We start from the raw sequence: 72089 nt of genomic DNA on the forward strand, positions 1-72089 counted from the left end.
CCTTAGAGTCTCCCGACTCTAGCGGTCAGTTCAGAAGTTAGCAACATTTAGGTGGTAAACAAACACTTTTTCATTCCTGCTATACCACTTTACATTAATTCCTGAAAATCACCTGAAGGATTAATAAACTACCTGACAGCAGTTTTCAATATGTCGGAGGGTGCGGTTTTTAAAATGGTAGCACGTTTAGGGTTTTCCAATATAAAACACCCCGAAAGTCACTTCAAACCTGAATAGGTCCCTCAAAAAAATAAATTTTGTACATTTCCTTGAAAAAATGAAAAATTACTGCTGCATTTTTAAACCTCCTAAAAGGCTAACAAAATAATTTAGCATTTTAAAAATGGTGCTGATGTAAAGCAGGCATGTGGGAAATGTTACTTATTAATGTTTTTGTGTGGTATGACTATCTGGATTAAAGGGATAATCATTCAAAGTTTGAAATTAGCAATTTGTTTTACACTTTTGTCAAGTTTCTGATATTTTTTTTATAAATAAACACAAAACATATCAGCCTAAATTTACCATTATCATAAATTATAATGTGTCACAAAAAAACAGTCTCAAAATCAATGGGATTTGTTGAAACATTCCAGAGTAATCACCACATAAAGTGACATTGGTCAGAATTTAAAACATTGGCCCAGTCACTAAGGGGTTAGCCAACGTTCTGCAAAAGTACCTGTACTGTCCAACCTATAAAAGAAGTGCTGTGAGTGTTTATTACATCTGTGACATCCCCATGGTGAAAGTTTATTACATCTGATTCTGCACCACCCCCAATGTTAATATTTTTTTGTGACATCCTCTCCAAGTCGTAAGTTTGATTTTTGTATTTTGTAATTTTTTTCCAATGGAAATTAGAATATGGCAAACGTTATCCAAGTTTGGAAATATAAGGTTTACAAATCTTTCTATCATTTTTTGCTTAAAAATGAAAAATGAAGCTCAGGCACACATGCAACTACATTGACCTGAGTGTGACCCCTGTGACCCCTTTACCAATCACCAATGTAGTCATCTGGTCCACCCTGGCCTTGTTTTTACCCAGCGCTTCACCACTCATACAGTTTCTCAAAAAGTCTTCCTTTATGATTATTTTTAGGTAACACTAATTCCTTTTATATTTTTTCGTTCTCCCTACTAACAAATGTAAACATTTGATTTCTCAGTAATCAGGAATCTGGAAAACACCTCTGAATATGTTAGTTTAAAGGTAACCTTGATTTTGAGGGTCTACAAGACAAAGGAAGATCTTTATCCTACAAAGGAGGCATTGAAGATGATACAGAGACAGCAGATGTGTAATATGTTCCATAATGTGTCAGTAACTGTGCTTCTATATAAACCTTGAACTCCCGGGAAAAAATGGTTACCTATTTTAGTCTTTAAATTTTAATATCTATAATGGCAGCATTCATGTGTCACATGACTACTGAGGATAACATAATGCATGGAATACGCACATACAATATTTTGACACAAAAGGATTGATACACAAAGCTGTGAATAGACTTTTGCTGCGAAGCTCATACTTTGCCAGTCACAAATATCCCATTGCTACAGCACGGCACCAACCTCTTGTACAGTGTATTGAAGCACCAAAAACCATGGGTTTATAGGAGTATAGTATACTGTCTTAAACATACCATCTGATGGGACAGGGTGCAATTTTTTATTATAGATTCTATATAAAAATATACATACATACGCAGGATCGTCGGCATCACACAGGAGACTTTAGAGATCTGGAACAGTCGGCTCTCTTGACAAGTCTCTTAACAATTTTTTTCACGCATTGTTCCATTTCTCTGTAAGGCCTCATTCAGATGTCCATTTTTTGTGTATGAGTGCTATCCTAGTTTTTCCCGGATATCACTCATACCTATGATAATCTATGGTGCTTTCAAACGTCTTTGATTTTTCGTGGACTGAGCAATCCACAGAAAATCACAGAGACATATCTGATCTTGATCCCATCGTCGAATCAAAATCATCAGCACAAGTCTATGTGTCTGATTTTCACGGACTGTCACATAGGAGAAAGTGGAGAAACTGATGAATGAGAAAAAGTGATGATACTCTGATCTAAGGCTGGTTTCACATTTGCGTCTCTGTGGATGTGAGCATCAGCATGATATTTAAGTATGGACGCTTTGAAAATGTCTGTCTCTGCAGTCTTTACTCTGTACTAAATTTTTTTCTATTCCTTGTAGATTGTCTAGACACACCACTGTGTTGGACACTTGTTATTAGAAAAACTGGGATGGCTTAATATATAAAAAAGCCTTTATTTCAATCAATTGGCAATTATAAACAATGTGCAAGAAAAAAAGAAAAGTGCCTATATGGCACACCAATTCATTAAAATCAATTTGTAAATGTACATGGGACCTGTCAAATCATTTGCATAAATATTTAAATTTCTAATATAATGTAATATATATATATGCAATATATATCATAGCTACTATACCGCAAGGATAATAATAAAAAATATTAAAAAATTCTTATAGTGAAATTGTAAACAGTGTAAAAAGATATATTATGAAAAATACCCATATCTATAAAAAAAAATAATTAGGAAACAAATATAATGCACAATCTTAATATAAATAATAAATACAATTATTTAATACACAGTAGGTGAATAAATAATTACAAATATATTCAGTATGTTGTAAAAAGTGCCATGTTTTTTTAATTAAAAAACAAAATCATACAAATATAACTCCACTAAACATAAATGTGTGACTCCACTGTGGAATGTGATAGTGAACCAATTGCACAGAAACAATATAGAAATATATTACATACTAGCGGTATAGTGACAGCCCCGTGTGGTGGTGCCAGGCACTCCCCGACGCGCGTTTCGGAACCAGCGTCCTTCGTCAGGGGGGTAACATACTTCCAAAATGACCCGGGTTAAATAGGGATACATCAGGTGAAAGATAATGACCGGACAACAAACGGCGCATGCGCAGCGGCAACCCGGAAATCCATGAACAGCGTGGCGTCATGTGATCTGACGCGTCAGTGAGAGAACCCCGCGCGTCATACACATAAAGACACCCACTGCCATGGCTCCAGAAGCACATACCGTGCATGCGCGCATGTCCGATCATGATGTAAACCGCTGCAGTTACTAAATGAACATGCCCATAAATGGTGTTCACGCCCACAACCTGGCCGCATTAATATGGGACCAAAAAGACAAAACATATAAATAAAAACGTTCACGTGAACAAATAAACTGTAACAATACCATGTGTTAGGTGACACAAATAAGTGAAATCAGGAAATAGAAAGTGAAAATTTATTATAATAGAATAATTTACAGTGATTAATACAAAAAAAGTGAAAATCAATGTATATGTATAAAGAGAGTGCAGAAAAAAAAAATATATGTAATCACAATAGCAATGGTATATAATAGTAAAATATACATAATAAATCATATTTAAATAGCATAATACATGTATTAGAATTGATCACTCAATCTAGATCTATACATCAATACCATTATCATGCAGATACATATAAATCCAAAAACTAATACTGAACAAATAAAAAATACAAATAATGAAAAAATAAAGAAAGAAAAGAGAGAATATATAAAATCAGAAATAAAAAATGAAAGTATAAACAAAAGTAAAAATAAAAAATGTTATTACCAATAATAGAAATAAAAATAAAAAATAATAAAAAAAAATATATATATAGAAAAAATAAAAAATAATAACAAAATATATATAATAAATAATAATAAATATATCTCTCATTGGATTGACAGGGATGTAATTCACATGTTTAGATCTCCCAAAATTAATTCACAATTGATGTTTAAATGACATATATAATAGTCCATCATATCAATACTCAAAGCACTTTTATTGCACAAATTCTTCATAATCCTTTCTTATTAATCCTTTGTGTTTAAAAATCTTCAAAAAAAGACACCATCTTGCTTCCTGCTCACATTCTTCCACCATAAATATTATAATAAAAATAAAAAATCATTAAAAGAAGTACCTAAAATGCACATAAAAAAAATTTTTTGCATAAAATTTTTTTTTCATAAAAAACTTTTCTTCTATCAAAAGAATTTTTTCACATGAAAAAATCCTTTGATAAACACCGGTTATAAAAATGGGACAAAGGATATATTTTCATTGAGACCAAATGGGGACACAATATTTAGTGTCCAAATCCACTTGGTCTCAAGTCTAGCCAAGGATGTGCTGATATTACCTCCTCTTATTGTAGATTTGATCTTGTCAATCCTTCTGCCTTTTAAAAGTGATGCATCACAATTGTGGTGCAATTTAAATTGTTTTGGCAACGTCTTTAACATAGAAGTATCCTGAATTCTTTAGCTTCCATAATCCCAAGGACGTGTTCTCGTACTTTGAGTTTTATCTGATGAGTCATCATGCCTACATAAATAAGGGAGCAGGGACATGTAGCATAATATATTACAGCTTTGGATAAACAATTAATAGAATGTTTGATCTTGAAAGATTGAGAATTATTTGAGTTGCTAAAACTCTGTGCACTAATAATATTAGGACAAGCTACACATTGTCCACAAGATCTACACCCCAAAGGAGGTTTTAATCCAGAAAGAAATGTAGTACTATGTTCCCCAACGTAATGACTCTTAACTTTACTATCTTTTAGATTTCGTGACCTTCTGAAGGTAATGCATGGGGCAGGTCCAATATTCTGAAAGGATGGGGTCAGCTTGCAAAATTGGCCAAGATTTCTTAAGACAATTTTGCAATGCATCTGCTTGTCCAGTATATTGGGTAATAAAACGAACAACTTTGTTCGATTTGGGACTTTGAGTGCTATATAGAGCATTATGTCTCGTCGTATATTTTGCTCTATTGTATGCTCTTTTAATGGAGCGTCTGCTGTATCCCTTTTCTATGAACTTAGTTCTTAATTCCTCAGCCTGCCTTTCAAAATCCAAATCATCTGAGCAGATACGTCGTAGACGTAAAAACTGACCTATTGGAATTGAATGGATCAAAGCTGGTGGATGTGACGAAGAGGCTTGTAATACGGAATTTACTGCAGTAGATTTCCTAAATAGATCAGACTGAAGGCAATTATATATGTCTCTTTTTACTTCAAAATCCCAAAAATCGACGTTATCATAGTTGTGGTGGCATGTCAGTTTTATATTTAAATTATTAGAATTTAACTCATTAATGAAATTATGTAGTGATTCTAATGTATCTTGCCAGACAAAAAAGATGTCGTCAATGTAGCGCGCCCAGAAGGGGATGCGCTCCATTGACGGCAGCCGGTCTGACAGAAAGAAGTCCCTCTCCCACAGCCCCAGGAACAGGTTAGCATATGAGGGCACAAAAGAAGCCCCCATAGCTGTCCCCTGGAGCTGTAGGTAGAAGGACCCCTTAAAAATAAAAAAATTGTGTGTCAAAGTAAAATTTAAAAGATCAATAATAAATTTGATGAAATTATGTGGCAATGAAGAATGTCGTAAAAAATAATTGACTGCTGACATGCCATCCACATGACGAATGCTAGTGTATAATGATTCAATGTCACAAGTGACAAGAAAAGAGTTGGAATCAATACACATACCATCATTTTTTTTCAAAAAATCACTTGTATCCTTGGTATAGGATGGTAGTGACACAACTAGGGGCTGCAGGATCAAGTCCACATATTTATTTATATTTTCTAGATAATTATTTCGACCTGATATTATTGGTCTTCCAGGTGGAACTGCCATATTTTTGTGAACTTTTGGTAATAGATAAAGGGTGGGAATAGTAGGTTCTTTGACTTGGAGTGCCAGAAACAATTCGTTAGAAATTACTTCATTATCCCTTGCATTCTGAAGAATTGCATTCAATTCTATTTGATATTTAGCCAAAGGGTTAATTGTCAATTTTTTATAACATTTTGAATCATCTAATTGACGAAATGCTTCTGTCTCATACATTGTTTTTGGCCAAACTACTATATTCCCACCCTTATCAGCAGGCTTGAAGATCACATCCTCTAGACCCTGAAGCCTTTTCAGACCATTCTGATAAAGATCTAGAAGATGTATATGCCAAGGCTAAAGCTGATTTATCTTTGGAATAATTTAATGTTATCAACACTAATTTGGATAAAGAGGTTGAAATCCTAGTGAAGGATATCCAACAGAAACAATCTAACAAGTTAAATCGTGATCAGATTGACTTTGCTTTGGGCAGGGTTTATAATTGGAGAAAGTATCCTGCTAAAGATCTGGGAAGGGATTGTAATCCATCAAATGCTTAGGATATGCTAGCAAGTGACACTTCTGTGGCCTCCTCTTCCACTTCTGTATCATCAATGATTACACCAAAACGTAAAAGGGATCTACGTTTTTTGCCGAATAAATGTAATTTCAGACATTCTCCGGAATCAACCAAGAATCAATTTAAAGTAATTAACCTAAGTACTCACACCTTTTCATCAGTTGAAATCAGCGTGTTAAACAGAGGACTGATGTTTTGTCCTACTTCAAATTTTGATAGCTTCATCGCAACAAAAGATTTACATTTGTCTGCGAGGAAGCTAATATTCAAAAGATTCATGATGGAGATCTCTTGTAATATTTTCCAACAGAAGCGGAACAGGAGGCGATAGCGGATTTAGAGCAGCTGGCAATCGAACACAACACACCCTTTGGAGGTAAGATTCCATCTAACATTAAGAAACGGTCTACCAAATTCCCTCCTTTATCCACCTGTCCAACAATTGACATTTTTGTCAAAACTGTAAGTAAAGAAATTGAAAAGATCCCTCGTTTTCCTGGTGAGTGTAATTTGAACCAGAAAGAATGGTCTGAAAAGGCTTCAGGGTCTAGAGGATGTGATCTTCAAGCCTGCTGATAAGGGGGGGAATGTAGTATTTGGCCAAAAACAATCTATGAGACAGAAGCATTTCGTCAATTAGATGATTCAAAATGTTATAAAAAATTGACATTTAACCCTTTGGCTAAATATCAAATAGAATTGAATGCAATTCTTCAGAATGCAAGGGATAATGAAGTAATTTCTAACGAATTGTTTCTGGCACTCCAAGTCAAAGAACCTACTATTCCCACCCTTTATCTATTACCAAAAGTTCACAAAAATATGGCAGTTCCACCTGGAAGACCAATAATATCAGGTCGAAATAATTATCTAGAAAATATAAATAAATATGTGGACTCGATCCTGCAGCCCCTAGTTGTGTCACTACCATCCTATACCAAGGATACAAGTGATTTTTTGAAAAAAATTGATGGTATGTGTATTGATTCCAACTCTTTTCTTGTCACTTGTGACATTGAATCATTATACACTAGCATTCGTCATGTGGATGGCATGTCAGCAGTCAATTATTTTTTACGACATTCTTCATTGCCACATAATTTCATCAAATTTATTATTGATCTTTTAAATTTTACTTTGACACACAATTTTTTTATTTTTAAGGGGTCCTTCTACCTACAGCTCCAGGGGACAGCTATGGGGGCTTCTTTTGCGCCCTCATATGCTAACCTGTTCCTGGGGCTGTGGGAGAGGGACCTCTTTCTATCAGACCGGCTGCCGTCAATGGAGCGCATCCCCTTCTGGGCGCGCTACATTGACGACATCTTTTTTGTCTGACAAGATACATTAGAATCACTACATAATTTCATTAATGAGTTAAATTCTAATAATTTAAATATAAAACTGACATGCCACCACAACTATGATACCGTCGATTTTTTGGATGTTGAAGTAAAAAGAGACGTACATAATTGCCTTCAGTCTGATCTATTTAGGAAATCTACTGCGGTTAATTCCGTATTACAAGCCTCTTCGTCACAATCACCAGCTTTGATCCATTCAATTCCGATAGGTCAGTTTTTACGTCTACGACGTATCTGTTCAGATGATTTGGATTTTGAAAGGCTGGCTGAGGAATTAAGAACTAGGTTCATAGAAAGTGGATAGAGCAGATGCTCCATTAAAAGAGCATACAATAGAGCAAAATATACGGCGAGACATAATGCTCTATATAGCACTCAAAGTCCCAAATCGAACAAAGTTGTTCGTTTTTTTACCCAATATACTGGACAAGCAGATGCATTGCAAAATTGTCTTAAGAAATCCTGGCCAATTTTGCAAGCTGACTCCATCCATTCAGAATATATTGGACCTGCCCCATGCATTACCTTCAGAAGGTCACGAAATCTAAAAGATAGTAAAGTTAAGAGTCATTACGTTGGGGAACATAGTACTACATTTCTTTCTGGATTAAAACCTCTTTTGGGGTGTAGATCTTGTGGACAATGTGTAGCTTGTCCTAATATTATTAGTGCACAGAGTTTTAGCAACTCAAATAATTCTCAATCTTTCAAGATCAAACATTCTATTAATTGTTTATCCAAAGCTGTAATATATTATGCTACATGTCCCTGCTCCCTTATTTATGTAGGCATGACGACTCATCAGCTAAAAGTCAGAGTACGAGAATACGTCTTTGGGATTATGGAAGCTAAAGAAATTCAGGATACTTCTATGTTAAAGACATTGCCAAAACATTTTAAATTGCACCACAATTGTGATGCATCACTTTTAAAAGTCAGTGGGACTGACAAGATCAAATCTACAATAAGAGGAGGTAATATCAGCACATCCTTCGCTAGACTTGAGACCAAGTGGATTTGGACACTAAATACTGTGTCCCCATTTGGTCTCAATGAAAATATATCCTTTGTCCCATTTTTATAACCGGTGTTTATCAAAGGATTTTTTCATGTGAAAAAATTCTTTTGATAGAAGAAAAGTTTTTTTATGAAAAAAAATTTTTACGTAAAAAAATTTTTTATGTGCATTTTAGGTACTTCTTTTAATGATTTTTTATTTTTATTATAGTATTTATGATGGAAGAATGTGACCAGGAAGCAAGATGGTGTCTTTTTTGAAGATTTTTTAACACGAAGGATTAATAAGGAGGAGCGCCGAGAGATGGCTGCTCTGGCATGAGGCTCCTGAGTTTTTTAGTTTTTTTCCCCGTTTAATTGTTAATTCTCCCTTTGGTTCACTCACCATTGCGTAGCTACAGGATTCGGCAGAGCTGGGAGTAGTGTGGAGACTGCGATCAGCTGGGACCGGTGTCTTTCTGTCCTCGTGGAGCTCCGTGTCTGGATCCAGCTGGGAGAGAGTGAAGCTGCTGGCTGCCTGCCAACTTTCCTACAACTTGTACCCATTTCCAGAAAGCAGATGATCCCAGGATAGGAAACCTGGTGGAATGTGCGGTGCTGGAGTTGTTCTGGAGATCTTGTGGTCCATGTGGAGCTGTAGGGCTAAAGGATTCGGCAGAGCTGGGAGTAGTGTGGAGACTGCGACCAGCTGGGACCGGTGTCTTTCTGTCCTCGTGGAGCTCCGTGCCTGGTTTCAGCTGGGAGAGAGTGAAGCTGCTGGCTGCCTGCCAACTTTCCTACAACTTGTACCCATTTCCAGCAAGCAGATGATCTCGGGATAGGAAAACTGGTGGAGTGTGCGGTGCTGAAGATGTTCTGGAGATCTTGTGGTCCAGGTGGAGCTGAAGGGGTGAGCTGGGCAGCTTTGGACTGACTGTTGGCGTGTCCCCTGATGTCCCTGTCTTGTTGCACCCATGCCCTCCCCCCAAGCAGTGCTGGGAGCACTGTTGTGAGTTCATTTTCCCCTTCATTACTGAGGCCCGAGGAACTCCCTCTTCTGGTAAAGAAAGGTAGTGAGCCTGATTATCAAACATCTGAGGCTGATGATGATGACTGGCTGAGTGGAGTTACTGACTGGATATAAGGCTGCCGACGCCCTTCTGCCCTGCGGGTGATTTCTCTGTGGGATCCTTGGAGACCAGTCTGAATTCCTGCTCCTCTAAAGCTAAGTTTGCTGCTCGGCCTTTTGCATTGGTGCTTGACTTTGTTTTGCTTTGTTTTTCTGGATTTCTGCCATTCCCGGCTGGGGTGTGCTGAATTCCTTTAGCTCTGTCTTCTGAAAATACCTGAGTGCTGATTTAGTTTTTGAAGCCTAGCTGCTTCAGGGCCTTTTTCATATCAGCTTGTTGGCTTATGTCTTTGATAGGGTTTTGGCAGATTGCAGACAGCAGCCTTCCTGTCCTTTCCTATCTAGGTAGTTTTGGGCCCCATCTTTGCTCAGTCTATCTTTCTGTCTGTGTTAGTGTTTTCATCTTGCTTCACCGTCATTATATGTTGGGGGCTGCCTATTGCTTTGGGGTCTGCTCTGGGGAAGTTTAGATTTCCCCTTTCTTTCTTTAGGCCTATTTAATTCTCCGGCCGTGATCGAGGGGTCTAGGGCATCGTAGGAACCCCCCACGGCTACTGCTAGTTGTGTTGATAGGTTCAGGGGTCTGCAATCTGATAGTTGCCAACTTCTCTGGTTTTCTGGACTTAGCTTGTATTTCTGTTTTTGCCTCCTACGGTGACTCATTCATAACAGAATCACCCGCCATACCGCAGATCCTAGGGTACTCAATAGCAGGAAAGAATTGTAAAAAAAAAAAAAGAAAAAAGTGTGTATATTCTTTCCTCTATATCTCTGAGGCCGTAGGGGGAATTTTTTTTTCTCTCAATGGAGATAAAGCAATTGTCTGATCGTGTGGAGCAGCTCGCTGCGGAAGTGCGGGGAATTTCCGCCTACCTTGCTCATTCACATGCTGCTGAACCAAAGATTCCTACACCTGATGTATTTTTTGGGGATCGGTCTAAATTTTTGAATTTCAAAAATAATTGTAAATTATTTTTTGCCTTGAAGCCTAACTCGTCAGGGAGCTCCGCGCAGCAGGTTAAAATTGTCATCTCCTTGCTGCGTGGCGATCCCCAGGATTGGGCGTTTTCTTTGAAACCAGATGACCCTATTCTGACTAATGTGAACGCATTTTTTCAGGCCTTGGGGTTGTTGTATGACGAACCTAATGCCATTGATCAGGCTGAAAAGACCCTGCTGGCATTGAACCAGGGTCGTGATTCTGCAGAATTGTACTGTCAAAAATTCCGAAAGTGGGCAGTACTTACTACCTGGAATGATAATGCCTTGGCTGCTCTCTTTCGGAAGGGGTTGTCAGAAGCCGTAAAAGATACTATGGTGGGATTTCCTGTTCCCTCTGGTCTTGACGATTCTATGTCATTAGCCATTCAGGTTGATCGGCGTTTGCGCGAACGCAAAGCTGCACGAGAGGTGTTGCCACCTGTTGAACAAATGTCTGAACCTATGCAATGTGATAGAGTTTTTTCCAGAGAGCAGCGTCAGGAGTTCAGAAGGCGTAATAAGTTGTGTTTTTTCTGTGGAGATGCCTCGCATATTATTTCTGTCTGTCCTAAACGAGAGAAACGCTTTACACACATGTTTTCTGTTGGGGGTGTTCAACCTAAGTTTCTTCTGGCTATTACTCTGATCTGCTCCCTGTCCACATTTTCCGCCAAGGCTTTTGTGGATTCGGGAGCAGCCCTAAACCTAATGGACTTGGATTTTGCTAAACGTTGTGGATTTCCGATGACACCTCTGCAGACGCCTATCCCTTTGAGGGGGATTGATGCTACTCCTTTGGCTAAAAATAAACCTCAGTTTTGGACCCAGGTGGCAATGCGGGTCGCCCCAGACCATCAAGAAAATTGCAGATTTTTGGTGTTGCATAATCTGCATGATACTATTGTTCTGGGGTTTCCCTGGTTACAAATTCATAATCCAGTTTTGGATTGGAAATCTGTGTCTGTGGTGAGTTGGGGTTGTCGGTGTGCCTTTAGTGAGGCTCCGGTGTTTTCCACCTCTCCTCAGTCGCATGATGTTCCTGATTATTTGGCGGACTTTTATGATGTATTTAGTGAGAATGAGTCTCCGTCTCTGCCTCCTCATAGGAGTTATGACTGTGCAATTGAACTGAGCCCGGGGTGTAAATTTCCCAAGGGTCGGCTCTTCAATTTATCTGTACTCGAGCACGAGGCTATGCGATCCTATATTAAGGAGGCGTTGGAGAAGGGTCATATTGGACCATCCTCGTCACCCTTAGGTGCCGGTTTTTTTTTTTGTAGCCAAAAAGGATGGATCATTAAGACCTTGTATTGATTATCGTGCCCTCAACAAAATTACTGTTAAATATCAGTATCCGTTACCCCTGATTTCTGATCTATTCTCCAGAGTTAAAGGTGCTTGCTGGTTTACCAAGCTTGACCTCAGGGGGCGTATAATCTTATTCGCATTAAGCATGGGGATGAATGGAAGACGGCGTTTAATACTCCGGAGGGACATTTCGAGTACCTGGTGATGCCTTTTGGGCTCACTAATGCCCCTTCTGTCTTCCAGTGCTTCATGAACGATATTTTCCGAGATTTTGTCGATAAATTTTTGATTATCTATCTGGATGATATTTTGATCTTCTCCAAGGATTGGGATTCTCATGTGGAACATATTCGGACTGTGTTCCGGATCTTGAGGGAGAATTCCCTGTATGTCAAAGGATCTAAATGCCTTTTTGGAGTACAGAGGATTTCTTTTTTGGGATTCATTTTGTCCCCGTCAACTATTGAAATGGACCCGGCCAAGGTACAGGCCATTTACGATTGGGTTCAGCCCACTTCTTTGAAGGCCCTCCAGAAGTTTTTGGGTTTTGCTAATTTTTATCCGAAATTTATAGCAAAATTTTCTAGTATTGCCAAGCCATTGACTGATTTGACTAAGAAGGGTGCTGATTAGAGTTGAGCGATACCGTCCGATACTTCAAAGTATCGTATCGGATGGTATCGGCCGATCTTTAAAAAAAGTATCGGTATCGCCGATTCCGATACCGGAAGTCCCATTCAAGTCTATGGGACTTCCGGTATCGGAATAAGAAAAACCCTTTCCTGCCCTTGTACAGCCTCTCTGGGGTCTGTACGGGCCTTTCGGGGGGCTGTGCCGGCCTGCCAGGGGGTCTGTGCAGGCTCCGGTGGTCTGTGCCGGCCTGCCGGTGGTCTGTGCAGGCTCCGGGGGGCTGTGCCGGCCTGCCGGGGGGCTGTGCCGGCCTGCCGGGGGGCTGTGCCGGCCTGCCGGGGGGCTGTGCAGGCTCCGGGGGGCTGTGCCGGCCTGCCGGGGGGCTGTGCCGGCCTGCCGGTGGTCTGTGCAGGCTCCGGGGGTCTGTGCAGGCATCGTCCGATGGGACTACAAGTCCCATCGGGCGATGCCTGCTACCATGACAGTGATTGACACATTAGCCAATGATGGGACAGTAGTAGTCCCATCATCCGGCTAATGTGTTAAATGTAAAAAAAAAAAAAAAAAAAAAAAAAATTTACATGCTACATACATACAACATGCATACTACATACATGCTACATTCATACTACATACTACATACATGCTACATTCATACTACATAAATACTACATGCAACATACATACTACATATATACTACATGCATGCTACATACATACTGCATGCTACATACATACCACATATATACTACATACATACTACATGCATGCTACATGCATGCTACATGCTACATACATAACACATATATACTACATGCATGCTACATACATACTACATGCTACATACTACATATATACTACATGCATGCTACATACATACTACATGCATACTACATGCATGCTACCTACATACTACATGCTACATACATACTACATATATACTACATGCATGCTACATACATACTACATGCTACATACATACTACATATATACTACATACATACTACATACATACTACATGCATGCTACATGCATGCTACATACATACCACATACATAACACATATATACTACATGCATGCTACATACATACTACATGCTACATACATACCATATACATACTACATGCATGCTACATACATACTACATGCATGCTACATACATACTACATGCTACATACATACTACATATATACTACATGCATGCTACATACATACTACATGCTACATACATACTACATATATACTACATGCATGCTACATACTACATGCTACATACATACTACATATATACTACATGCATGCTACATACATACTACATGCATGCTACATTCATACTACATGCTACATACATACCACATACATACTACATATATACTACATGCATGCTACATACATACTGCATGCTACATGCATGCTACATACATACTACATGCTACATACATACCACATACATACTACATATATACTACATGCATGCTACATACATACTGCATGCTACATACATACTACATATCTACTACATGCATGCTACATACATACTACATGCTACATGCATGCTACATACATACTACATACATACTACATGCTACATACATACCACATATATACTACATACATACAATACATTCATACAATACATACAAAGACATACAGTACATATAACATAGAGTAACATACTTACCAATACTTGTCACATTGTTCCCCGAAGCCATTGTCTTTTCCGGAATAAATATTAACATAACAAACCACAAAAATACTCACCCACGATCCGAAGCAGTCCACGAGTGTGTCCCACGACGATCTTGGGTAGAGAACTGCAGCATCAGCTGTTGCTGCCGTTCTCTACGGGCTGCAGGAATCCAATGACGGAAGGTAGGTATCCTTCCGCACTGTATTCCTCCGCCACTTAAAAAAAAAAAAGTCCCTAGTCTCACTTTATGCCATTGCTGTGTGGGAATTTCCCACGCAGCAATGGCATAAAGTGAGACTAGGGACTTTTTTTTTTTTAAGTGGCGGAGGAATACAGTGCGGAAGGATACCTACCTTCCGTCATTGGATTCCTGCAGCCCGTAGAGAACGGCAGCATCATCTGATGCTGCCGTTCTCTACCCAAGATCGTCGTGGGACACACTCGTGGACTGCTTCGGATCGTGGGTGAGTATTTTTGTGGTTTGTTATGTTAATATTTATTCCGGAAAAGACAATGGCTTCGGGGAACAATGTGACAAGTATTGGTAAGTATGTTACTCTATGTTATATGTACTGTATGTCTATGTATGTATTGTATGAATGTATTGTATGTATGTAGTATATATGTGGTATGTATGTAGCATGTAGTATGTATGTAGTATGTATGTAGCATGCATGTAGTATATATGTAGCATGTATGTAGTATGTATGTGGTATGTATGTAGCATGTAGTATGTATGTAGCATGCATGTAGTATATATGTAGTATGTATGTAGTATGTATGTGGTATGTATGTGGCATGTAGTATGTATGTAGCATGCATGTAGTATGTATGTAGCATGCATGTAGTATGTATGTAGTATGTATGTAGTATGTAGCATGTATGTAGTATGTATGTAGTATGTAGCATGCATGTAGTATGTATGTAGCATGCATGTAGTATATATGTAGTATGTAGTATGTATGTAGTATGTATGTGGTATGTATGTAGCATGTAGTATGTATGTAGCATGCATGTAGCATGCATGTAGTATGTATGTAGCATGCATGTAGTATGTATGTAGTATGTATGTAGTATGTATGTAGCATGCAGTATGTATGTAGCATGTATGTAGTATGTATGTAGTATATATGTAGTATGTATGTAGTATATATGTAGTATGTATGTAGCATGTAGTATGTATGTAGCATGCATGTAGTATGTATGTAGCATGTAGTATGTATGTAGCATGCATGTAGTATGTATGTAGCATGTATGTAGTATGTATGTAGTATATATGTAGTATGTATGTAGCATGTAGTATGTATGTAGCATGCATGTAGTATGTATGTAGTATTTTTTTTTTTTTTTAACATTTAACACATTAGCCGGATGATGGGACTACTACTGTCCCATCATTGGCTAATGTGTCAATCACTGTCATGGTAGCAGGCATCGCCCGATGGGACTTGTAGTCCCATCGGACGATGCTTGCACAGACCCCCGGACATCAGCACAGCCCCCCGGCAGGCCGGCACAGCCCCCCGGCAGGCCGGTACAGACCCCCACAGGGTGCACAGACCACCGGCAGGCCGGCACAGCCCCCCGGCAGGCCGGTACAGACCCCCACAGGGTGCACAGACCACCGGCAGGCCGGCACAGCCCCCCGGCAGGCCGGTACAGACCCCCACAGGGTGCACAGACCACCGGCAGGCCGGCACAGCCCCCCGGCAGGCCGGTACAGACCCCGGGCAGTCCACACAGCCCCCCGGCAGGCCGGCACAGCCCCCCGGCAGGCCGGCAGAGACCCCCGGAAGGCCCGAAATGACGGCGCATCATGATGCGCACACACCGCGCATCATGATGACGTCAGTCTGTCAGTCAACTTTAAACTTCCGATTCCGATGCCGAATTCCGATATTGAAAAAATATCGGAAGTCGGTATCGGAATTCCGATACAGCAAGTATCGGCCGATACCCGATACTTGCGGTATCGGAATGCTCAACACTAGTGCTGATGTGTTAAATTGGTCTCCTGAGGCTGTTTCTTCCTTTCAGGAGCTGAAGCGAAGATTCACCTCCGCCCCAGTTTTGCGGCAACCTGATGTCTCACTTCCATTCCAGGTAGAGGTGGATGCTTCTGAGATTGGTGCAGGAGCTGTTTTGTCCCAAAAGGATCCTGTAACATCTAAAATGAATCCCTGTGCTTTCTTTTCCCGAAAGTTCTCTCCATCTGAATGTAACTATGATGTGGGGAATAGGGAACTGTTGGCCATGAAATGGGCATTTGAGGAGTGGAGACATTGGTTGGAGGGAGCTAAGCATCAAGTCGTGGTCCTCACTGACCACAAGAATTTGATTTACCTAGAGTCGGCTAAGCGCTTGAACCCTAGACAGGCTAGGTGGGCCTTGTTTTTTACACGTTTTGATTTTGTGGTTTCTTTTCTTCCTGGAACGAAGAATGTCAAGGCAGACACCCTCTCTAGGAGCTTCTTTGCTGATTCTCCTGTGGTGACCAAGCCTGCTACCATCTTAGGCGAAGGGGTAGTTCTTTCTGCCATCTCGCCCGATTTGAGACGTGCTCTGGAAGAGTTCCAGGAGGACAAACCTGAGCGTTGTCCCAGTGGAAAGTTGTATGTTCCTGACCAGTGGAAGAAGAGAGTGATGTCTGAAGTTCATTGCTCTACTTTGGCTGGTCATCCAGGTATTTTTGGTACTAGAGATCTGGTGAGTCGTTTTTTTTGGTGGCCCTCCTTGTCTCGTGATGTCAGGAATTTTGTGCAGTCCTGTGGGACGTGCTCCCGGTCTAAATCGTGTTCTCGCTCTAGTGGGTTGTGATGCCTTTGCCTGTCCCCAAGAGGCCATGGACCCATATTTCAATGGATTTCATCTCTGATATGCCTGTCTCTCAAAGGATGACTTTTATTTGGGTGATTTGTGATAGGTTCTCTAAGATGGTTCATCTTGTACCACTCCCTAAGTTGCCGTCTTCCTCTGAGTTGGTGCCCCTGTTTGTACAACAGGTGGTTCGTTTGCACGGGATTCCTGAGAACATTGTATCTGACAGAGGAGTCCAGTTTGTGTCTAGATTTTGGAGAACTTTCTGTTCCAGGCTGGGAATTCAGTTGTCCTTCTCCTCTGCTTTTCACCCTCAGACCAATGGGCAGACAGAGAGAACAAACCAGACCTTGGAGTCATATTTGAGATGTTTTATTTCTGCTGATCAGGATGATTGGGTTTCATTTTTTCTCTTGGCCGAATTTGCTTTAAATAATAGAGCTAGTTCTGCCACTTTGATGTCACCTTTTTTTGTAACTTTGGGTTTTATCCTCGATTTTCTTCAGGGCAGGTGGAGCCCTCTGCCTGCCCAGGTGTTGACACTGTGGTGGAGAGAATGCACCAGATCTGGGACCAAGTGGTGGATAAGTTATCTCTCTGCCAGGAAAAGGCCCAGCGGTTTTCCAACCGACATAGGACCATTGGTCCCCAGTTTAAGGTTGGTGATATGGTGTGGTTATCATCAAAAAATATCGCTATGAAGGTGGCTTCCCCTAAGTTTAAGCCTAGATTTATTGGACCTTACAAGATTGTGGAGATTATTAATCCGGTCTCTTTTCGTTTGGCTCTTCCTGTCACATTTAAAATCCATAATGTGTTCCATAAATCTTTGTTGAAGAGGTTTGTTTAACCTGTTGTTCCGGGGGTGGCACCTCCAGACCCTGTATTGGTTGAAGGTAACATGGAATGAGGTAGAGAAAGTACTGGATTCCTGTCTGGCTAGACGGAGACTCCAGTATTTGGTTAAGTGGAAGGGTTATGGTCAGGAGGATAATTCCTGGGTCTCTGCCTCTGATATTCATGCAAAAAGATTGGTGCGTGCCTTTCATCGGGCTCACCCTGATCGCCCTGGTGGCGTAGTTGAGGGTTCGGTGACCCCTCCTCAAGGGGGAGGTACTGTTGTGAGTTCATTTTCCCCTTCATTACTGAGGCCCGAGGAACTCCCTCTTCTGGTAAAGAAAGGTAGTGAGCCTGATTATCAAACACCTGAGGCTGATGATGATGACTGGCTGAGTGGAGTTACTGACTGGATATAAGGCTGCCGACGCCCTTCTGCCCTGCGGGTGATTTCTCTGTGGGATCCTTGGAGACCAGTCTGAATTCCTGCTCCTCTAAAGCTAAGTTTGCTGCTCGGCCTTTTGCATTGGTGCTTGACTTTGTTTTGCTTTGTTTTTCTGGATTTCTGCCATTCCCCGCTGGGGCGTGCTGAATTCCTTTAGCTCTGTCTTCTGAAAATACCTGAGTGCTGATTTAGTTTTTGAAGCCTAGCTGCTTCAGGGCCTTTTTCATATCAGCTTGTTGGCTTATGTCTTTGATAGGGTTTTGGCAGATTGCAGACAGCAGCCTTCCTGTCCTTTCCTATCTAGGTAGTTTTGGGCCCCGTCTTTGCTCAGTCTATCTTTCTGTCTGTGTTAGTGTTTTCATCTTGCTTCACCGTCATTATTTGTTGGGGGCTGCCTATTGCTTTGGGGTCTGCTCTGGGGCAGTTGAGATTTCCCCTTTCTTTCTTTAGGCCTATTTAATTCTCCGGCCGTGATCGAGGGGTCTAGGGCATCGTAGGAACCCCCCACGGCTACTGCTAGTTGTGTTGATAGGTTCAGGGGTCTGCAATCTGATAGTTGCCAACTTCTCTGGTTTTCTGGACTTAGCTTGTATTTCTGCTTTTGCCTCCTACGGTGACTCATTCATAACAGAGCACCCTTTATGGAAAGTTGTACATTTAACTCTGCTAAGCTGTGACTGTTCAGTCTTTATAGCTACAAGCTGAGTGTAATCATGGCCACTGCACTCTGTAAACCTACGCTTATGATTTCAAGGGACGATTTATTATTCTGGAATCATCCGCAATTTCTCATGGACTCCCCTTCTTGGAGCATGATTGCTAATTCAACAATTGAGTACATAAAATCCATTACTTCTGTGAAACCTGTGGAGGTGTACTGCAAGAGAGGCAGGAAAGGAGGCGTCCTGGCACGCCTTCGGAGGAGAGGGTTCAGAACAGCTCTTCCTTCACTCCACTTGGCTAATGTCCGTTCCTTATCTAACAAAATGGAGGATCTGAGCTTACTTTGTAACATGAGATCTGATATGGCCAATTCAGCTGCTCTTTGTTTTACTGAGACCTGGTTGAATGAGACCATCCCTGATTGCAGTCTGGATCTACCTGGTTTTGTTATCTACAGAGCTGACCGTGATTGTGTAGCTTCAGGTAAACAAAGGGAGGGAGGGGTATGTCTCTACATCAACACTAGTTGGTGCTGTGATGTTAACATACTGGGAAAAGGTTGCTCTCAAGATCTAGAGTACCTTGCACTCAATTGTAGACCATTTTACTCTCCAAGAGAGTTTTCATCTATGGTTGTGGTTGCAGTATATATTCCCCCTCAAGCATCTGTTAAAGCTGCTATTGGTGAATTAGCTTGCAAAATATCAGAATGGGAGAAAGGATCTCCAGAAGCATTTGTGATCGTAATGGGGGACTTTAACAAAGGAAAACTCAACCTGGATCTCCCCAAATTTACTCAACATATAAACTGCTTCACGAGAGAGAACAATACGCTTGATCACTGCTCTACAGTCATAAAAGGGGCCTACAGGGCAGTGAGGAGAGCAGCAGTGGGCTTTTCTGATTATTGTCTAATTCATTTAATTCCAGCCTACAGGCAAAGGTTGAAAACATCCAAACCTACAGTTTATACAAAGAAGACATGGTCTGAGGAGGCAAAACTGCAACTACAAGCATGCTTTGAATGCACGGACTGGGAGGTATTCCAGGAAAGATGCTCGGGTCTGGATGAATGGGTTGATGCAGTGTCCTCATATATCCGTTTTTGTGAAGACACGTTTATTCCATCCAAATCTGTCCACTTTCGGGGAAGCAACAAGCCGTGGTTTACAAATAAAGTCAGGTTGATCCGTAAGAGAAAAGAGGAGGCTTTTATTATAAAGCAGGCGATATTACTGAATTCAAGAAACTTAGGAACTCGCTATCTAAAGAGATCAAGTTAGCCAAACACGAGTATGCAAAGATTCTGGAGGAAAGGTTCTCATCAAAAGATACTAGATCTGCATGGAGAGGATTAAGAGAGGTCACCAATTATAAAAGCCACCCCACTATAGTGAACCCCAGCAGAAGTCTGGCAGCAGAGTTAAATGAATTCTACTGCAGATTTGAGGCAAGCTCTACACACAGTGGCTATTAATCTCTAAGCTCCTCAGTCTGTTCATATAAAGATCATTCATTGTGCAACACCCAAGTAGTGATCTCCGAGGCAGAGGTGATACGCATCCTGAAGGGACTTAAGGTCAAAAAGGCACCTGGCCCTGATGGTGTATCTCCAATGTGTCTGAAAGTATGTGCTACCCAGCTTGCCCCTATACTGACAAATATATACAATGTGTCACTGAAAGAGTGCGTTGTACCTCAGTGTTGGAAAAGTTTCACAATTATCCCTGTCCCCAAGAAAGTGGGATCCTCTGAGTTGAACGACTATAGACCAGTAGCACTCACATCTGTAGCTATGAAAGTCTTCGAAAGAATTATGATGTCCCACCTGATAAAATTCACGCAGAAGCTATGGGACCCGCTTCAGTTTGCCTATAAGGAGAATCGTTCGGCAAACGACACTGTCAATCTGGCACTGAAGTACATTTTGGATCATACAGATGAACTGCACTCATATGTCCGGATTCTTTTCATGGACTTTAGCTCAGCGTTCAATACCATTGATCCGAATTTACTTAATAAGAAAATGGTAGCTCTTGGAGTCCCTCTCAACTTATGCTTGTGGATTTATAACTTCCTGACAGCCAGGATACAGAGTGTAAAAGTTGGACCATTCACTTCGGACACCTTGGTCACAAACATTGGGGCACCTCAGGGGTGTGTTTTGTCCCCGTTACTGTTTTCTCTCTATACGAATGATTGCATCTCTTCAGCAGACTCAGTAAAAATCTTGAAATTTGCCGATGATATGACACTGATTGGTCTCATCAGGGGAAATGCTGAAGACTTGTATCGGAGTGAGGTGAAAAGAATATGTGACTGGTGTAAAGCCAATAATCTTGTACTCAACACTAAAAAAACTGCTGAGATGGTTGTGGATTTTAGGAAAGATCAACATGAGATACTTCCAATCTACATCCATGACAAAGTGGTTCTTAGGGTCACAGAGACCAAATTCCTTGGTGTTATCATCTCTCATGATCTTAAATGGGGGAAAAATGTGGATGCCGTTATAAGAAAAGCACAACAGAGGATGTTCTTCCTGCATCAGCTGAAAATATATGGTTTGTCTAAGAATCTGCTGATCTTATTCTTTAATGCTGTCATCAGATCTGTGATTTGTTCCTCTCTGATAGTCTGGTATGGGGGAGCCACTGCGCATGACAAACTCCGCTTACAAAGGACTTTCAGAACAGCAGAGAGAATTATAGGTTCCCCCCTGCCTAAAATCCAGGATCTTTATGATAAGAGTATTCGATCCCACGCATTGAAAATTTCATCCGATCCCTCTCACCCGGGACACTCCTCATTCCAACTACTCCCTTCAGGACGTCGCTTCAGAGTCCCCAAATGCAGCACCAACCGCCATATGAACAGCTTCTATCCACTCTCTGTTCAAGAATTAAATCGTCATGTGTAGACTATATACTGTATCTGTCTTGTTAGTTGTATCTGTTGTTATATATTATGTTGCCTCTTTGCCACAAAGAATTCCTTGTATATATGTAATATGTACTTGGCGATAATAAATTTGATTGATTGATTTGATTGATTGATTGATAAGAAAGGATTATGAAGAATTTGTGCAATAAAAGTGCTTTGAGTATTGATATGATGGACTATTATATATGTTATTTAAACATCAATTGTGAATTAATTTTGGGAGATCTAAACATGTGAATTACATCCCTGTCAATCCATGAGAGATATATTTATTATTATTTATTATATATATTTTGTTATTATTATTATTTTTTTTATTATTATTATTATTATTATTTCTATATATTTTTTTATTATTTTTATTTTTATTTTTTATTTTTATTTCTATTATTGGTAATATAATTTTTTATTTTTATTTTTGCTTATACTTTCATTTTTTATTTTTTTATTTCTGATTTTATATATTCTCTCTTTTCTTTATTTATTTTTTCATTATTTGTATTTTTTATTTGTTCAGTATTATTAGCTTTTGGATTTATATGTATCTGCATGATAATGGTATTGATGTATAGATTTAGATTGAGAGGTCAATTCTAATACATGTATTATGCTATTTAAATATGATTTATTATGTAGATTTTACTATTATATATATATCATTGCTATTGTGATTACATATATATATATTTTTTCTGCACTCTCTTTACACATATACACTGATTTTCACTTTTTTTGTATTAATCACTGTAAATTATTCTATTATAATAAATTTTCACTTTCTATCTCCTGATTTCACTTATTTGTGTCACTTAACACATGGTATTGTTACAGTTTATTTGTTCACGTGCATGTTTTTTATTTATATGTTTTAATTTGTCTTTTTGGTCCCATATTAATGCGGCCAGGTTGTGGGCGTGAATACCATTTATGGGTATGTTCATTTAGTAACTGCGGCGGTTTACATCATGATCGGACATGCGCGCATGCGCGGTATGTGCTCTGGGAGCCATGGCAGTGGGCGTCTCTATGTGTATGACGTGCGGGGTTCTCTCACTGACGCGTCAGATCACATGATGCCACGCTGTTCATGGATTTCCGGGTTGCCCCCGCTGCGCATGCGCCGTTTGTTGTCCGGTCATTATCTTTCACCTAATGTATCCCTATTTAAACCAGGTCATTTCGGAAGTATGTCACCCCCCTGACGAAGATTGCTGGTTCCGAAACGCGCGTCGGCGAGTGCCTGGCACCACCACACGGGGCTGTCACTATACCGCTAGTATGTAATATATTTCTATATTGTTTCTGTGCAATTGGTTCACTATCACATTCCACAGTGGAGTCACACATTTATGTTTAGTGGAGTTATATTTGTATGATTTTGTTTTTTAATACAAAAAACATGGCACTTTTTACAACATAGTAAATATATTTGTAATTATTTATTCACATATATTAAATAATTTTATTTATTATTTATAATAAGATTGTGCATTATATTGGTTTCCTAAATATTTTTTTGTGATAGATTGGGGTATTTTTCATAATATATCTTTTTGCACTGTTTACAATCTCACTATAAAAATTTTTTATTATTTTTTATTATTATCCTTGCGGTATAGTAGCTATGATATATATTGCATATATATATTACATTATATTAGAAATTATTTAAATATTTATGCAAATGATTTGACAGGTCCCACGTACATTTACAAATTGATTTTAATGAATTGGTGTGCCATATAGGCACTTTTCTTTTTTTCTTGCACATTGTTTATAATTGCCAATTGATTGAAATAAAGGCTTTTTTATATATTAAGCCGTCCCAGTTTTTCTAAGAACATGTGTCCAACACAGATGTTTGTCTATATTGTTAACCGAATGGTATAACAATATGCCATTCATTTAGGGTGACACATCTGTGTCACATTTTAAGATTAGAACTGGTGCACAATTGTAATTGGATTTTATTGTGTATTTATATAAATATTTGTGCACTTTTAATTTTTCTTCAGTTGTGTCCGATCGTTACTTGTAGACTGTCTGCTGCTGCGGTCCTTCTGCTGCGGTCCTTCTGCTCTAGTCCTGCTGCTGCAGTCCTTCTGCTCTGGTCCTGCTGCTCCAGTCCTGCTGCTCAGGTTCTTCTGTTGTGGTCCCTCCGCTCTGGTCCTGCTGCTGTGGTCCTGCTGCTGTGGTCCTTCTGCTCTGGTCCTGCTGCTCTGGTCCTTCTGCTCTGGTCCTTCTGCTCTGGTCCTTCTGCTCTGGTCCTGCTGCTCTGGTCCTGCTGCTCCGGTCCTGCTGCTTCGGTCCTGCTGCTTCGGTCCTGGTGCAGCTGCTGGACTACAGACTGTAAGTATTGGTGTAAATTTTTTTTGTTTTTTGTTTTGCTCTTGCCAAGTTTAATTTTTCTTCTCTGTTTTCTGTAGTGTTTTACTTGTGCTGCCATCTCTGGAGTTCCGGTCCTGGTGCTGCCATCCCTGTTGCTGTGCTGCCTGACTGCTGCGCTGTTGGACTACTGCCTGTAATGTAGGTACTGGTGTCTTTTTTTTGGCTCTTAACAAGTTTAATTTACCTTCTCTGTTTTTTTTCTGTAGTGTTTAACTTGACTGCTGCCTGCGATTACAACATGTCCTCAAGTGAATCATCCCAGGGTGAACATGACAGTGATTATGTAAGCACATTTGATATACTGTTTGGTATGTATTGACTGTCAATACTATACATGTGAATCATGTATTTTCTTTACAGGTACCTGGCAGTGGGGAAGAGCAGCAGTCAAGTGGAAATGAATCTTCCCAGAGTCGTTGGCCTCAAGCTTCTGAGGTTGAAAGACAGGTTTAACCCCTTAACCCCCAAGGGTGGTTTGCACATTCATGACCGGGCCAATTTTTACAATTCTGACCATTGTCCCTTCAGGAGGTAATAACTCTGAAACGCTTCCATGGATCCCGGTGATTCTGACACTGTTTTCTCGTGACATATATTACTTCATGTTAGTGGTAAACTTTCATTGATATAACTTGCATTTATTTGTGAAAAAAACAGAAATTTGGCGAAAATTTAGAAAATTTCGCAATTTTCCAACTTTGAATTTTTATGCCCTTAAATCACAGAGATATGGCACACAAAAAACTTAATAAATAACATTTCACATATGTTTACTTTACATCAGCACAATTTTGGAGCCAAAATTTTTTTTGTTAAGAAGTTATAAGGATTAAAAGTTGACCAGCGATTTCTCATTTTTGCAACACCATTTTATTTTTACGGACCACATCACATTTGAAGTCACTTTGAGGGGTCTATATGATAGAAAATACCCAAAAGTGACACCATTCTAAAACTGTACCCCTCAAGTTGCTCAAAACCACATTCATGAAGTTTATTAACCCTTCAGGTGCTTCACAGGAATTTTTTGAATGTTTAAAAAAAAAATGAACATTTAACTTTTCTTCACAAAAAAATTACTTCAGGTTCAATTTTTTTATTTTACCAAGGGTAACAGGAGAAATTGGACTGCAAAAATTATTGTGCAATTTGTCCTGAGTACGATGATACCTGATATGTAGGGGGAACCACTGTTTCTGCGCATGGCAGAGCTCAGAAGGGAAGGAGCGCCGTTTGACTTTTTCAATGCAAAATTGGCTGGAATTCAGATCAGACCCCATGTCACGTTTGAAGAGCCCCTGATGTGGCTAAACAGTGGAAACCCCCCACAAGTGACCCCATTTTGGAAACTAGACCCCCGCCAGGAACTTATCTAGATTAGAGATGAACGACTTTACCTTCTTAGGGTCGAGTCGGGTCTCATGAAACCCAACTATCTCAAAAGTCGAGTCGAATGAAATCGGCCGACTATAGTGAAAAGTCGGGGGTCCGAATGAAACACAAAACCCAATGCAAGTCAATGGGGAAGCAAAGTCGGCAGAGAATGGAGGACAGTAAACACACCTACAGTGCCCATTTCAATGCCGACAACATCAATTCTTATTACTTAAGCTTGTCAACCTTAATTTACTTTGTAATAATAGTTACGCATTGAAAACTGGGGGTTATTAGGCTAAAGTTGTGGGGGGGCAGGGCTGGCTCCAGGTTTTTGTGTGCCCCTGGCCAAAGTGTGTCAGTGCGTCCCTTTAACACATACCACAATTCATGATGCTCCGATATGGCACAGAAATAAAGGTATAGTACAATGAAAATTACTTCACTTCTTACATGACATGACTGATATCTATTTTAAATTCTACAATAGCTCAAAAAATGGACAGTATATTACTCCATACAGTATTATGGCCACCACATGGTGCGCCATACAGAATAATGAGCCCCATATATTTCTCCATACAGAATAATTGGTCCCATATAATGTTCCATACAGTATACGATGAGCTCCACATAATGCTACAGTATATGATGGTCTCTATAGATGATGCTCCAGTGTGTTATGGGCCCAAATAATGCTCCATATATAATGGGCCCCATTTCTAATGCTCCAGTGTATAATGGGCCCAGTAAATGCTGCTCCAGTGTCTGATGTCCCCCATTTGGAATGCTCCAGTATATTATGGGCCTCATGGATGATGCTCCAGTGTCTTATGGGCCCAAATAATGCTCCATATATAATGAGCCCCATTTCTAATGCTCCACTGTATAATGGGCCCTGTAAATACTGCTCCAGTGTCTGATGTCCCCCATTTGGAATGCTCCAGTATATGATGGGCCTCATGGATGATGCTCCAGTGTAGGATGGGCCCAAATAATGCTCCATATATAATGTGCCCCATTTAGAATGAACCCAGGCATGGTATGTGAAAAGAGCTCCATGGAGTAATCTGAAGTGTGGGCTGCCGCATCCTTCACTTTTGGTGTGGGTGAAGGACCCAAGGAAAGGGGTTGCTCCTGACCAGAAGCCTGCATTGACGACTCAGTGCTTGCATTTTTTGAAACTTCAGAAGAGGAAGCTATAGAGCTGGAGGCTGTTTCAGCAATGTAAGGCAAAACCAGTTACTGATGCTCCGGCTTTAAAAGCAGTTTACCTACTCCCAAAAAAGGGAACCTTACAGGCCTTCCGGAGCCAGACCATGGCGCAGACTCAACACCTCCTGCCTTAGCTGCTATTGTGCTTTTGGCACTACCAGCAGATGCACCACCACCATCAGTACCAGCTGGCCCCCCGCACCCACGTCTGCGGGCTCTTCCACCATACTTACTAATTTATGTGAAAATGTACCCAAAATACCAGCAGATACATGGTACTGTATCAGAAGCGTACAGCTCTATACAGTCTAGGGATAATTGTAAATCTCTGTATATATTTCATGAGTCATACACAGACGCTCACAGGCTCAGTATGGATTACACAATAATATAAAAAGTTGAAAAAAGGTACAGTATCATCAGATACAAGGTATATATAGTCTAGTTTAAACATTCTGAATCTCCGTTTATATTTCAGGAGGCAGACACAAACGCTCTCAGGCCCAGTATGGATTAGACAAGAATATAAAAAGCAGTAAATGGGTAATGTATCACAAGCGTACAGCTGTATACAGTGTTGGTGTAATCTTAAATCTCCAACTATATTTGCGGAGTAACAGACAGACGTTCACAGGCTAATTATGGATTATACCAGAATCAAAATAGAAAAAAAGGGTACTGTATCAGAAGTGTAGCGCTGTATAAAGTGTTGGGCAAATGTGAAATCTCGGTATATATTTCCGGAGTCACCCTCAGACGCTCACTCAGTCTGGATTTGACCATAATACAAAATGTTGAAAAAAAAGGTACTGGATAGCAAGTATATACACTCACTGGCCACTTTATTAGGTACACCATGCTAGTAAGGGGTTGGACCCCCTTTTGCCTTCAGAACTGCCTCAATTCTTCGTGGCAGAGATTCAACAAGGTGCTGGAAGCATTCCTCAGAGATTTTGGACCATATTGACATGATGGCATCACACAGTTGGCGCAGATTTGTCGGCTGCACATCCCTGATGCGAATCTCCCATTCCACCACATCCCAAAGATGCTCTATTGGATTGAGATCTGGTGACTGAGGAGGCCATTTGAGTACAGTAAACTCATTGTCATGTTCAAGAAACCAATCTGAGATGATTCGAGCTTTATGACATGGCGCATTATCCTGCTGAAAGTAGCCATCAGATGTTGGGTACATTGTGGTCATAAAGGGATGGACATGGTCAGCAACAATACTCAGGTAGGCTGTGGCGTTGCAACGATGCTCAATTGGTACCAAGGGGCCCAAAGAGTGCCCAGAAAAAATTCCCCACACCATGACACCACCACCACCAGCCTGAACCGTTGATACAAGGCAGGATGGATCATGCCGCCATGTGATTGGCTGATTAGAAATTAAGTCTTAACACACAGTTGGACAGGTGTACCTAATAAAGTGGCCAGTGAGTGTATATTATAGGGTACAATATAAAACTCCATATAGATATTCCCGTAGTCACCCTCAGACGCTCACTCAGTATGGATTTATTCGTAATACTAAATGTCGAACAAAGGTACTGTATAACAAGATAGAAGCTGTATATAATATAGGGTAAAATTTTTATCTCCATATATATAGAAGGAGGAAACCACACACGCTCACTCAGTATGGATTATACCGTAATAAAAAATTTAGAACAAAGGTACTGTATCAGCAGATACCTGGTGTATCCAGTCTAGGGGTAATTGTAAATTTCCGTCTATATTTCTGGAGTCAGACACAGACACTCACAGGCTCAGTATGGATTACACCAGAATATAAAAAGTAGAAAAAGGGAAATGTATTCGAATCGTACACCAGTATACATTGTTCGGGTACTTTTAAATCTTCACATATATTTCAGTCTCAGTAAGCCAGTCCAGACTCTCCGCTACTGGAAACTAGATGGATACAAGTACAGACGGAAAGTCGAGTGTTTGCAGAAATTTGGTAATTACTGATCACGGGAAAACCTCCAGGTAGATTTCACAGAGGCGATGCTGACCCTCAATTACTTTGTCTGTGGAGACAGCGAAAACGGTTATTTGTGTAGAAAGGATTGCTGTATCGCAGTAGCGTGGATCCCAACACCGTTACTCGTCTCCATCAAATTCTGATCACAGGGAGAGATGTAGACATGGTCCTCACTGCCTATCATGATGTGTCTGGTCACTTTGGAGTGCAAAAGACAGAAGTCACAGGCCGTAGGCGATTCTGTTGGATTGGCATGAGAGGAGACATTGAAAAATGGCAGGAATGTCACACGTCTGTGACTGGGAAAATTGTGAAAGCTGATCATAAAGCACCACTGCATCCAATTGTGAGTTGACGTCCATTACAAATGTAGTTATTGATCATCTGAAGGTAGAGGCCAGTAGGACAGGCCATAGCTACATCTTAACCATCATCGATCAGTTCACCAAATTTGTAGTGGCTGTCCCTGTGAAGGATTTAACTGCCCAGACTACACAGCGGTGGAGCAGGGAGAGGTAAGTATTGCAACTTGCAAATGCTGTGGCCATGAGCAAGCAGGGGGGCCCACTCGTGGGCGATGGTACTGGCACAGGGCCCCTCATAGTACGCCGGTGTGTCTGATGGCGAGTGGGCTCCCTCACCATCAGAGACACTGTATTGTACTATGAGGGGCCCTGTGCAAGTGCCGTCGGTCAAGAGTGGGCCCACCCACCTGTTCAGAGCAATGGCACTTGCCCGGATGCGCCAGGTGGTGACCCCAGCCCTTGGGGGGGGGGCAGCCCAGTTAGGGAGGTTTAAAAAATGGCATATGTTGATGTGTAGGCTGTACATTCAGCAGCTGCAAATGGAGGAATTTGACAAGTCCGAGGAAGAGGAGGACAGTAGCGAGCCAAATTTCTGGCAACCTATGTGTCATCAGGGGAAGGTGGGACAAAATCCTTTGAAACCCATGCATGGTTCATTTTAATGAAGGTTAGATCATCAACATTTTGGGTCCACAGATGAGTCCTTTTTTCTGTCAGGATTGATCCAGCAGCACTGAAGACTCTTTCAGATAGCACACTAGCAGCAAGGCAAGCGAGCTCCTGTAAGGAATATTGTGCCAATTCGGGCCAGGTGTCCAGTTTACAGGCCCAATAGTCAAAGGGGAATGACCTGTGAGGGAGAACATCGATATGGGAGGAGAAGTAGTTTGTTACCATAGTTGACAACTGCTGTCTCCTGTCACTTGCAATCGATGCAGTATTACCAGTCGTGTGAGCTGTATTTGAGAAATCAGTTCACAACATGGTCATGAAACCCCTGTCTCCAACGCCACTTCGGCTGTGTGCACCATGAACACCTCTTCCATTTTGACCACTTCGGCTCGTGGAAGAACCAGCACCGCTGCTGTGTGCTGGGAATGCCTCAAACAAACTGTTCACCAGAGTTGCTTGTTTGTTAGCCAATATTATCTCTAGGTTCTTCTGTGGCATGATGTTGTGTAATTTGCCTTTATAGCGTGGATCGAGGATGCTGGCCAACCAGTAGTCATCATACTTCATCATTTTGGCAATGCGGGGGTCCCTTTTTAGGATCCGCAAGGCATAATCACACATGTGGGCCAACATTTTCTCTTTCCCCCAGAGAAGCATCCTCCTCCCCAAAATAATCATCCCTCTCATCCTCCTTCTCCTCTTCCTCTTACTCCACCTCATCCAGGACAGTTCCCTGACCAGACAATGGCTGACTGTCATCAAGGCTTCCCTCCTCCTCCACTGCAGACGCCTGATCCTTAATGTGCGTCAAATTATGCATGAGCAGACGCATAAGTGGGATGCTCAGGCTTATGATGGCGTCATCTGCGCTTACCAGCCATGTGCATTCCTCAAAACACTGAAGGACTTTACAGAGGTCTTTCAGCTTTGACCACTGCACAACCGACATCTCAACGTCTGCCCTCAAACTGCCTGCCCGTGTATCCTCCCACAAATGCATTACAGCCTGCACTCTGTTCGCACAGCCTCTCAACCATGTGCAGGGTGGAGTCCCACCTGGTTGCAACGTCTATGATTAGGCGGTGCTTGGGGAGGTGGAGCAATCGCTGCAGCTTCTGCATACGACTGGAGTGTACGGGCGAGCGACGGATGTGCAAACACAGTCTTCGCACCTTTTGGAGAAGGGCTGTTAACTCCGGATAATTATTTAGGAAGCACTGCACCACCAGGTTCAAAGTGTGAGCCAGGCAAGGCATGTGTGTGAGCTTTGCAAGGGCTATGGCTGCCACAAAATTCCGGCCGTTATCACTGACTACCTTGCCTGGCTCAAGATGTCGACTGCCCAGCCATGACTCAGTTTGTCGCTGCAAGTAGTCGGCCAGTACTTCCGCGGTGTGTCTGTTGTCACCCAATGACCTTATCTTTAAAACAGCCTGCTGCCGCTTACCACTAGCTGTTCGATAATGGGACACCTCGTGTGCAACACTGGCATCTGCGGATGGAGTGCTCGTGTGACTGCGCTCTGTGGACAAGCTTTCGCTTCTGGAGGAGAGGGTCGAACACCTACAGCCAACTGTTTCCTATACCATGGGCTAGGCAGCACTGTTCCACCGCAGCTGTCCCCTGTGGACCCATTAACCCAGTGCGCAGTGATGAACATATAACGGCCCTGGCCATGCCTACTGGACCATGCATCTGTTGTGAGGTGCATCTTTCCACTCACTGATTGTTTGAGTGCATGGACAATGCGGTCTTTCACATGCAGGTGGAGGGCAGGGATGGCTTTTTGAGAAAAGAAGTGCCGACTGGGTAGGTCATAGCGTGGGACAGCGTAGGCTATGAGCTCTCGGAAAGCTTTGCTTTCAACCAAACGGAAGGGCATCATCTCTAATGAGATCAGTTTGGCAATGCAGGCGTTCAAAGCCAGTGTACGCGGATGAGAGGATGAGTACTTTCTTGTCCTACTCAGAGTGTCTGCTAGGGTGAGCTGGATTTGAGAGCTGCATATGGGGGAACTAGCGGTGGGCCGGACGGACTGAGGGGGTTGGTGATGGTGATGGTGTTGGTGGTGATGGCCTAGATTCAGTGTTTCATTGCAAAACCATTGTGATACCCTGACTGCTTTGGCCTTGCGACGACACCTCAACATTTATTGCTGATGGTGTGCTTACCAGTGGCGATGGTCTTACAGTGGGGGAAGCGATGGAGCGTTGCTGGCTACCTTCAGTCAGAGCAGGTGCACATGTGGTATCTGAGGTTTTGTAGTCCGTCCACGCTTGCAAGTGCATGGTGGTTAAATGTCTAAGCATGCAACTGGTATTCAAATTTCTGAGATTTTTCCCTCGGCTAAAGGTCCTTTCGCACTTCTTACAGATAACCTTTGCCTCATCAGTAGGATTTTGGACAAAGAAGTGCCACACTGCACTCTTCCTACTATGGTATAAATTTTCAGGGCTTGAACGCTGTGATAATCTGACCGTGTGGCCAAGCTGTCCTGCACCTCTTTTTGTTTTTGTTCCACGTTTTTGGACAGCTACAGGCCTGCCAGATAACCGCTGCTGCGATGTCGGTGCCTGCTGCGGATCCTTCTCCTCATCTGAGCTATTGCCAGCGGCACCCTCTTCCCCCAATGGATGCCAATCCAGGTAAACAACTGGGTCATCCATCAGCTCCTCTTCAATTTCATCTGCACCTTCCTCTGTGTCACCGTGTAAGGTGGTATAGTATGCAGGAAGGGGCACCTGAGTTTCATCAGGGTCAGATTCTGGCTCAGTAGACTGCGAGAGCAATGTAGTGCTGTGGGTCAATGTACCAGCAGAATCATCTAGCAGTGGCTGTGCATCAGTGCACTCCATGTCAGATTCATCTTGGACTGGGAAATTCAGGATTTGACTGGATAACCCAGGCATGGTATGTGAAAAGAGCTCCATAGAGTAATCTGAAGTGTGGGCTGCCGCATCCTTCACTTTTGGTGGGGGTAAAGGACACAAGGAAAGGTGTTTTTCCTGACCAGAACCCTGCACTGATGACTCAGTGCTTGCAGGTTTTTAAAGTTCAGAAGAGGAGGCAATAGAGCTGGTGGCTGTTTCAGCAATGTAAGCCAAAACCTGTTCCTGATGCTCTGGCTTTAAAAGCGGTTTTCCTACTCCCAGAAAAGTAACCTTACAGGCCTTCTTGTGCCAGACGATGACGCAGGCTCAACACCTCCTGACTTAGCTACTATTGTGCTTTTGGCATAACCAGCAGATGCACCACCACCACCATCAGTACCAGCTGCCCCCCCGCCCACGTTCGCGGCCTCTTCCACCATACTTCCTCATGTTTGTGAAAATGTAACAAAAATACCAGCAGATATATGGTACTGTATGAGGAGCGTACAGGTGTATAAGGTGTAGGTAAAAATTTAAATCTCCGTTTAAATTTCCTTAGTCACAGACGCTCTCCCAGTATGTATATGACCGTAATCCAGCCAGCAGATATACGGTACTGTATCAGAAGCGGACAGCTCTATACGGTGTATGTATGGAAAAGTGAAAATCTCTGTCTATTTTTTTATGGAGTCACACACAGATAGCATGTATTTGTCCGTGATACCAGCCAGTACACGGTAGTGTGTGAGGAGCGTACAGCTCTATACGGTGTATGTATGGAAATTTTTAAATCATCGTCTATTTTTTTACGGAGTCAACAGCAGATATACGATACTGTTAGAGAAGCGGACAGCTCTATACGGTGTATGGAAAAATGGAAATGTCTGTCTATGTATTTACGCACTCACACACACACGCGCTGTCTCTGTATAGATTGAACCGTAATCCAAACAGCAGATATACGATACTGTTTGAGAAGCGGACAGCTGTTTATGGTGTATGTATGGAAAATTTTAAATCTCTGTCTGTTTTTTTTACGGAGTCAAACACAGATAGCATGTATTTGTCCGTAATACCAGCCGGTACACGGTAGTGTGTGAGGAGCGTACAGCTCTATACGGTGTATGTATGGAAATTTTTAAATCTCCGTCTATTTTTTTACAGAGTCACACACACATGCTGTCTCTGTATAGATTTGACCGTTATCAAACAGATGCGATACTGTTTGACAAGCGGACAGCTCTGTATGGTGTATGTATGGAAAATTGTAAATCTCCGTCTATTTTTTTATGGAGTCACACACAGATAGCATGTATATGTCCGTGATACCAGCCAGTACACGGTAGTGTGTGAGGAGCGTACACCTCTATACGGTGTGTGAAAAAATGAACGCTCTGTAACTGTGCAGAAAATCAGACTAAAAGTTTTTTTGTTTTTAAAAAAGCAGTCTGCACAGCAGTGTGCACACAGCAATGCAGCTAGCGTCGGACTGGCCCACCGGAGAACCGGAGGATTCTCCGGTGGGCCCTGGCATCTGTTGGGCCCTGGCACCTGCTGGCATACAGGGCCAGCAGTTGCCTAGGGCCCCCACTGCTCCAGGGGCCCCCAGCCAGTGCCACACAGCTGCTATGGGGGCCCGTGCCAGCGGAGCAGCAGCGGGTGTCAGGAGGCAGGAGCCCCTGTCCCCGCTACTAAAGAGAAATGAATATTCACTGCTTCAGCAGTGAATATCATTTCACTCTTGGCCTCCACTTCCTGTGGCCCCGCCCCCCAGTCTAGGCAGCCGGCGCCGCCCTCAATTGCAGTGGAAGAGAGAGCGTCTCTCTCCCATCAGTCCCCTCTGTTCCTGACTCACAGCCGGTGCGCGATGACGTCACTTCATCGCGCACCCACTGTGTGTCTGGCAGACGGGGCAGCTCCTGACACTGAAGCCGGCATCAGCGTGGGAGCGAGGAGGAGAGGTGAGTATTGTGGTTTGTTTTTTTTATATCTCTATATCTATCTCTATATCTACCTCTATATCTATCTATCTATCTATCTATATATCTATCTATCTATCTGTCTCTATATCTATCCATATCTCTATATATCTATCTATATCTATATATCTCTATATCTATCTATATCTATCTCCATATCTATCTATCTATCTCTATATCTATCTATCTCTATACCTATCTATAGCTATCTTTATCTATCTATATCTATCTATATCTATTATCTTTATATCTATCTATCCATCTATCATCTATCCATAGATCTATCTATTTATCCCCCATTTATCTATCTACCTATCTATCTATCTATCTCTATATCTATCTATCTATATATCAATCTATCTATCAATCTATCTATCTATCTCTATATCTATCTATCTATCTCTATATCTATTTATCTATCTATCTCTATATGTATCTATCTATCTCTATACCTATCTATAGCTATCTATATCTATCTATATCTATTATCTTTATATCTATCTATCCATCGATCTATCATCTATCCATAGATCTATCTATTTATCATCTATCTATCTCTATATCTATCTATCTATCTATATCTATATCTATCTACCTATCTATAGCTATTTAGATCTATCTATCTCTATCTCTATCTATTACCTTTATATCTATCTATCCACCTATCTAACATCTATCAATAGATCTATCTATTTATCCCCTATTTATCTATCTACCTATCTCTCTATCTATCTATCTCGATATCTATCTATCTATCTCTATATCTATCTCTATACCTATCTATATCTATCTATATCTATTATCTTTATATCTATCTATCCATCTATCTATCATCTATCCATAGATCTATCTATTTATCCTCTATCTATCTATCTACATATCTATCTATATATCTATCTATCTATCTTATATCTATCTATATCTATATCTATCTATCTATCTCTATATCTATCTATCGCTATATATATATATATATATATATATTTATCCATTATCTATCTTCTATCTATCTATACATCTATTTACCCATATCTATCTATCTATCTATCTATCTAGTGTTATACCCGATGAGGGGGCAGCATTATACCCTATGAGGGGGTGCATTATACCCTATGAGGGGGGGAAGCATTATACCCTATGAGGGGGGAAGCATTATACCCTATGAGGGGGCAGCATTATACCCTATGAGGGGGTGCAATATACCTTATGAGGGGGTGCAATATACCCTATGAGGGGGCAGCATTATACCTTATGAGGGGGTGCGTTATACCCTATGAGAGGGCAGCGTTATACCCTATGAGGAGGCAGCATTATACCCTATGAGGGGGCACCATTTTACCCTATGAGGGGGCACCATTTTACCCTATGAGGGGGCAGCGTTATATCCTATGAGGGGGGCAGCATTATACCCTATGAGGGGGGTAGCATTATACCCTATGAGGGGGGCAGCATTATACCCTATGAGGAGGCAGCATTATACCCTATGAGGGGGCAGCGTTTTACCCTATGAGGGGGAAGCGTTATACCCTATGAGGGGGGCAGTATTATACCCTATGAGGAGGCAGCATTATAACCTATGAGGAGGCAGCATTATACCCTATGAGGGGGAAGTGTTTTACCCTATGAGGGGGCAGCGTTATACCCTATGAGGGGGGCAGTATTATACCCTATGAGGAGGCAGCGTTATACCCTATGAGGGGGCAGCGTTAAACCCTATGAGGGGGGCAGCATTATACCCTATGAGGGGGGCAGCATTATACCCTATGAGGAGGCAGCATTATACCCTATGAGGAGGCAGTTTTATACCCTATGAGGGGGCAGCATTATACTCTATGAGGGGGGCAGCATTATACCCTATGAGGGGGGCAGCATTATACCCTATGAGGGGGAAGCATTATACCCCATGAGGGGGTGCATTATACCCCATGAGGGGGCAGCATTATACCCCATGAGGGGGCAGCATTATACCCAATGAGGAGACAGCATTATACCCTATGAGGGGGCAGTATTATACCCTATGAGGGGGCAGCATTATACTCTATGAGGAGGGCAGCATTATACCCTATGAGGGGGCAGCATTATACCCTATGAGGGGGCAGCATTATACCCTATGAGGGGGTGCATTATACCCCATGAGGGGGCAGCATTATACCCTATGAGGGGGCAGCATTATACCTTATCAGGGGGCAGCATTATACCCTATGAGGGGGGCAGCATTATACCCTATGAGGGGGCAGCGTTATACCCTATGAGGGGGTCCATTATACCCTATGAGGGGGGCAGCATTATATTCTATGAGATGGCTGCATTATATTCTATGAGATGGCTGCATTATACTATATGAGGGGGCTACTTTATATTCTATGAGGGGGCAACCCCAACTCCTGCTACATAATTAAGACATGTACTACCTTATATTATACCCGGATATTAGCGTGTTTTACCGCACAATTGGTGGTTTTGTATTTCTTTCTATGCAGCTACATAGTGGGCCCCAAGAATGATTTTCTCTGGTGGGCCCAAGGTGTTCCAGTCTGATGCTGAATGCAGCTATCAGGTAGCCTTATAAGGCAACCTAATAACCACCAGCGCTGCTGCACTCACAAAAATCCTCCCCTGTCACTGCACACTAACTGTACAGTTAAAATCGCTATCAGAAGAAGCACATTTTTTTTTTTTCTTTGTTGCCGCTCTCCCTATTGAGAATCAGCAGCAGCAACCTCTCCCTATGCTAAGATCGGCAGAAGTAAAATGGCGGTCGGCAGTCAGGGCTTTTATAGCCACTGTGATGCCAAACAAAGCAAGCCAATCACACGAATGCCCTTCTCTAAGATGGTGGTGGCCGCTGCCGATGTCATCGCGTTGCCCACAGTGTGCGTCCTTGATGATTGGCTGAGAAAAAGCACTGGAAGCACCATGGGAAACGCGACTTTGGCTCACGGGTCGACGACCTCATGGCCGACCTCACGCTATGGTCGGGTTTCGATCGGCGAAACCCGACTTTAGCAAAAGTCGTCGACTTATCAATTTGACCGGCCTGCTTCGCTCAACTCTAATCTAGATATGTGGTGAGAACTGATACCTGATATGTGTGGGGGGAACCACTGTTTCGGTGCATGGCAGAGCTCAAAAGGGATAGTGCGCCGTTCAATGACTTTTTCAATGCAAAATTGGCTGGAATTCAGAACGGACGCCTTGTCACGTTTGGAGAGCCCCTGATGTACCTAAACAGAGGAAACCCCCCACAAGTGACCCCATTTTGGAAACTAAACCCCCCAAGGAACTTATCTAGATGTGTGGTGAGAACTTTGAACCCACAGGGGCTTCACAGAAGTTTATAACGTACAGCCGTACAATTAAAAAATCATATTTTTTCCACAAAAATGATCTTCTCACCCACAATTTTTATTTTCCCAAGGGTAATAGGACCCTAAAAGTTATTGTGCAATTTGTCCTGAGTACACTGATACCCCATATGTGGGTGTAAACGACTATTTGGGCGCATGGCAGAGCTCGGAAGGGAAGCAGCGCCATTTGACTTTTTTGGCTGGAATTGAGATCGGACGCCATGTTGCGTTTGGAGAGCACCTGATGTGCCCAAACAGTGGACACCCCCCAATTCTAACTCCAACCCTAACCCCAACACACCCCTAACCCTAGCCCTAACCCTAATGGGAAAATGGAAATTAATACATTTTTTTTATTTTATTATTTTTCCCTAAGGGAGGTTTGATTTACTATTTATGGCGGGTTTGTATGTTTGGCAGCTGTCATACGCTAAAAGACGCTTTTTATTGTAAAAATAGTTTTTGCATCTCAACATTTTGAGAGCTATAATTTTTACATATTTTGACCCACCGAGTCATGTGAGGTCTTATTTTTTGCGGGCCGAGTTGTCGTTTTTATTGGTACCATTTTCGGGCACTTGACATTTTTTGATCGCTTTTTATTCCGATTTTTGGGACGTAGAATGAACAAAAACCAGCATTTCATGAATTTCTTTTGGGTTGTGCGTTTACACCGTTCCGCGTGCAGTAAAATTGATAAAGCAGTTTTATTCTTTGGGTCAGTACGATTACAGAAGTACCTCATTTAGGTCTTTGATTATGTTTTGGCGCTTTTATGCAATGAAAACAATTTTATATAAAAAATAATTATTTTTGCATCGCTTTATTCTGTGAGCTATAACTTTTTTATTTTTTCGCTGATGATGCTGTGTGGTGGCTCGTTTTTTGCAGGACAAGATGACATTTTCAGTGGTACCATGGATATTTATATGCGTCTTTTTGATCGCGCGTTATTGCACTTTTTGTTCAGCGGCAGGATAATAAAGCATTATTTTTTGCTTTGTTTTTTATTTTTATTTTTAAGGGGTTCGCTAAAGAGTTTAACTAATGGGAAAGTTTTATAGGGCGGGTCGTTACGGACGCGGCGATACTAAATATGTGTACTTTTATTGTTTTGTTTTTTTTATTTCCAAAAAATGAATTTATTAGGGAATATTTTTTTTTTTTATTTAGCGATTTTTTTTATAAATTATTTTCACACTTTTTTTTTAACTTTATTACACTGTCTCAGGGGGGATATCACTGTCATGTGTGAGATCGCTGATCTGAGACACCACAGATCGCTGTGACAGATCAGCGATCTGACACAGGCGCTGCACAGGCTTCCCCATGCCTGCGCTCTGCAGGCAGTGAGGAAGCCGGCTCCCTGCAGGCCCCCGAAGGTCCCCGCCACCATATTGGATCCGGGGACCTGCAGGGAAGGAGGTCCCTGCAGCAGCGCTGCACATCGTGCTGCGGGGGTCTCATGGAAGCACGGAGGGAGCCCCCTCGCTGTCGATGCTTCCCAAAACCCCCGGTACACTGCGATCATGTTTGATCGCAGTGTGTCAGGGGTTAACGTGCCGAGCCGGTCCGTGACCGCCCTGTTATGATTGAGTCACCGTTGGAAATGCTAGCTAAGTCCAGAAAACCAGAGAAGTTGGCAGCTATCGGATTGCAGACCCCTGAAACTATCAACACAACTAGCAGTAGCCGTGGGGGGTTCCTACGATGCCCTAGACCCCTCGATCACAGCCGGAGAATTAAATAGGCCTAAAGAAAGAAAGGGGAAATCTAAACTGCCCCAGAGCAGACCCCAAAGCAATAGGCAGCCCCCAACATATAATGACGGTGAAGCAAGATGAAAATATTAACACAGACAGAAAGATAGACAGAGCAAAGAGGGGCCCAAGCTAACTAGATAGAAAAGGACAGGAAGGCTGCTGTCTGCAATCCGTGAAAAACCCTATGAAAATAAGAGCCAACAGACTGACAGTGAAAAAGGCCCTGAAGACGCTAGGCTTCAAAAAAGCTATGTCAGTACTCAGGAATATACTGAAGACAGAGCTACAGGCAAAAGGAGATTCAGCTCACCCCAGCAGGGAATGGCAGAATACTGAAAAGCAAGGAAAACAAAAAACAAAACAAAAAGCTAACAGGCCAAACAGAAAACTTAGCTTTAGAGGAGCAGGAATCAGACAGGTGTCCTAGAAGTCCACAGAGAAATCACCCTCAGGGCAGAAGGGCGTCGGCAGCCTTATATCCAGTCCGTGACTCCACTCAGCCAGTCATCCTCATTAGACTCAGGTGCCTGATAATCAGGCTCATTACCTTCCTTTACCAGAATAGGGAGTTCACCAGACCCCAGTGACGAAGGGGAAAATGAACTCACAACAGTACCTCCCCCTTGAGGAGGGGTCACCGAACTCTCAACCACGCCACCAGGGCGATCAGGGTGAGCCCGATGAAATGCACGCACCAATCTTTTGGCATGAATATCAGAGGCAGAGACCCAGGAATTATCCTCCTGACCATAACCCTTCCACTTAACCAAATACTGGAGTCTCCATCTAGCCAGACGGGAATCCAGTATTTTCTCTACCTCATATTCCATGTTACCTTCAACCAATACAGGGTCTGGAGGTGCCACCCCAGGAACAACTGGCTCAACAAACCTCTTCAACAAGGACTTATGGAACACATCATGGATTTTAAATGTGACAGGAAGAGCCAAACGAAAAGAGACCGGATTAATAATCTCCAAAATCTTGTAAGGTCCAATAAATCTAGGCTTAAACTTAGGAGAAGCCACCTTCATAGCAATATTTTTTGATGATAACCACACCATATCACCAATCTTAAACTGGGGATCAATGGTCCTATGTCGATTGGAAAACCGCTGGGCCTTTTCCTGGGAGAGAGATAACTTATCCACCACTTGGTCCCAGATCTGGTGCATTCTCTCCACCACAGTGTCAACACCTGGGCAGGCAGAAGGCTCCACCTGCCCTGAAGAAAATCGAGGATGAAACCCAAAGTTACAAAAAAAAGGTGACATCAAAGTGGCAGAACTAGCTCTATTATTTAAAGCAAATTCGGCCAAGGGCAAAAATGAAACCCAATCATCCTGATCAGCGGAAATAAAACATCTCAAATACGACTCCAAGGTCTGGTTTGTTCTCTCTGTCTGCCCATTGGTCTGAGGGTGAAAAGCAGAGGAGAAGGACAACTGAATTCCCAGCTTGGAACAGAAAGTCCTCCAAAATCTAGACACAAACTGAACTCCTCTGTCAGATACAATGTTCTCAGGAATCCCGTGGAAGCGAACCACCTGTTGCAAAAACAGGGGCACCAACTCAGAGGAAGATGGCAACTTAGGGAGTGGTACAAGATGAACCATCTTAGAGAACCTATCACAAATCACCCAAATAACAGTCATTCTTTGAGAGACCGGCATATCAGAGATGAAATCCATTGAAATATGGGTCCATGGCCTCCTGGGGACCGGCAAAGGCATCAACAACCCACTAGAGCGAGAACAAGATTTAGACCGGGAGCAAGTCCCACAGGACTGCACAAAATTCCTGACATCATGAGACAAGGTGGGCCACCAAAAAGAGCGACTCACCAGATCTCTAGTACCAAAAATACCTGGATGACCAGCCAATGCAGAGCAATGAACTTCAGACATCACTCTCTTCTTCCACTGGTCAGGAACATACAACTTTCCACTGGGACAATGCTCAGGTTTGTCCTCCTGGAACTCTTGCAGAGCAAGTCTCAAATCGGGCGAGATGGCAGAAAGAACTACCCCTTCGCCTAAGATGGTAGCAGGCTTGGTCACCACAGGAGAATCAGCAAAGAAACTCCTAGAGAGGGCGTCTGCCTTGACATTCTTAGTTCCAGGAAGAAAAGAGACCACAAAATCAAAATGTGTAAAAAACAAGGCCCACCTAGCCTGTCTAGGGTTCAAGCGTTTAGCCGACTCTAGATAAATCAAATTCTTGTGGTCAGTGAGGACCACAACTTGATGTTTAGCTCCCTCCAACCAATGTCTCCACTCCTCAAATGCCCATTTCATGGCCAACAGTTCCCGATTCCCCACATCATAGTTACGTTCAGATGGAGAGAACTTTCGGGAAAAGAAAGCACAGCGATTCATTTTAGATGTTACAGGATCCTTTTGGGACAAAACAGCTCCTGCACCAATCTCAGAAGCATCCACCTCTACCTGGAACGGGAGTGAGACATCAGGTTGCCGCAAAACCGGGGTGGAGGTAAATCTTCGCTTCAGCTCCTGAAAGGAAGCAGCAGCCTCAGGAGACCAATTCAACACATCAGCACCCTTCTTAGTCAGATCAGTCAATGGCTTGGCAATACTAGAAAATTTTGCTATAAATTTCCGATAAAAATTAGCAAAACCAAAAAAACTTCTGGAGGGCCTTCAAAGAAGTGGGCTGAACCCAATCATAAATGGCCTGTACCTTGGCCGGGTCCATTTCAATAGTTGACGGAGACAAAAATAAATCCCAAAAATGAAATCCTCTGTACTCCAAAAAGGCATTTCGATCCTTTGACATACAGGAAATTCTCCCTCAAGATCTGGAACACAGTCCGAATATGTTCCACATGAGAATCCTTGGAGAAGATCAAAATATCATCCAGATAGATAATCAAAAATTTATCGACAAAGTCTCGGAAAATATCGTTCATGAAGCACTGGAAGACAGAAGGGGCATTAGTGAGCCCAAAAGGCATCACCAGGTACTCAATATGTCCCTCCAGAGTATTAAACGCCGTCTTCCATTCATCCCCCTGCTTAATGCGGATAAGATTATACGCCCCCCTGAGGTCAAGCTTGGTAAACCAGCAAGCACCTCTAACTCTAGAGAATAGATCCGAAATCAGGGGTAACGGATACTGATATTTAATAGTAATTTTATTGAGGGCACGATAATCAATACAAGGCCTTAAAGAACCATCCTTTTTGGCCACAAAAAAAAAACCGGCGCCTAAGGGTGAAGAGGATGGTCTAATATAACCCTTCTCCAACGCCTCCTTAATATAGGACCGCATAGCCTCGTGCTCGGGTACAGATAAATTGAAGAGCCGACCCTTGGGAAATTTACACCCCGGGCTTAGTTCAGTTGCACAGTCATAACTCCTATGAGGAGGCAAGGACGCAGACTCATTCTCACTAAATACATCATAAAAGTCCGCCAAATAGTCAGGAACATCATGCGACTGAGGAGAGGTGGAAAAAAACGGAGCCTCACTAAAGGCACACCGACAACCCCAACTCACCACAGACACAGATTTCCAATCCAAAACTTCATTATGAATTTGCAACCAGGGAAACCCCAGAACAACGGCATCATGCAGACCGTGCAATACCAAAAATCTGCAATTTTCTTGATGGTCTGGGGCGACCCGCATGACCACCTGGGTCCAAAACTGAGGTTTATTTTTAGCCAAAGGAGTAGCATCAATCCCCCTCAAAGGGATAGGCGTCTGCAGAGGTGTCATCGGAAATCCACAACGTTTAGCAAAATCCAAGTCCATTAGGTTTAGCGCTGCTCCCGAATCCACAAAAGCCTTGGCGGAAAATGTGGACAGGGAGCAGATCAGAGTAATTGCCAGAAGAAACTTAGGTTGAACACCACCAACAGAAAACGTGTGTGCAAAGCGTTTCTCTCGTTTAGGACAACCAGAAATAATATGCGAGGCATCTCCACAGAAAAAACACAGCTTATTACGCCTTCTGAACTCCTGACATTGCGCCTTAGACAGAACGCTGTCACATTGCATAGGTTCAGACGTCTGTTCAACCAGTGGCAACACCTCTCGTGCAATCCTGCGTTCACGTAAACGCCGATCAACCTGAATGGCTAATGAAATAGAATCGTCCAGACCAGAGGGAACAGGAAATCCCACCATAGTATCTTTTACGGCTTCTGACAACCCCTTCCGAAAGAAAGCAGCCAAGGCATTATCATTCCAGGTAGTAAGTACTGCCCACTTTCGGAACTTTTGACAGTACAACTCTGCAGAATCTCGACCCTGGTTCAATGCCAACAGGGTCTTTTCAGCCTGATCAATAGCATCAGGTTCGTCATACAACAACCCCAAAGCTTAAAAGAATACGTTCACATTAGTCAGAATAGGATCATCTGGTTTCAAAGAAAACGCCCAATCCTGGGGATCGCCACGCAGCAAAGAGATGACAATTTTAACCTGCTGCGCGGAGCTCCATGACGAGTTAGGCTTCAAGGCAAAAAATAATTTACAATTATTTTTGAAACTCAAAAATTTAGATCCCCAAAAAGTACATCAGGTGTAGGGATCTTTGGTTCAACAGCATGCAAACGAGCAAGGTAGGCGGAAATTCCCCGCACTTCCGCAGCGAGCTGCTCCACACGATCAGACAATTGCTTTATCTCCATTGAGAGAAAAAAAAATTCCCCCTACGGCCTCAGAGATATAGAGGAAAGAATATACACACTTTTTTTTTTTTTTTTTTAAACACAATTCTTTCCTGCTATTGAGTACCCTAAGATCTGCGGTATGGCGGGTGATTCTGTTATGATTGAGTCACCGTAGGAGGCAAAAACAGAAATGCTAGCTAAGTCCAGAAAACCAGAGAAGTTGGCAGCTATCGGATTGCAGACCCCTGAACCTATCAACACAACTAGCAGTAGCCGTGGGGGGTTCCTACAATGCCCTAGACCCCTCGATCACAGCCGGAGAATTAAATAGGCCTAAAGAAAGAAAGGGGAAATCTAAACTGCCCCAGAGCAGACCCCAAAGCAATAGGCGGCCCCCAACATATAATGACGGTGAAGCAAGATGAAAATATTAACACAGACAGAAAGATAGAAAGAGCAAAGAGGGGCCCAAGCTATCTAGATAGAAAAGGACAGGAAGGCTGCTGTCTGCAATCCGTGAAAAACCCTATGAAAATAAGAGCCAACAGACTGACAGTGAAAAAGACCCTGAAAACGCTAGGCTTCAAAAAAGCTATGTCAGTACTCAGGAATATACTGAAGACAGAGCTACAGGCAAAAGGAGATTCTGCTCACTCCAGCAGGGAATGGCAGAATACTGAAAAGCAAGGAAAACAAAAAACAAAACAAAAAGCTAACAGGCAAAACAGAAAACTTAGCTTTAGAGGAGCAGGAATCAGACTGGTGTCCTAGAAGTCCACAGAGAAATCACCCGCAGGGCAGAAGGGCGTCGGCAGCCTTATATCCAGTCCGTGACTCCACTCAGCCAGTCATCCTCATTAGACTCAGGTGCCTGATAATCAGGCTCATTACCTTCCTTTACCAGAATAGGGAGTTCACCAGACCCCAGTGACGAAGGGGAAAATGAACTCACAACACCGCCCCTGACACATAGTGCCGGATGTCAGCTATGATAATCAGCTGACAGCCAGCCGCGATCAGCGGCGCTCCTCCCGTGAGCGCCGCTGATCGCTATGACGTACTATCACGTCCTTGGGAATTAAGTCCCAGGGAACATGGACGGAATAGTACGTCATATGGCAGAAAGGATTTTTGTAAGTATTTCAATGTGGTCTGATGCGGCAGTAAACCTGAAAATGTATGTGCATTGTTTAACAATTTTTTCTTCCCCTTCACAGCAGTGAAAAGTATAAAAGTCCTTTGGCGTTTGATGAAGGATCGCTTCAACAAGAACTTGAGAGAGGAGATTCAGGTTCGAAGTGGTGCTGCTCAAATCCTGAGAAAATACAAATATCACCAACAGTTTGCGCTTCTGAGGCCTGCGCTTTCTCAGCAAACATGAGTATCTTTTGTGTTTTCTTATGTAAATTTTGTTACTAATGTTTTTCATTTATTTTCCAAACAGAACCTGGAGCAGCACTGCAGAACCTAGACCATCCTCTGTTGGAGCTGACCTTCATCGACCATCCAACAAACCGGTTCAATCCCAGTCATCCACCAGTGATGGAGCAACAAGGCAGGCTTCACAGGTTCTGGATCAGGCAGCCGGACCAGCAGGTTTTCCCCTCTCCCAGCCCTCTGCCACAGCTTTATTTGGGTCTGCTCGTCAGCGGCAGAGGGCCTGGGAGAGGCAAGTCTTGCCCAAGTTTGAGCACTTGGGGTCGATCTTCCGGGATGGGAACAAGGCGGTTGTAGACAAAATGGATAGTGGGTTCACTCTGTTGCACATAGTATTCCAGGACTTCAAAAAAAGCCTTGACCGCCTGGCAGCCAACCAAGAGAGACAAGGGCAACATTTTTTTCCTCTATGGAACTGTGCATGACGGAAAACCTACCGCCTGATCTCCAGCTGAATGTGACGCACAGCACAGCAGCAGTGGCAGAATCCTCCACCACCTTTCAACACCTCACAAGGACTAGAATACCTGTCGGCTCAACCAGCACATGTGACGTTTCCAACACCACCACCGCTGGGTATTAGGACAGTACCCAGCTACACCACACAGCCGAGTTCAAGTGCCACCATGCAGCGGAGTGAAGACATGCCATCTACATCTCAGCCAAGTACAGCACCCAAGGAACAAAGCCAAGCAAAACGGCTAAAAACCAGCAAAACCTCACAGAAAAAACTTTAAAGAAATACAACCCACCACCTCAACCCTTACCTGTCCTCCCACCTCAACCCTCACCTGTCCTCCCACCTCAACACTCACCTGTCCTACCACTTCAAACCTCAACTGTCCCTAATTCTCCGTTTCCAAGTGTGTCCTCACCTTATGCTCCTTCTGTCCCTTCCAATTTTTCAATCCCTTCCAATGTGTCAATGCTTTCCAATTTGTCAATCCCTTCCACTTTGTTTGCCTCCCTAATGTGTCCTCTTCCCCCAATGTTTCATCTGCTTCCAATGTGTCTGACCCACTCCTCCAAGTATCTGCCACTTCCCCTGCAACCACTTCCTCAACCACTCCTAGCCAATCATCCCAACCCAACAACCCCCAGGTCCAAAATGTCACACCATTGAGCAAAACAAGAAGCAGACATTGCAGATATTTTTTTTTTTTTCAAAAATGTATTAACATTGAAATAAACATTGTTTTTAGTTTTGTTAATGAAACCCTTTTTTGGTTCACAATCCCTGTCTCTGCCTTTTATTTATGTCTTTATTTAAACATGTGTGTAGTAACGGGTGTTACACTCAAGGGGTTTTGGAAAGGTGTTAAGTAAGCAAACATAACAGGTACAAACATAACAGGTACATTTCACTTACACCAGTTCATCTTGCCATGCCACACGTCCAATATCAGGCACAAAGTAGGAAGCAAATTTATCTCTTGTTTGGACAACTGCCACTGTAGTCCTCATAGGGTGATCATGGTCACCCTGCAATGTGATAGTAGCAGGTTCCTCTAGGTTGGGTTGATGTTCAGCCAGGATGTAGTTATGAGGAATCACGCACGCCTTTACAACCTGATCAATAGTGTCAATTTTAAGATTAATGGATGTTCCCAAAATGCGCCATTTTGACACCAGCAATCCAAAGGCGCACTCAACAGTTCTTCGTGCCCTTGTTAATCTGTAGTTAAAAATCCTTTTTGTGTGGTTCAAGTCCCGATTTGAGTATGGTTTGATGAGGTTGGCACACATTTGGAACACCTCATTCCCAACAACAACAAAAGGCATTGGCTGTCTGTCAGTGTTGGGAAGAGGTCGTGGCTGCGGAAAATTAAAATTATTCCCATACAGATGTTGGCCCATTTCAGAGTTTTTGAATGTCTGCGAGTCATTTCCTTGCCCAAACGAGCCAATGTCCACAGCAACAAATCTACATTTGGCATCTGCAATAGCCATTAAGACTACAGAAAAGTATTTTTTATAATTGTAATACACAGCCCCCATTTCCATGAATTTGGCAGCATTTTCCATCTATAATTCAGTTGTGGGTTGGGGGAGGAATTCTTTTGTGCAGAACCTCACATAAAGCACAGCATGTTTCACCAATAATCCCCGAAAGCGTGGATACTCCAATCCTGAATTGGAAATGTAACGATGATAATGTCTCTCCAGTAGCCAGGAATCTATAGAAAATAAAATGAGAAACGAAAATCAGTACACTGCGTAGAGTTAGTGATTGGGTTATGGATAGGGATAGGGTAGGGTAAGGGTTATTTGTGACAGGAGTTTATTTTTCAAAAATACGTACCTCAGGGTGACCAAGAGACGTTCTTCAGCAGGAATTGCTCGATGGAGCTGTGTGTCCTCCCTGCTGATGGATCATGGAAGCTGTGTTGTGACATTCTTGTGTAATCAAAAAATTTCTCCAGGTTTTCACACAGCTCAGTGTACAATGAGTGGTAGGCTCCATGGCTCCCTCGGACTTCGACAATGGGGTGTTGCCAATACCGACGACGACGTCTTCTCCATCTTTCTTTTCTTCTTTGTTCTTCACAAGCCACAGCAAAGGCATGAGCCAATTTCAAAGACAAATCCAGATTAAGCATGAAGCTCTCTTTGCTAATAAGATACATCTTTCAGCTAAAACAGCATCAAAAGACTAGGATTTCATCAGTGCAGAGTGTCTATATATAGAAATCCCATGATACACGCCCATAGGGTGTTTGGTGTCAAGGCAATTGTTCTGGCAAAGCATTGGAAATATCGAACGCATGCGCATAAAAACCGCAAATGCATGCAAAAACACATACTAACACATGCAGCGTTTTTTTACCGTCTTGCGTAAGATGATGCGGATTAAAAATGCTGCATTTGCATGTGTTTGCATGCGTTTTTGCATGCGTTTGCGCATACAGATGATACACTGCTCACAAAAACGCAAATGTGAACTTAGCCTAAGTTTGAGCAAAATATTCGGTCCCCTTTTCTCATGCGTGAGAAAATCAGATGTTTGATTGAGGTCATAGTCCTCCAGGAAATGTGTGAAAAGTTGAAAATGGGTATTTGAAGTTTGGGATGGTCCAAATCAGTGCTGACTGTATGCAAGGATGCATCCTATTGAGGGCACACACTTTAATGACAGTATAAATCGGACTGAGATCGGAATGCAGTGCACAGACTGGCTGGTGGCTCTCCCGACCCGAACATGACAGCTGCATAGAAATACATGAAGTTGGCATGCTCGAGTCTGGAAACCTGCCAGCCAGTCTGTGCACTGCGTTCCGATCTCTGTCTGATTTATATGGCCGTCTGTCTGCACCATAGTAGAGTAAAATGTAACACACAGTTGCTAATAGGAAAAATAAACCACAATGATAATTTCACGGTGAATATCAGTATTTGCTAAAAATAGAGATATTGGAAGAGCTAAGGCCTTATTCACATGACCATTTTCATGTATCTGTGGCTTTTCACTGATAGACTATAATTGGTACATGTTCTATGGGACTGTTCACAAGTATGTGTTTTTTGCGGACCATGTTTTTGCAAAAAAATATCACAGAGCTATGTCCTTTTCTATCGGAGTCATGGATGAAAGTCACCCATACAAGTCTATGGCTCCATGAAAATTAAGGTCCCGTTAAAATTAGCGATGCACCAGCGATCCCGACAACAATACGACCCAGTCAGGATCACTGGTGCATCGCTAAATGGTCACTAGTGACCTGTCAAACAGGCAGATCTCACCAGCAATGCAGCAGCGGTCGGCGGTCATTACCTGTCACACGCAGCGAGGGTGACGTCTTCCGCCCGCGTCCATGGAGTGGCTCGTTGGCGCCAGCAGGAAGCCGACAACAAGAAATGGACCATCCCGTTCTCGTGCGATCAGCGATATCCAGTGGGGAGCCGGGTCGAAGGTAAGTGTCACATGTAGCGAGATCACTACCAATATCGCTGTTGCGTCACAAAATCGGTGACGCTTTAGCGATATCGCTAGCGATATCGCTATGTGTGAAGGGGGCTTTACACACACAAATGGCATCAGTGTACAATCCATGTGCTGTCTGTGATTAGTATTGCAATAGGTAGGAGAAGCCTTGTAATTTTTTTTTTTCATATGTGAAAATCACTAATGAAACACTGATGATAAAAATTGACACACAGACCAAACACTGACGAAACGTGCATCTAAAACACTGAAACTTGGGACCGTGGTTTTTTTGCGTGCATGTGTGCATGCGTGAAAAGTCACAGACAAAGACTTAGACTAGGGTCATGTAACAACGGTAGCCATGGGCGAGGTACACATGCCCCCAGCATAGCTGACTCTGCCTTACTTTACGGCAGATTCCAAGTCTGGCTAGCATTAAAAACGTTCCTAAAAGTCTTTTGCTGTAGGTGCCTTAACTTGCCTGCTTAAGGAAGAACACTATCGCCACTGAAGATCTCTTGCTAAAACTTGCTCCCTTTCCCTGCTATCTTCCCACACAAACTTGATGATGATCGCTTTCCTCTGTGGGTGTCCTATCTTGTCTTCAGCTCACTAACAACAAAAACAGGAACTGAATCACAGGTCCCCTGTCAAGGGGATATGAAGACAAAGAGGGGCCAGAAGATCGCGGCATCTTGTTACACGAACTCTTACACTTATTAGAACTGCTTCACCATCCCATTAAACAGTGCAGGTTTCCTTGCTGTCATAGGTAAGGGTTGATCAGATCAGTTGATCTCTTGGAGCTCTCCGTCCTGAACACTCCCCACTGATATATATGCTGGCCACTGGCACCTAGAAGTTACCAGTGATAGTTGTACTTTCTAGTTTGATGGTGAAGGAGAAAGTTCAGTGTTTGAAGTTGGCGGTTGGAGAGTTCTTCTGTAGATTGCTGGGTAGAGTTGGTTTGCGTCTTTGTACTTATCCTCTCATATTTGATTGCCTCTCCCTATACCTCCTCTGCTTTCTACCCTGTTGTTTTGTGAGTGTATTTGTGTGATTGTAGTTTTTTTTTTATCCCTGTCTGTTAACCCTGTCTGTCTGGTTAGTGTTTCCCTATATATTTCAGCCCCTCATCTCCCTGGGTGGGGTAGGGATCAGATAAGGGTTAAGTTATGAGCATAGATAGGTACAAGAACCCAGCATCTCCACCTTAAGTAGTAATCCGGGGTACAGGGTTAGACTAGGGCGCCTCTAGTTCGAGGGATTGGGTAGGTGCTCACAGTCCCTAGTCACTACATGACATTATCACTGGCCCAACCTTTTTGGATTCATTATGAATCCTGTGGCTGCTCTGCCAGGGTAACTACAACAACTCTGCCTGGAAGTGGCAAACTTGTGCTCCTTGGCTTTACAGCGCTCATCGACTCCAGGATTATCACTCGTGGCTCCCGGGCAACCCTTAGTGGAGCCCAAGATCACCTTGCCAGATAGGTTCTCTGGGAATCTGGATAAGTTTGTGGTTTTCAGGGATACATGCAAACTTTATTTTAGATTGTGACCTCATTCTTCGTTCCCGAAGACCAACGGGTAGGGATCATAATCTCTCTTCTCCAGGGTGACCCTCAAACCTGGGCATTTTCTCTTCTGTCTGATTCCCAGTCAATTCAGTCACTTCAGATGGTCAAGATATTTTTTCTGGCTCTGGGTATTATCTATGACGACCCCAGCGGAGGAGTATTGATCCGAGTTCCATAGGTGGTCTACGGATACTAGGTGGAATGACCCCGCTGTCCATAGTCAGTTATGTCACTTTAAAGAAAGAAGAAAGGAATGGGCCAAAGGAGGGGATCACCTAGGACAAAGTTTTCGTACCAGAAATTTAACAATCTTTATTTAAGACACACAAGACTTGCACATAAACAGTTAAAAACATTAAAATTAGTCACACATGTGACATACATACTGTAGATCAATAGGTTCAAAATAGAACCAAAAGCTCAAAGCTATAACACTCCACCACAAATGTTTAGGGCCTACAGAATGGACCTTTTAACAATATAAATGGCATATCATAAAAAGGACACCTTGCACATTCAATTGATAATACAAGCTAATGCACATTACAGTATATATATAATCTGTGTATAATAACTCTAAGGTTAAATTTTACAAATAATGCATTACTCGTATGCAAACAATAAAAGGGCATTACTGGCATATAAGCAGAGTAACTTACTCCCATTAACAAATTCATGTGGGAGTTTGCATGAACATATATTCAATTGCACCTGTATGTCACACCTTGACCACCTTGAGTGGAACTGCAGGAACAGGCAGTGAGGATGAAATAATTATTGCAACATGTCCCTAAATTATCTATACAGATTGCTTATACATAAGGCAAGGTGAGATTTAAGGGAAAAAAAATTTTCACCTACCATCTCACCATAAAGTATCTACCTTTTTAGTACCTTAATCCTTTAGGCATGCAAGATCCCATAGTAAATGCTATAATAACCATCTATAAAAAGTGTAGCATACAGCCCAAGATAATATAAGCCAAGTGGCCATCAGTAATGTGGAGTGAAGCCTGAGACAGCAATGACCCAGGGTGTATTATCAATTGAATGTGCAAGGTGTCCTTTTTATGATATGCCATTTATATTGTTAAAAGGTCCTTTCTGTAGGCCCTAAACATTTGTGTTGGAGTCTTATAGCTTTGAGCTTTTGGTTCTATTTTGAGACTAATGATCTGTGTATGTCACATGTGTGACGAATTTTAATGTTTTTAACTGTTTATGTGCAAGTCTTGTGTGTCTTAAATAAAGATTGTTAAATTTCTGGTACGAAAACTTTGTCCTAGGTGATCCCCTTCTTTGGCCCATTCCTTTCTATTTTCTTTAAAGTGTTATAAAATTTGTATGGGTCGGGTTTTCATCTCTTGTCAGTGGTGCCCCCGTGCGTTTTCTTAGTCAGTTATGTCAGGAGCTTTATGTTAGGGTAAAGGATGCCTTTGCTCTGTATGAGACCCCGGTTTTCCTGGAGGCGGCCATGTATCTAGCTATCCGAGTGTACCGCAGTCTACATCAGAGACATAAAAAGACAACTATTTTTGGGGGGTCAGGGGACAATGGAAAATAAGGCTGAGTCTACAGAGGAACCCATGCTGTTGGTGGGATTACTCATTTTACCAGTCCTGGTACAGTTCCGCTCAAAGAGGGAGTATATTTTTTCTGTGGTAAGAAGGGTAATTTTGTTGGTAATTGTCCATCTATAAGTAACTGCAAACAGCCTCTGGAAAACTAAGGAGCCAAAGTTGCAGGGATGCTAGCAACCCATGTGTACATATTTACTCTGTGGGTAGGTCACAATTCTATTTTCTAGACGAGATCCATTGTAACTAAAATAAGGTGGTTATTTCAGCCTTTTTAGACAGTGTGGCGGGGTTTGATCTGATTGACGACTGGTTCATCCAGAACCAGGGTCTTAATCCTCTCAAATTGTCTAGATCCATACCTATAATCGCTATTGATTCTGCACCCTTGCACCAGGAGTATTTTACTCAGGTAATTCGAGGGATAGTTCTTCAGGTAGAAGCCATGCACTTGGAATCAATTGATTGTTGCGTGCTAGAGGGCTTGCCCTCTCCTATGATTCATGGACTACCTTGGCTGACGTTGCACAATCAATAGTGGACTGGCAGACTTGGGAGGTAGTAAGGTGGAGTGAGTACTGTCAAAGTATCTGCTTGCGCACCCATGTAGCTGGAGTTTATACCCTGTCCCTGACAGAATACCTGTCTCATTTTGAGGATGTGTTCTCAGAAGAGGGGTGGCAGGAACTTCCTCCTCACTGTCCTTATGATTTCGCCATTAATTTAATTTCATAGGACAAATTGCCTAAGAGCAGGTTGTAAAATATTTCTTGTCCTGAAAGGAAGGCCATGAAGGACTATATCTCAGAAAGTCTGGCTATGGGTCATATCAGATGTTCCTCATCTCCAGTTTCAGCATGTTTTTTTTTGTTTTTAAGCTCTTTCTTTAAGCACTTTGTAAATGACATTTTTTGTCATCTGGCAGGTAGATGTGTGGTAGTCTATCTGGACGACATTTTAATTTATTCACCGGATCTCGAATCATATCAGGTACATGTCAGGCAGGTGTCATGACTCAGGACATGGTGGTTCTGGCTCCGTCCTGGTCAGGTCAGGCTTAAGTCTGCCTGCCTCTCTTTGGTTCTAGGGTGGCTATTTAATGTTGGTAGTTCCTGGGTCCAGTGTTGGTGATACTTCCGTCTACTGATTTGAGGTCGCTGACCCAGGTTACTTGCTGTATCGTTGTTCCTCTGTGTGTGTTTGTTGCTGTGTATGACCCGGTTTGCCCCCTGACTATTGTCTCTGTATTTCTGCTCGGTACTGATTCGTCCCTCCTGGTACGATTGGCTTGCCTCTGGTTACTCCATCTGTCTTGTCCCTGGTTACCTTGTTCCCGTCTGGCTTCTGACCCTTGGCTTTGCTCTCTGACTATGTTATTGGTTTTGTCCTTTGTATTCTGTGCCCTCGGCCAGCTCCCTGTCCTCGCGCGGAGTAGCTCCGCCCCTGTGGTCACGTGACCAGATAGCTCTGCCCCCTGTGATCACGTGACTGGCTAAGCACTGTGCTCCTTGGTCTCCGCACACCCTGTCTATTGGCGCACGTCCCTGGTTAGCACCCCCAGGCTTAACCTTGGTGACACTGTCCCCATGTCACTACATTATCACCAATCGCACATTTTTTGGGGGGGCTTTGGGATTCACTGTATGCCATGGAGCCACTCCGTGTCCTGTCAGATTGGGTGGATAACCTGACAAAAATAATGCAGAACCTGTCTGTTGAGCAAAGAGCATTGGTCACTTAATACCAACATGTGCAAAGGGAGTTAGCTGATACTGTTAACTCTATTCTGGGTGCCCTTTCCCCTTTGGGCAATATGGGTGCTGCGGTGTCAGATGTCTCTTTGTCTTCTCTTGAACCCTCTGTCAAACTTCCGGATACTTTTTCTGGGGATAAAAAAAAAGTTCTGAGTATTTAGAGAAAGTTGCAAATTATTGTTTTCCCTGTGCCCTCAGTCCTCGGGTGATGAGAGTCAAAGGGTGGGAATAGTAATATCTCTGTTATGAGAGGGACCACAGGCTTGGGCTTCCTCCTTATCTCCCACCTCTCCTGAGAGACTGTCTGCGGATCGGTTCTTCAAGGCCTTGGGTCTGATTTACGATGAACCCGATCGAGTGAGTTTGGCAGAGGACACAATTATGGGTCTCACCCAGGGAAAACACTTTGCTGAGTGGTATTGTTTGGAGTATAGGTGATGGGCATCAGAAGTGTCTTGGAATGACTCTGCGCTCAGAGAGCTTTTCCGAAGGGGTCTGTCCAAGCATTTAAAGGATGCTTTGGCTCTGTATCCCCCGCTAGACTCTCTGGAGGACGCCAAGACATGACACAGGCCATCTGTATGGACTGTAGACTGTGTGAAAGAGGAGTGGTGCAACATGAAGCTTTATTATTGCCGGTTAAACCTGAAACTCCTTCACCGGTTGAACCCATGGAGGTGGGGGCGGTCTCCTTGAAAAAAGAGAAAGGAGATGTCAAAGGGAAAACAAACTCTGCTTCTATTGTGGAGCTCTGGGACATTGGAGAAAGAACTGTCCCTCCTGCTCACCGGATTCCAAGGTCTCGGGAAATGCCTAGGTATGGGTAGCTGCCGAGGAGGTTACCAAGACCCTCGGGTACGTTTTTCCTCAAATTTCAAATTGTTGCTAAAAGTGGAAGGTTGGTGTGAACAATTATTTTTTCCCTCTTCTGCTTTTGTGGATTATGGATCCTCAGTAATCTTGATTGACTCGAAATTTGTGGCCCATTGTGAGATAGAGCGCAAACTTATTTTGTATACCTATCATGCTAAAGTATGTCAATGTAGAATATATGAAATTTGAATAGCAATACAGCTATGGAGTATTAAGAAAAAATATGAGACGCTTAGCATATAACTTTGCCGAATTATATCTGCCCATCAACCAACGTCAAGGTGGCCTCAAAGTCTGATGGGTACCTACACTGTGTGAATACCTCTCTAAGGCTGAGTGGTACCTACACTGTGTGAACACCTCTCTTTGGCGAAGTTATATGCTAAGCGTCTCATATTTTTTCTTAATACTCCATAGCTGTATTGCTATTCAAATTTCATATATTCTACATTGACATGCTTTAGCATGATAGAGTGCAACCTTATTTTGTATATTGTTTATGGAGATAGCTCCTCCTGGTATGCACCAATTCACACTAGTCTGGATGTGCTAGTCAGTTTTTTGTCTTTTGTATATTAGCTTACTGACCGAGCACTTCGCCCTCCACCAGGTAGTGATTTTAACTACAGCAAGTTCCTACTTACCCATAAATGCAGGCATTGCTGACAGAGGTGTCCATATTCACCCAGGAATTCAGACATCAGCCTTAGAGAGGTATTCACACAGTGTAGGTACCCATCAGACTTTGAGGCCACCTTGATGTTGGTTGATGGGCAGATATATTTTGGCCAAGTTATATGCTAGGCATCTCATATTTTTTCTTAATACTCCATAGCTATATTGCTATTCAAATTTCATATATTCTATATTGACATGCTTTAGCATGATAGAGTGCTGCCTTATTTTGTATATTGTATATGGAGGTAGCTCCTCCTGGTATGCACCTATTCACACAAGTCAGGATGTGCCAGTCAGTTTTCTGTCTTTTGCATTGTGAGATAGGGACAGTCAGGTTTGGTAAACCCATGAAAGTGGTGGCCATTGACTCTACTCCTTTGACCAAGGATGAAATCCACTTGGTTACTAAAGAATTCGTCCTTAAGGTGGGCCCTGTTCATTTGGAGCATATAGCCTGTTTCATTCTGGACAACCTCCCTGCCGGGTTGGTTTTGGGGTTCCCTTGGTTGCAATGTCATAACCCAGTCATTTATTGGGAGGCTCAAAAAATTGTTAAATGGGGTCCGAATTGTGAAAATAAATGCCTGATTTCTGCATCTGTGTCATCCATCGGTCTGGAGGGTATTTCGGAGTACCTAAAGGACTTCAAGGATGTGTTGTCCGAAAGTCAGGCTGAGGGGTTGCCACCGCACTGTCCTTTTGCTTGTGCCATTGATCTGGTGCAAGGGGAAAAATTGCCTAAGGGTCGATTATTCAACCTTTCTGGTCCTGAGCGGGTCGCCATGAAGGAATATATATCTGAGAGCCTCCGCAAAGGACATATTGGCCCTCCTGTGTCTCCTGTTGCTGCAGGGTTCTTTTTTGTAAAAAAAAAAAAGACGGTGGTCTTCACCCGTGCCTTGACTTTCGGCAAGTTAATAAAATCATGATAAGAAACACATATCCCCTTCCACTCATTCCCGATTTGTGTAACCAATTGTCCGGGGCCAAATGGTTTTCTAAGTTGGACTTGCAGGGGGCTTATAACCTTATCCGGGTATGGGAGGGGGATGAGTGGAAGGCTGCGTTTCTTACCTCTGAAGTGTTGTTTGAAAATCTTGTTATGCCGTTTGGTTTGACCAATGCTCCTGTGGTCTTCCAAAACTTCATCAATTATGTGTTCTCTGATTTTATTGGGCAGTTTGTGGTCATATAATTAGATGATATTTTAATCTATTCATCTGATAAACAAGCCCACATTAGTCACCTTCGGGCTGCTCTCCAGAGACTCGGGGAGAATCAGCTCTTTGCTAAATTAGAGAAATGCTTGTTTTTTGTTCAAGAACTGTCATTCTTGGGGTTCATTGTTTCTGGTGAGGGTTTCTGCATGGATCCCAAAAAGGTTCAGGCCATTGTGGATTGGGTGCAGCCCTGGGATCTTAAGGGTCTTCAGCGCTTCTTGGTATTTGCCAATTACTTCCGGAGGTTTATTAAAGGGTTTTCACAGGTGGTCAAGCCCCTCACTTACTTGTCACAAAAGGGGGCTGATGTGAAAAACTAGTCTACCTCAGCAGTAGCGGCGTTCCTGACTCTGAAAAATTGTTTTATGACTGCCCTGGTTCTGGTTCAGCCAGATCCATCTGAACCCTTTGTGGTGGAGGTTTAGGCCTTGGAGGTGGGTGTGGGGGCGGTGTTGTCCCAAGGGACTGCCACATTGACCAATCTGAGACCTTGCGCCTTGTTTTCTAAAAAATTCTCCCTGTCAGAAAGAAATTACAGTGTGAGCAATTGGGAATGCTGGCGGTGAAGTTGGCTTTTGAGGAATGGAGGCATTTTTTGGAGGGGGCTGCTCATCCCATTACGGTGATTACTTATCACAAGAACTAGCTAACACTGAGTCTGCAAAAAGATTGACCCCATGAGGCAGGCCCAATGGTCACTTTTTTTTCCCCGGTTCCAGTTTTCGATCACTTTTCATACAGGATCCAAGAATGTGAAGGCTGATGCCTTGCCCCGGAGTCTGGATCCGGTTTCTCCTCCTGAACCTCCATCCTCCATTCTTCAACCAGGGCTAGTGGTGGCTGATGTCTTGTCAGGGTTGGAACGGGAGATTCAGCTCAGTCTCAAGCTCCCTCATCCAACCGGCTGATAAACTGTTTGTTCCAATTCAGTTTCACCTCAGGGTTCTTCGAGAGTTCCATGATTCGGTTCTAAGTGGTCATCCTGGGATCTTGGCTACGAGGGGGGTCATCGCAAGGGTATTTTGGTGGTCCTCGCTTTTGTCTGCTGTTAAGAAGTTTGTGTCTGCTTGTGAAATTTGTGCCCACGCTAAGAGCTCAAATAACTGTCTGGCCGTGGAATTGGTGCCTTTGTCAGTTCCTGATAGACCATGGACACATTTGTCCATGGATTTTATCTCCAATCTTCCCCCTTCCAAGGGCAATACCATCATATGTAGTTGTGGACAGATTTTCTAAACAAGCACACTTCATACCCTTGGTGGCTTTGCCTTCTGTGGAAACTTTGTCCAGGTTGTTTGAACAGCATGTGGTTCGGTTGCATGGTGTGCCCTTGAATGTGGTGTCTGATTGTGGAGTGCAGTTTGTGTCCAGGTTTTGGAGAGCGTTTTGCAAAAGGCTGGGTGTTGAGTTGTCCTGTTCGTCTGCATATCTTCCGGAGACCAACGGCCAGACTGAGCAGACCAACCAGTCGTTGGAGCAAATTTTGCGCTGTCTCTCCATTTCCAGTCAGGATGATTGGTGTGATGCTTTACCTTTAGCGGAGTTTGCCTTCAATAACCATCTTAATCACTCCACAGGCATTTCTCCATTCTTCTATAATTACGGGTTCAATTCACACTTGGGGAGTTCTCCCGTTTGGACTCCGGTTGCCCTGGGGCTGATGCAGCTGTTAAGCGGTTGTGGGACTTGTGGTGGGAGGTCCAGGGGAATATTGGGGAGGCTCAGAGGAAGTTCAAGGTTTTTGCAGAAAGGAGACAGGCTCTGGGATCTATGCCCTGGGTTGGGGATAAAGGTTGGCTGCCAACTAGGAACATTAAGCTTAAGGTTCCTGCAGTGAAATTGGAGCCTAAGTTTATTGTCCCTTTTGAGATCATGGAAGTGGTCAACCCGGTGGCGTTTCGGTTGCGTCTTCCTTCGTCTTTTAAGATCCCCAATGTGTTTCATAGGTCCCTGTTGAAACCGTTGGGGGCTGTTGAGGAAGGGTCAGTGAATCCTTAGCCACCCGTTTTGGTAGATGGGCAGAAAGAGCATGAGGTGGAGCGTATAATGGATTCCCAGAAGGTCCATCATTTCCGATCTTGGGTTCCTGCCCGATCGATTCACGACGATCGTCTGGTGCAGTCCTTTCATGCTTAATTTCCTGGGAAACCTGGGGGTCCGGTGGCACCCCCGTTGAGAGGAGGGTACTGTCATGACTCAGGACGGGGTGGTTCTGGCTTCATCCTGGCCAGGTCAGGGTTAAGCCTGTCTGCCTCTCTTTGGATCTGGGGCAGCTATTTAATGTTGGTAGTTCCTGGGTCTAGTGTCAGTGATACTTACGTCTACTCGGTTTGAGGTCACTGACCCAGGTTACTCTCTGTATCGTTATTCCTTTTTGTGTGTTTGTTTGCTCTGTGTAACCCGGTTTGTCCCCTGACTATTGTCTCTGTCTTTCTGCTCGGTACTGATTTGTCCCTCCTGGTAATCTGACCCCTTGGCTTGCCTCTGGTTACTCATCTGTCTTGTCCCTGGTTACCTCGTTTCATGAAATGGTCTACCATCACTAGGCAGTGGTCATACCCTTGATGAGCGGACCTGATCTTTAAATAGTCGATGGTCAATAGTTCCAGGGGAGCAGAGGTCACTATCGTCTGCACAGGAGCTCTTTGTTCTGGGGATTTGGCCATCTCACAGGACCAACAGAGCCTACAAGCTTCCTTGACCACTGCTCTCAGCTGTGGGTGGTAAATGAACTGTTGGAGCCACTGAAATGTTTTTTCAAGGCCGAAGTGAGCCCCTTTCTCATGAGCTTCGGTGGCCAGGATAGTCAGTATTGTCTCCTGTATCACCACCTGCCAGGATGCCCCCAGTTCTCCCCGAAGTTGCACCTTCCGATATAACAGTCCGTTTCTCATCCACAGACGCTCCCACTGCCTGAGGATCTTTAATGCTGCTGGGGTCAAAGCACTCCGCTGCTCTGGACTATGCAGTTTCTCCACTGTTACCCAGTGCCTGAACAAAGCATGTTAACGGTCTTCATGCTGCATTTGGACCCACTCATCCCGAGATCTCCCCAATACTCCTTCATGACGGAAGGTCTGTATTTGATCCAGCGTGGCCGCCAACGACCCAGCGGTCCTTCGAAATTAGGAAACCTCCTCTCCTTCCAACATTTCATCCCTACTCTTCCCTAGTGGTGCATGTCTTGCTCTAGATAGGGCATCAGTGTGCGTGTTCTCTGCTCCCCTCCGGTAGGCAATTCGGTACCGGAACTTTGCCATGCAGGCCACCCAGCGTTGTTCCAAGGCACCCAGGTTAGCGTTTTCCAGGTGTGCCAATGGGTTATTATAGGTACGTACGAGCACCTCCGAGCCAGACAGGTATTCTGTGAATCTCTCCGTCATAGCCCACACCAACGCCAGCAACTCCAGCCTGAAGGAGCTGTAATTGTCCAGGTTGCGTTTGGAATCATGAAGAGACCGACTAGCATAGGTGATCACCCTCTCTCTCCCGTCCTACACCTGCGACAACATAGCTCCGAGTCTGTGCAAGCTGCTGTCAGTGTGAAGAATGAACGGTATAGAGAAGTCCACATAAGCCAGTACCGGGGCCTCGGTCAGTGCTTTTTTTTTAGCTCACAGAACGCCTTTTCCTGTCTTTCTTCCCAGCGAATGGATCGACCCTTGGCATTCGGGGGTACTCCCTTCAGGAGTTCTTCACAAAGCGACGATAGTATCCTGTTAGTCCCAGGAATGCATGTGTATCCTTCACGTTTTCTGGAGATGGCCAATCTCTGATCACCGCAATCTTTTCCTGTGATGGCCTTACCCCCTCGGCGGAGTTGATATCACCCAGGTACTCGATCTGTGTCCAGAGCAAATGACAATTTTGGGGTTTCACTTTCAGCCCATACTTCTGTAGATGGCTCAGCACCTGCTATAGTCTCCGTAGATGATCTTCAAATGAGGCAGCGTACACGATGATGTCATCCAAGTAGATAAGGGTGGCCTCAAAGCTCAAGTCACCCGGACACCTCTCCATCAGCTGTTGGAACGTCCCATGGGAAGTATAAAGGCGGTCATCACCCGATCCTTTTCCGACATTGGCACTTGCCAGTAACCACTGGCGCGATCCAGCGTGGAGAAGAAATTGGTTTTCCCCAACGCAGACAAACTCCTCAATCCGGGGTGGAAGGTATGAATCACATACAGTACAGGCATTAAGCTTACGGTAGTCTACACAGAACCTCAAGGTCCCGTCCTTTTTCCGCACTAGTACAGTGGGGGCCGCCCACAGACTCTGGCTTTCTCTAATGACACCTGCCTGCAACATCTGACCGAGCATTTCCCTTACTTCTTGATACAACTTAGGGGGGATCTGCCGGTAGTGTTCTCAAATGGGTGCTGTCTCCCCCATGGTAATTTCATGAGTATTTGCTTTGGTGCAGCCAAAGTCATCTTTGTGGCTCTAAAAAACAGATCGGTGTCACGGTACCTGCCGCCACCGCTACTTACCTGCGCGGTCCTGTGCGCGTCCCAACTTCTGCGTGCCTCCCGGTGCATCCCCGCTCCTGATATCTTGGGTTCTCGGCGTCGGTCCTGCGTGCCTACGCCCGACGTCTCACCCGGCGCTCAGACCTCTGGGAGCAGTGACGCGGTGGCTCCGCCCCCAACATGGTGGTGCCCACTGACTATTTCTACACGGCATCAGGTCAGGTAAGACACCTGACTATCATATGCGGTGACGCTGTCTGCACTGCCAGCGCTCGCTCTGTCCTCAGGCCCTGTACTGCTAACCCTTGCTCTTTGCCTGCGCTACCTCTGGTTAGCTTCTGTGTGTTTGCAACTCCTGCTTTGCTCCGTGTCCCTGTCCCTGCTCCTGCGTCTCCCTCTGTACTGCCATCTCCGGCGGTCTGTCTGGTGTACCTCGTGCCTGCTTGTACCCCTGTCTGTCCGTCCTGAGCCCTCTTGTCCGCTGTATTATTATTATCTTACTCTCTCTCTTGCAGCCTCCAGCGTCCGCCATCCCCAGGTGTTCCCGGCCCCGTTCTCCTCTCTCGCTCCGTGGTCCCTGTAATCCTTAGTTCATTTGCAGCTCGGATTCTCCGCCTCTGTCTCCCTGGTGCTTAGCCCCAGTCTCCCCTTTGGCTCTCGCTGTCACTGTTCCATCTCCTGTGGTCCTGCCCCTAACACTTACTGTATAGGGGGTGGCTCCACCTGGTCAGCTCGCCCTCGGGGGCTCTGGAGTCGTGACCCAGAGGGTCCACTTCCGGGTTGTCTTAGCATTCCCACACCATAACAACATAACCGTAACAGCATAGTCAGGCCATGGATCCTGCTGGAGCTGCGGCTATTCAGAAAGAGTTAGTTTTCTTACGGGAGAATCAAACGTGCATAATGTCCTTTATGAAATCTATGGACTCGCGTCTCTCCGCTCTCCAATCCTCTGACCCGGGAAAAGCTGCCCAGCTGGCTGGCTTACAACAGGAGCTGGCTCAGCAGTGCGACACCCAAACTCATATCCTCAGTTATATGGCTTCAGTTGATGGTCGATTGCTCTCCTTGCAGTCGGCTGCCTCTGCTCCCTCTCCAGCCGCTGTTTCTCACCCTCCACCGCGGTTGGCCAAACCACCCCGGTATAACGGTGACGCTAAACTATGCCGGGGTTTCCTGAACCAATGCCGTCTCCATTTTGAACTTTTGCCCCGGCAATACCCCACTGACCGGTCCAAGGTGGCCTTCATAATCTCCCATCTAGAGGGGGATGCTTTGGCATGGGTGAATCCCCTTTGGGAGCGTGATGACCCTGTGGTTACCCAGCTATCCATATTTTTGGACACCTATCATCGGGTAGTCGGTGAACCAGGCCGTCTAGCCTCCACTACGGAGTCCCTGTTTAGTCTTTGCCAGGGTTCTCAAACCGTGGGCCAGTACGCCATCCAGTTTCAGACTCTGTCGTCCGACCTGGGCTGGAACAACGAGGCGTTGGTGGGAGCCTTTTGGCGGGGCCTTTCGGGTCATATAAAGGACGAGCTTGCTGGTCATGACACCCCCACTGCTCTGGGGGATCTAATTTCTCTGGCCACTCGGATCGATCTCCGGTTCCAGGAACGGGCTCATGAGAGAAGACTTTCGCGCCCATTGCCATCTGTTCGCAGACCACCCAGTCCACGACCCAGGGCTCTCACTTCTGCCTCCGCGCCCGAGCCAATGCAAGTGGACCGCTTGAAGCTCTCTGAACAGCGACGCAGGGAGAGAAGTACCCAGGGCCTCTGTTTCTATTGCGGCAGTGAGTCTCATTTGCTCCGAACCTGTCCGGAACGTCTGGAAAACTTCTCTGCCTAGGTCAGGTAAGAGAGGCCTCCCTAGGTGTGTATGATACCTCTCAACCCCTTACTTAGTCTGTCCTCTTGCATGTTGGTGATAAGCGAGTTTCCTTGGCGGCATACGTGGACTTGGGTGCCGCTGGAAATTTTATTAGGTTCGATGTGGTCACCAAATATTCTGTCCCCGTAAGGACCTTGGAAAATCCACAGGTCCTCGCATCCATGGACGGCAACCCCTTGCAAGAGATCGTTACATTAGTTACGCAAGAGGTAGAGTTGCAAGTAGGGGTCCTGCACAAAGAGAGAATTACGTTCTATGTTTTGGCTGGTATCTCTCACCCTGTCCTTCTCGGCCTTCCTTGGCTGTGGCTCCACGAGCCCACCTTGGATTGGCGTAACGGCAATGTTCTGCGCTGGGGGGAGTCCTGTCGGGCTCGGTGTCTGCAGCCGGTGCGTCCTGTAGGTGTTTCCCGTCCTCTCCCTGTTCTCTCTGGACTGCCGTCTGCTTACAGTTCTTTCTCGGATGTCTTGGACAATAGAGAAGCTGAGGTCCTTCCTCCACACCGACCCTACGACTGCCCCATCGAGCTCATTCCTGGTACCACTGCTCCTCGTGGAAGGATTTATCCTCTCTCTCTAGCAGAGAACCAAGCCATGTCAGAGTACGTCCAGGACAACCTGGCCAGAGGCTTCATTCGGAAATCGTCATCCCCTGCAGGAGCGGGCTTCTTTTTTGTGAAAAAGAAGGATGGGTCCCTTTGTCCGTGCATTGACTATCGTGGCCTAAACCACATCACGGTGAAGAACAAATATCCGCTGCCGCTCATCTCTGACCTCTTTGATCGCCTGAGGGGAGCACGAGTATTTACCAAGCTCGTTCTGCGAGGAGCCTACAACCTTGTTCGCATACGTTCCGGGGATGAGTGGAAGACCGCATTCAACACACGGGACAGCCATTACGAGTATTTGGTCATGCCATTCGGCCTCTACAATGTGCCTTCAGTATTCCAGGAACTCGTAAATGACATCTTTTGAGATCTCCTCTACGCCTGTGTCGTGGTCTACTTAGAAGACATCTTGATCTTCTCTCCCGACCTGTCCACACATCGTCGAGACGTCCGCCAAGTCCTCCAACGCCTCAGGGAGAATCACCTTTTTGCCAAGTTGGAGAAATGCATCTTTGAGCAAGCTTCATTGCCTTTTCTTGGTTATATCATTTCGAGTTCGGGGTTAGAGATGGACCCTGAGAAAGTCTCTGCCGTCATCGATTGGCCACGCCCCCTTGGAGTAAAGGCAATTCAGCATTTTTTGGGCTTCGCCAATTATTACAGGGAATTTATCCCTCATTTTTCTTCGCTGACCAAGCCTATTTCTGCGCCCGTCCGCAAAGGGGTCAACCCCAACCCCTGGTCCTCTGACGCTGAAGCCGCCTTCGAGGCTCTGAAACAAGAATTTGCAAAGTCTCCTGTGCTCCACCGCCCAGATGCCAATAGGCCTTTCATCCTCGAAGTTGATGCATCTTCAGTTGAAGCAGGAGCAGTCCTTCTGCAGAAATCCTCCTCTGGTCGCTTGGTCACTTGCGGGTTCTTTTCTAAAGCCTTCTCTGCTCCTGAACGAAATTATTCCATTGGAGACAGAGAGCTATTGGCCATAAAGCTAGCCCTCGAAGAGTGGCACCATCTTCTCGAGGGAGCCGTCCATCCGTTCATCATATTCACGGACCATAAAAATTTGGCCTACATTAAGTCCGCCCAAAGGCTCAACCCACGGCAATCCAGATGGTCTTTGTTTTTTGGGTGCTTTGATTTTGAACTCCACTTTCGACCAGGGAATAAGAACATCAAGGCTGATGCCCTATCCTGGTAATTGAAGATGGACCTACGCATATGATTGATCCGGCCAAAATCCTTACCGTGGCCCCACTAAGCGTACTTTCTCCACCACCGGGTAAAACCTTTGTTCAGAGTGGAGACAGACTGAAAGTCCAGCGTTGGAGTCATGAGTCTAAGTTTACTGGACATGCAGGAGTCAGGAAAATTCTCTCTCTCGTCTCCCGCCATTTTTGGTGGCCTTCGCTTCGCCGGGACATGTTGGATTTCATCGCCTCTTGCCCCTCTTGTGCCAGGAGCAAAGTCCCTAGACACCTTCCTTCTGGACTCTTACATCCATTGCCCGTGCCTTCGACCCCGTGGAGCCACATTGCTATGGACTTCGTCACCGATTTACCTCCTTCCTCAAAATGCACTGTTATCTTAGTGATCGTTGATCGGTTTCCAAAATGGCCCACTTCTGCCTTCTGCCCCTGAGTTGGCGAAGATTTTCTTGCTCCACGTCTTCCAACTCCATGGCTTCTCTCAGCATATTGTCTCGTACCGAGGAGTCTAGTTTACCTCCCATTTTTGACGAGCTCTCTGCAGATTGATGAAGATAACTCTGGATTTTTCCTCAGCCTATCATCCCCAGTCGAACGGTCAAGTAGAGCAGGTCAACCAGGCTCTAACTTCCTACCTCCAGCATTTTTCCAATGCTCACCAGGATGACTGGGTTTCTCTTCTTCCATGGGCTGAATTTGCCTACAATAATCATCCCAGTGAAGCCTCCTCCAAGTCTCCATTTTTTGTGGTTTTTGGACAACATCCCGGCATCCCCCTTTCCGTTTCCCCCACCTCGGGTGTACCGGCGGCGGACTCCTTGTCTGTGGACTTCTCTCAGGTTTGGAGGGACACCAAAGAGGCTCTTGAGAGAGCCAGTTGCAGAATAAAGAGGTATGCCAACAAAAAAACGATTGGACGTTCCTCCGTATCTCCCAGGAGATAAAGTCTGGCTATCCTCACAGTATATCAGGCTAAAGATTCCCTCCTATAAGTTAGGCCCACGTTACATTGGCCCCTTTGAAATCTTAAGTCGTATCAATGACGTGGCCCACAAGTTGAAATTGCCCGCCTCGCTGAGAATCCCCAATGTCTTTCATGTAAAAGACATACTGATAGGGAATTTAGATTGTGAGCCCCATCGGGGACAGTGATGAAAATGTGTGCAAACTGTAAAGCGCTGCGGAATATGTTAGCGCTATATAAAAATAAAGATTATTATTATTATTATGTATCACTCCTCAAACCTGCGGTATTTAACTGCTTCCACTCGGCTTCTTCTCAAACTCCCCAACCTAGTAGTTCTGATAATATCTTTGAGGTGAAGGATATACTAGCCATGAAGACAGTTAGGGGGAAAACCTTGTTTTTGGTCAATTGGAAAGGTTTCAGTCCTGAGGAGAGATTTTGGGAACCTCGAGAGAATATTAATGCTCCTCTTATCATGAGATGATTTCTCACCTGCGTTAGGAAGAGGGGGAGTAGAGGAGTGGGTACTGTCACGGTTTCTGCCGCCGCCGCTACTTACCTGCGCGGTCCCGTGCCCGTGTATGTCCTGACTCTTCTGCATGCCTCCCGGCGCGCTCCTGCTCCACGGCGCATCCCCGCTCCTGGTATAAGGGGTCCTCCGTGTCGGTCCTGCGTGCCTGCGCCCGATGTCTCACCCGGCGCTCAGACCTCTGGGAGCAGTGACGCGGTGGCTCTGCCCCCAACATGGCAGTGCCCAACGACTTTCTACACGGCGTCAAGTCAGGTAAGACGCCTGACTATCACATGCGGTGATGCTGTCTGCTCTGCCAGCGCTCGCTCTGTCCTCAGGCCCTCTACTGCTAACCCTTGCTCTCTGCCTGCGCTACTTATGGGTAGCTTCTGTGTGTCTGCACCTCCTGCTTTGCTCCGTGGCCCAGTCCCTGTCCCTGCCCCTGCATCTCCCTCTGTACTGCCATCTCCGGCAGTCTGTCTGGTGTATCTCCTGCCTGCTTGTACCCCTGTCTGTCCGTCCTGAGCCCTCTTGTCCGCTGTATTATTATCTTGCTCTCTCTCTTGCAGCCTCCGCCATCCCCAGGTGCTCCCGGCCCCTTTCTCGCTCCGTGGTCCCTGTAATCCTCAGTTCATTTGCAGCTCGGATTCTCCGACTCTGTCTCCCTGGTGCTTAGCCCCAGTCGCCCCTTTGGCTCTGGCTGTCACTGTTCCATCCCCTGTGGGCCTGCCCCTAACACTCCCTGTATAGGGGGTGGCTCCACCTGGTCAGCTCGCCCTCGGGGGCTCTGGAGCCGTGACCCAGAGGGTCCACTTCCGGGTTGTCCTAGCATTCCCACACCATAACAGCATAACCGTAACAATCGGTATCGCCCAAGTAACGCCCCCACTTGATACACTTGGCTGGTTGTGAGTTCGGACAGATTAGCACGCATCTGTTCTAAGATGCGCCGACCCTCTTGGATGTATTGGGGTTCGGCCATCGGAGAGCTAGTGATTTTCACTGACCATGGGTCTTCCGGACTCACTGCTAGCTGTATGTCCTGGGTCGGTATGTGTGACGGACTCAGCTCCTGCTGAGCCCATTTTCCTTTTTAGAGTGGACCCTCTGGGTCATGGCACCCACCCACCGAGGACGAGCTTACCTTGTGAGAATCCACCCCCTATACAGGGAGTGTCAGGGCAAGACCAAGGGGGTGAGCCACCACGACTGCTAGAACCAGACGGTCGGCTCAGGGGGACACTAAGTGCAAGTTTCTGACTACAAAGACAAGCAGGAAGCAAGACAAGACAAGACGTAGGTGCAAGGTATCTTCATTAGGATAACTCAGGATCACATACAGTGCAAAAACGTGAGAAAGCAAACACGGAAAGGTGCGTGCGTGGGCACGCCAAGGTCCATAGCATGGTACGTGCCAGGTGACATGCCTAGGTACAGGTAACGGCACGATGGCATCGGACTCCAGACTGCTGGCAACGATCGACATCATCAAGGCATCAGGCTGCGGACATCAGCTCCGGACGTCAGGCCGCAGTCATCCAGCTCATGATCTCTGGCAGCGATCGGCAGGTTCTGGGCATCCGGCAGGCAAACCAGGTTTCAGGTAAGGAGGCACGACAGATATCCAGGCATGGTGCATGTTAGGGAACACGCCAGGGTTCAAGGCTAGGTGCGAGACAGGGTGCGTGTGTAGGGGACACGCCAGGGTTCAAAGCGAGGTGCATGTGTAGGGGACACGCCAGGGTTCACAAACGAGACAGGGTGCGTGTGTAGAGCCACGCCAAAGCATAGGATAAGACAGAGTGTGTGTAGAGACACGCCAAGGCACAAGACAGAGTGCATGTAGAGACACGCCAAGGCACAAGGTACAAGACAGGGTGCGTGTAGAGACACGCCAAGGCACAAGGTCAGAAGGCTGAGTCCTGCGCGTGCAGAGAGGTACGCCAGGATCAGGCGAGGCAGAGTCCTACGCGTGCAGAGAGGCACTCCAGGGGCAGGCGAGGCAGAGTCCTGCGCGTGCAGAGAGGCACGCCAGGGGCAGGGTTCCAGGACCGGGTTAGGGCCTGTGCGTGCAAGAGGGCACGACAGGGGACATGGCAAAGCCTGTGCGTGCTTTTACAGAAGCACGGGGAGGAATGCCATGGGCAGGCGAGGGCCTGCGCGTGCTTTAGAGAGCACGCAGAGCACAGTGCGGAAACAGCGTGAAGTGCAAGGGAGCACAGAGGGCACGGCTGGGGCACTGGCTAGCTGATCGGGCTGCGGCACTGACAGACGGGCAAGACTCCAGCGAACCCGGCTGAGGCATGGCAGGTGACACAGCTGTCACTGACCGACGAGCACGGCTGAGGCACAAGCAGGCGGGCACGCTAGGACAGGCACTGCTGAGGCACAAACAGGAGGCTAGGAAGGCCAGGCGTATGCAAAGAGCATACGAAGCAGAAAGGGAAGACAAGACAAGAAACCAGGCAGAGCTTAGGCAGAGTACGGAAGCATAGGCAGAAACACGGAGCAAGAACAGAGCTAGCAGCGGAGCGTAGGCCGAAGCCCAGAGCCGGGCCAAGGGAGAACCTTGGGACTAGCCTAGAAACATGCAAGAGAGCAAAATAGGAAAGAGTCTAGCAGCGGAGCGTAGGCGAAGCCCAGAGTCGGGCCAAGGCATGGAAAAGAGAGGAGGAAGGGTGCGTGTGCCAGGGAGCACAACAGAGCACCATAGGAGAGAGCAAGGCAGAGCAAGCAAAGACTGAGACCATAGGGAGGAACATGGCAGAGCAAGGCAAGGTACGAAACAAGGCATAGCGAAAACAGGCAAGGCAAAGAAACAGAAGGACTACAAGTCCAAGCAGGACAAAGACGAACATGGCACAATGGACAAACATAAGACAAGGCACGGGACAAGAGATGGAGTACGAGCACGGAGCGTGTGCAGAGACGCACGACAGAGCAGAGTGCAAGGGCACAGAATAGAGGGAGCGCCCCACAGACCAAGCAGTCATGCAGGGACACCACACAATACTCAGGCCCTGAGCATAGGAAGGGGCGGCCTGATATAGGGTATAGCACCTCCTCTTCCAGGTCACGACCAGGGGAGCACTTCCGGGTTCAGATCCACAGGATAACAGAGCATAGTCACATGATCAGAGTTCCAGACATGACGAGACGACTGCAGATCCAGTGCTGAAACCTAGACAGGTCACATGATCAGAGTTCTAGACATGACGAGATGATTGCCGAACCAGACAGTGCAGGATCCTAGGAAAGGTCACATGATCAGCGTTTCAGACATGACGAGATGATTGCAGAACCAGATAGTGTAGGATCCAGGCAGGAACACATGGAATCCTAGACATGACGAGAAGATCACAGAAGGCAGAGCAGAAACGCAGGCATCCTGCAGCTCAGACTTGAGGTGAGTGTGCACACTGCTCTAGTGAACATGCAGGACAGCAGACAAGATATGCACATCGCTCCAGGAGTTCTTGAGACAAAACAGACATGGCAGACATGACAAACATGGCGGACATGACAGTATGACTTCTTCAGGCATGCCCACTATTCGAGCTACTTCATCTCTGCGTGGAACGACAATCTCCTGATCAGTGAGGTTCACACAACGCGCCAGTACCGTTCCCTCTCGTACCACGGCCAGTATCCAGGCCACCAAGAGCCCCGCAGGCAGTTGATGTACTACCGGAGGTTCCAATTGGACTTCCATCCCCTCCAGCGGGGCATGGGCTCGGACGGGCAGAGTTAATACAGTCTGTCCCGGTGGTAGGGTGAGCTGCGCAGACGCCGGTGCCACCACTTTCCCCAGCGTTTCCCCTTGACTGGAGACTTCCTGCACCTGGACTATACGAGTCAACTGTTGAAACACTCACCGCTGGGGGGTGTGCGAACTCCTCTGACTTAAGGCCAAATGCGAAGGCTCATCACTCAGCAACTTTCCAAACTCTTTCAGGATATTCATAACTAATGTTACAGTGTGACCATGGACAGTATCTCCCTGGGTCAATATGATGCCCCTCGGTCCAAGATCCTTCCCACACAGGGAGACCAGCATCCATACCACCCCTGCGACTGGGATGGGCAGGTGATTCACAGCCATCAACTTGACTACCGGTTCCCACTTGGGCCTAAGGGTCTCAGGGAAGTGTCGATGGAAATATGCTTCCGGCATCATGTTTACTTGTGACCCGGTATCCACCAAGCAGTGTACGACCTGACCATCGAATTCAACCGACACCAGTGGACATGTAGAAACTAGATTATTGGGACTTTCACTACTTCTTCCTTTCCATTGTGGCTCCGGGCAACGTCCCCCAAGCTCGGAGCTCTTTAGTTTCACAGGCGGCGAGGACGAGGCCCAACCCGTCGCGGTCACTCCCTAGCCAAATGTCCTATCTATCCACAGTTATAGCATGCAATAGACCTTGGCCGATGGCCCCTTTGGCCCTCATTACAGGCATTTGTCTCATCTTGGCTTCCAGCGGTACACTAGCTGTTCTCAACTTTCTCTTTCATTTAGGCCAATTCCTCTTGAATATTCACCAGTTCTCTTCGCATCTCTTCAACCCATTGGGGGTCACCTGTCGATTGAAAAAACAAGTCACGCAGCACAACATCCGTCGAACCTATCCCCATCCCATCTTTTCTAACAATGGCGGTGTGTAATTCTTGTAGGGCATTCATATATTGCGTCACTGTCTCCCCCTCTTTGTG

Source organism: Dendrobates tinctorius, unplaced genomic scaffold, assembly GCF_039654945.1.
Source record: "Dendrobates tinctorius isolate UK_male_01 unplaced genomic scaffold, ASM3965494v1 ptg000006l, whole genome shotgun sequence".
In the NCBI taxonomy this organism is placed as follows: domain Eukaryota; kingdom Metazoa; phylum Chordata; class Amphibia; order Anura; family Dendrobatidae; genus Dendrobates; species Dendrobates tinctorius.